The following is a 71,300-nucleotide window of genomic DNA, read 5'->3' as shown; positions in this document are numbered from 1 at the left end:
GGCCATGCTCAGTAAATCTTTAATCTAATTTTCTGTTGATGGTCAGAATTGTGTTCCTTCCATGTTGTTTGGCCTAAGGCCAAACTATGGTAGGGATAAGGTAATGGAAACCTCCTCCAAAAGGATTTATACCAGTCTGCCATTGTTGCTCCCAGGACTGTTGCTCTGAGTGTTCCTGACCTCACAGCAGACCACTGCTGACAATGCCTCTGCCGGACACTCCTGGACACTCACAGGCAAGTCTGGGTCAGTCTCATGTGGGGTCACTTCTCCTTCTCCTGGGTCCTGGTGCACACAAGGTTTTGTTTGTGCCTTCCAAGAGTCTGTTTCCCCAGTCCTGTGGCAGTTCTGTAATCAAATCCCACTGGCCTTCAAAGTCAAATTCCCTGTGGGTTCTCAGTCTCTTTGCCAGATCCCCAGGAAATCTGTTGTGCTTCCTAGAATTTTTGTAACAGTACAAGAACTTTGGTATAATTATTCCCCAGTTTGCGGGTTATCTGCTCAGTGGCTCTATGATGGGACTAATGGCAACCTCCTCTAAGAGGACATAGGCCACAAACCGTGCCTCCCAGGACTGCAGCAGCCAGAGGCCCTGTCCCTCCTCAGGCCTCTGCTGACTGCCACTGCTGGAGATGTTCAGACACTCAAAGGCAGGTCTGGCTCTGTGTCTCTGGGGTCCCTGGGTCCTGGTGCACACAGGTTTTGTTTGAGCCTTCCGAGCATCTCTGGCAATTATGGGCTTTGAATCTAAATATGATTTCGCCCTTCCTACTGTCTTATTGGGATTCTCCTTTGCCCTTGGATGTGGGGTATCTTTTTTTGGTGGGATCCAACATTCTCCTGTCCATGGTTGTATGGCAGTATTGTTATTATTGGCATAGCACAACACATGCAAGACCTGACATAGAAAGAGTTTATTTGGACAGAAACAAACAGGAATACATACCTGGAGAGAAAGAGTGTGGACATCCTCCCCAGTGAGGAGAAGTGCAGTAAAGAGGTGGTTAAATCATTTATATTGGGACAGTTCCGCTGGGTCTTTGTCCTCATCTGGCCAATTATCTCATTTCTTTTCCCACATCTGTTCTGTCCCAGGGCCCTCTCCTATATCTGTGCACATCTTTTTGCCAAGATGGATTCCAGTGCAGAGGCCTATGGGAGCTTGACAGTACCTATTATGAAACAGCGCCCCCTCCCTTTTTGACCTCTGAGAAGCCTTCCTAAGCATGTGCAGTTGGGGAGGGCTCCTTGACCTCAGGAGTCATAGATGTGGTCATCTTATCTTTTTATTCCAGCAGAGCTCAGCTCCTGCCATTGAATTTATCCTTGAAGTGTCTAGGGAAAACAAAGCTCCAATTTACCCTACTTGACAAACTCCAGCTGTTCGGCCCAGGTCCCATCTATCCTTCTTCATGACCTCCACCCAGAGGAAACCTGGAGAAAGAGAGAAAGGTTGAGATATCTTGAGAGAAACTTCCCTGGACCTTTGTATTTTGAATTGATTGAATTATTATTATTATTTTTTTTATTTTTATTTTTGACTATGCAGCATGGCATATGAGATCTTAGTTCCCCAACCGGGGATGGAACTTGCAGCCCCTGCAATGGAAGCACAGAATCTTAACCACTGGACCATCAGGAAAGCCCTGAATTGATTAGATTCTTAACTCAAATTTGTCAAGTTGAACGAAAGAGCCTGTTCTAAATTGGAAAAGAAGAAATTACTTTTTATTGGCCAGTTAAGTTTTTGGGGGACTCACATTAATTGAAGAAATCAATTATACTTTTTAGAGCTGCATTTTTTTTCCACAACTGAATTGCAGTGTAAAAATTCTGACCTCTCTATAATGATTGCTTTACAAATCCACAAATAGATTTAGAGTCTCTGAGTCATCTTCACATACATTATCATTTTGAACTTGATGGCAAATCAAAGTAGATGCTTTATTCCAACTTTACAGATGTAGGAAACAGAGGCTGAGTGATGGTCAGAGCCTTTTTCAAGCTCACCAACCTAGAAGAAGGCTTCTTCTAGGCCCATTTGAAAACAAGCTGCTGAATCTCTGTCTAATATAGTGGTTCTCGGCTGGGGCCATTTCTAAAGACAATTTTGGTTGTCACACTACCCAGGGGTAGAGGCCGGGATGCTGGTGAACATACTGTGCTGCAGAGAATACTAAAGAATGATTTGGCTCCAAATGTCTAACGCCAAGATGGAGCAACCCTCTTAGATATATGTTATGGGAGATTGATTTCAAGGGGGGAATTTCTGCTTTCATACTTGTGAAAGTGGACTAGGAACCCATAGCCAAGGTGATTACTATTTAATAAGGAAGACACAACTGATAAACCTTAATTTCCCCAGAGACATAAGCCCACCGGAGCTTCATTTCTAAAATGTTGTGTTAAATGGATAAGTCAAAGGCTTTGTCAGATCAACAAGAAACTGTGTGCACCCTGGGCAGGCTGGTGCTTGGCGTGTACTCAGAACAGATCATTTTTAACTTCCTTTCCTCTGTACACAATTACTTTCAGTGATAATCAAATTAAAACCAATAATGACAATCAGAAAACTGAATTTTTTATGTCATATACATAGTCATGTCAGTAATAAAAAGATAAATATACATGTAGTGAAAAAGGAAGAGTACTCTATTGATACTTTTAAATTATATGAATGTATTTTCTTTCAAAGGAAAAACTATACCTGTATATTGATATATTGAAATAATGAATAATAATATTACAGATTCTATATTCATGCCTTGAGTTCTATAAATTTGTCAATGATTTAGTTAAAATTAGTCTTCTCTGTCAAATTAGTCTTTGAGTATTCCTATTTGATAGTCATTTCAGTCAGATTTGTCAAGCTATCGTCACTCATAGTTGATTAAAGAATTTTTTATTAGTCTTAATTTTGAAATTTTCTTTCACATAAAGAAACAGGTGTACAAGTAGAAATTTTCATACCTACCTAAGAGTAAGTTTGGCTAAGATACAGAAGAATCTCTTTTTCAGTAAGTTCCAGAAATTGCAATACTTTCTGTATCCTTTTTCTCTTCAGGATTTATTCTAAAAGCTTTCCAAAGTCTCCACAGTTGAAAATTTGCACTAAAATACCTTCGACAGAAAGTCCACTTAATTTCATTGTATTTGGTTAAGTCTTTGAAATTTTTTTCTTACACAAAAAGAGAAAATGGCTGACTAACAGAACACTGATATTATCATTTAAAAAATCACTTCTGACAATGAAGCCCCTTACTGCCTATACCCTAGGCTGACCCGTCCTGCCTTCTGGCCCCACCAGCTCTGGGTGAACAGTTTCTGGAGGAGGTAAGTCCCATTTTTATGTTGTTAGGGAAAGGTCTGTGTGGTCAGTCACATTTCAAGGAATCAGTGTTCCACCACGAGATTTCCCACCCCACCCCACCCCCCCCCCGCCCCCGACTTTTTTTTTCACTCTTGGCATTAAAAATATGCAAATACAGAAACAAATTAAAGAATAAAAATGACACATTAATTAGTTAGGGTTAAGTTTGGTTTTCCATCCATAACATATAGTCTCTGCCCTCAAAGATGCTGGTGTCTTTGTGGAGGGGCTGTTTTACGGACTGTAGGTAGTTAGCCTTCACAAGAGAGGGACAGGTGGCGAGCTCGCGTTGGAAATGGGGTGAGGTTCAGGGGAGGGAGTAACTGCGTCCAACCAGGAGATCAGAGTGATGGCTTACGGTGAACGATGCTGGACTCGTGATCTCTGATGTTGGATTCGTGATCTCAGAAGAGGATTTAGCTTCGGGACCGGGGACCAGGCTTGATCAGTCAGGGCTCTCGTGTGGCAAAAGTTTATCACAGTGAGAAAGGACAGAGGTAACTTCTGACATAGAGATCAGAAGGGGGCGGAGAGTGCCTCCTTGCTAGTCTTTAGCAAGGGAAGTATGTGCTTTTTAATTAGTTATTACAACAAATCAAAAGAATGTCTCAAGTTTGTGAAAATTTTACCAGACCCACTCCCACAATTTACATTTCAGGACAACAGGATTAGAACTTAGAAAGATAGATCCTACCAGAAAGGTCCTCGAAAGACCCACTAGAATGGAAAGATCCTACCAGACCCACTCCCGTAATGTACATTGTGAAATATCCGGATTAGTCAGAAGGCTTTCAGGAAGGGGGAACTGTCCTCTAGCAGGATACATTGTTGTTATATAATCCCTAGTATAGGGTTTAAACTGAGTTGTTTTTTGTGTAATCATCAGTTCCGGGCTTCAAGAAAAACACCGCTTTATGTGACTAATATTAAGGAATGTGGGAGGGGAGGTTTGTCCTTTCCTCCTCCTCGAGAACCGCAGACCCTTCTTTCCACGGGGACTGGGACTTCTTAACAACCTGCCTAAGAATTGACTCTCTAAAGAGATTTCACGGGGAAAGTGGCGTTTCAATGTGTCCTGAAGAATGAATAGCGTTCGGTACTTAAAGACTCTGCTAAGGCCTAGGAGCCAGGGCCTCCGTTTCTCCGCCGTTCTTCCCCTTGGGTCCACATGGAAACGGACCCAAGAGGAGACAGTGCTCTCTGGCACTGAGCCTGGCCGGGTGGATGGGGGATCATCGTAATTGTCCTCAACTGCGTGTGACATTCAGAGAGTCGCTTTCCCTCTCTCTCGGCCACAGAACGAAAGAGCTTACCCCAGGAGATGTCTCAAAGGCATCCTGTGACCCAGACCTTCCTGGGCCGTCCTGAAAGGGCCTTGGGGTGGCTTTCTGAGCTTGGGAGCCGAGCTTCCTGTCCGCGCAGCCGCTGTCTGGCTTCAGAGCACCAGCTGCGGGGTCCAAGGGGCCGCAGAGCGGGGTCGGGGAGTCCGGGCGTTCCTGCTGGGGCCCTTGAGTCTCTGTCCCGGCTCTCCTGTGGCCGCCCCCGCTGCTCATTCCCGTCCCCTCTGACCCAGCACACAAGCGGGGAGGAGAGAAGGGGGTAGGAAGGGAGAATCGCCGGAGAGACGGAGGGGGTGGGGAGGGCAGAGGGTCAGCGAGGGAGGGAGGAGGGGCCGCGGGCCAGGGCAGGCGGGGGGCCGTCTCAGGGCGCAGACGCTCAGACCCAAGCTCCCCCGCCCCCGTCGCCTTTTAAAACCACGCTTCTTCTATTTCTGAGATTCATCTTCCGTCAAAAGAAAGAAAGGCCCTTTGGTCTTTCCAGGCAGCCTTTCATGAGGCTTCTGTGCGTGCCTGCCTGCCTCTGTAGTTCCAGGGAGGCAGCAGGCGGCAGGGCACCAGCAGGAAGGGGGACCCGCGTTCCGCCGGCTGCCGGGGAGGAGGGGTGCGCCCGAGACGGGGAGGGGGCCCTGTGCTGTCGGAGAAGCTCGTCAAAGGGCCCCGTCCGGCCTTCAGCTGTGAGCAGCAAAGTTAGGGAGAGGGCAAGCAGGATCGAGGTGGGGAGACGCACGTTTAGGAAAGGCAGTCCCATCTCAGAGGAAATCAACCGAGCCTGGTTTCTCGCTCCCAGATCTCAATCGGACCTCAGAGGCGGTGGGTGGGGAGTCCTCACCCCGTCAGAAGCGTCTCTTAGAATTGACTCACAGGTCATCAGTTACAGCTGAGGAGGTCGGGGTGCGTTCACAGGGCACTGAGGAGAGTCAGGCTGGGCTGGGGTCTGCACACCCACTCCGGGATGCAGGGAGATCAGTCACTGCGCAGCTCAGGCCGCGCTCCTCTCTGGCCTGGGAGCAGGCGAGCTGCCACCAGCCCTGTTTCCTGGGCCCTTCCTGGGGTTGCTGAAAGGGCCAGTGAGAGGCGTCCTTCTGCGGCGCAGTGGAGTTCAAACAGGTCGGGGGCTGCACCCAGGGCAGCGCTGCACACACTCTCCTTCCCCAGTGTGTCTCCCCGTGGGAGGCATGCAGGAGGAGACCCGCCCTTCTCTCCCCCTGTGTTCTCCCGGTTCTCGAGTCACAGGAGGCTGCCCGGGGAAACGACAGAACTGGAGCAGAAACCTGGCTTCTGGCTGAACCTTGGGAGTCATGCTAGAAGCCACCTACTAACCCGGGACGCTGCACAATTCCCATTTGACTGGGGCCTATGGGTCCACACTGCAGGGCAGAGATCTCTGATTCTTTACCTCCTGGGACTCATTTTCAGGGATGGCTTTAGATTTTCTAGGAAGAGGTAGCCTAGGGGCTGCCATGTTTGGGGAGTGGGGTGCAGCTATGTTAGTAAACCAAGCATTCTGGTTGTACATGCTATTTTGGGGACGCTTTCAGAAATCAGTGCTGATTATGGGGTTCAAAATTCCATGCTGCGCCACTACCAGTTTATATTGAAGTGAAAAATTAAAGATGCGACGATGGCTCTGAGGCTGAAAACTCAGCCTCTGTGCACTGGGGCTGAATGGAATCTCGGAGACAAGAGTTCTGAGTAAAGTAGAAAAGAGCAGCTTTACTGTCTTGCCAGGCAAAGGGGAACCAGCAGGCTTGTGCCCCTCAAAAGCTGTGTGCCCCAACCCAGGGGGATTTGGTGAGTGTCACAACAGTGATGCAGGGGCAGGATTTCTGATAAGGATCTAAGTGTGTGCAGGGCCTGCACTTGCTTAACTGGTCTCAGACAGTCTTCTAGTCTTGATGAGCTTCTCTGGTTCTTTAATCTGGAATGAAGAATGCTACCATCTCCCGTTTGTTGGGGGTTTTAGTTCTGTCGGGAGCTCAAAGGCATTGCTCTGCGTATCCCTTGAGGTGGAGTCAGGACCCGGCCGCCAAGCTGCACTGTTGTTTAACTTCCTACTGCTTCCTCCTCTCTGCATCTCCTCCTTTCCCTGATTAGCAGCCGTTGGAATCTGCCCTTTAGAACTCAGGGAAAGTCACGGGGACTGGAGTCTATACCTACAAACAAGAAATGGGGGACACAGAAAGGCTTCTATGCCCAGGAGCCCCACAGGTCCCTGCTGTGTTTCAGTTTTTAGGGGGCAAGTTTGATGTTTCAGGATGAGCATGACACTGGAAGTTTGCAAACCTAGGGTGGAATCTAGTCTCCACCAGCAAATGTTTGATTTCTCATCTTAAAATCAGGATGAAAGATTCTCCAAGACTCCTTTTTTAAAAAATTATTTATTTGGCTGCATCTGGTCTTAGTTGTAGCAAGTAGGGGATCTCTAACTGTGCTTGTGGGCTCAGTAGTTGCTCCAGGGCGTGTGGGATCTTGGTACCTCAACCAGGGACAGAACCCAAATTCTCTGCATGGGAAGGCAGATTCTTAACCATTTGACCACCAGGGAAGGCCCTCCAAGATCTCTTTTTGAATCCATTTGCTCTCCTATCGTATGTTAGACCTGGGTTCAATCCCTGGGTCAGGAAGATCCCCTGGAGAAGGACATGCCAACCTGCTCCAGTATCCTTGCCTGGAAAATCCCATGGGCAGAGGAGCCTGGAGGGCTACAGTCCATGGGGTCACAAAGAGTCAGACACCAACCCTGGGCTCCTCCTTCCTGGAGTTTCTTATTTACCTCCTGAAAGGTCAAGGAAAGGAGGAGTCAGGAAGAGAGAAGGAACTAATACTTGTTGAATGTCTAATATTTCAAGTTGCTAGGTGCTTTATATATGTTGCTTAATGCAAACAATATTAAGATGGCATTAAATGACTCTGAGGCTCAGAAAAATTAAGTATAGTGTTACTAGCCTAAAAGAGCTTCTCCATCATCAATGCTTAATGCATATTTGTTTATTAAATAAATGGATATCAGAGACAGGGTTTGAACTCAAGGGTAACTCAACTTCAAAGTCTTAGTGTGCCAATCCACAAGCTGTAATTGGAATCAGCTGGGAAATTTTTAAAAATAGTGATGTCTGGGTTCCACTGACCCCAGCAGATACTCCGATAACAACTGGTTTGAAGTTTGGCCTGGGAATCAGGATATGAATATGATTCAGATGAGCAGCAAGGTTTAAGAGCCTCTGTTTTAGGCCAAATGCCCTGTTGACTCAAGGAAGTGGCTTCTCTGGGGTTAAATGTTCCTCCTAGCTCAGGCAGCCGTGGATAAAGTGCGGGCTCACAAGGTATAAACACCCCAGCCCTGCCGGATTGGGTAGGGCAAGGGGGGCGAGGACTGGCACATCTGGATAGCAGAGGGCTCGGGAGCCCAAAAGCCTGGTGCAAAATCCTGGCCTCACTTTTCCTGGGTGTCAGCTCTGCTCCAGAGATCTGGATTTCAGAACTTTTTGAGCCTTAGTTTCTTTCTTTCTTTCTTAATATTTGCTTGTCTTGGCTGTGCCAGGTCTTAGTTGCAGCATGCGGCATCTTCCATCTGTTGTTGCCGCCGGAGACTTCAGTTGTGGCTGTGGGATCTGGCTCCCTGACCAGGGATCAAACCCGGGCTCCCTGCATTGGGAGCTCGGGAGTCTTAGCCACTGGACCACCAGGGAAGTCTGAGCCTTGGTTTCTTTAAGTGAAAGGTGAATGGTATCAAGTTAGGATGTTTTATTTGTCACCAAACGAATATACATTCACAGAGATAGGCTGACAACATTTTTTGTAACGTTTTCCCTTCATCTTTTAAGATACACCTTCACATCCGTAAAATAGAAGTGGCCTCCAGCTTCCCTCCCTTTTTGAAGCTTGCCAAAGTTGCTGGTCAGGGATCCACACCTCTCTCAGGGTGTTCAGAGAATCAGTGCTGGTCAACCAAGGATGCACAGAGGAGACGCAGCTAGGAGAGTTCTCTAGGGAAGCAGGCTGGTCTTCCACACCAGAGGCTGCATGTCTCAGGGGGGTGCAGGCACGTGTTTCTTTACAAATTCCCCAGATGTTCCCTCTCTGCACTGCTGGCTATGAATCACTGATCACCAGAAGTCACGGAAGTGAAACCTTGGCGCTGTCCTCCTACCAAACCCCGTGGACCAGGCTCTGAATCCATCCACCCATCTCTGAATCCATCCACCCATCTCATCCCTAGAACTTTATTCAGATGGTGACCACAGCCATGAAATCAAAAGATGCTTACTCCTTGGAAGGAAAGTTATGACCAAACTGGACAGCATATTAAAAAGCAGAGACATTATTTTGTCAACAAAGGTCCATCTAGTCAAAGCTATGGTTTTTCCAGTAGTCATGTATGGATGTTAAGAGTTGGACTATAAAGAAAGCTGAGTGTGAAAGAATTGATGCTTTTGAACTGTGGTGTTGGAGGAGACTCTTGAGAGTCCCTTGAACTGCAAGGAGATCCAACCAGTCCATCCTGGAGATCAGTCCTGGGTGTTCATTGTAAGGACTGATGTTGAAGCTGAAACTCCAATACTTTGGCCACCTGATGGGAAGAGCTGACTCATTTGAAAAGACCCTGATGCTCTGGGAAAACTTGAGGGCAGGAGGAGAAGAGGACGACAGAGGATGAGATGGTTGGATGGCATCACCAACTCAATGGACATGGGTTTGGGTGGACTCCGAGAGTTGGTGATAGACAGGGAGGCCTGGCATGCTGCGGTTCTTGGGGTCGCAGAGTCAGACACAATTGAGCGACTGAACTGAACTGAATGTGAGAACCTCCCTCAGCCCTCCACTCTTCCTAATTCTTTGCAATCCTTCTTCCATATAGTTGCCAGGATTGTCTTTTCTAAGGAGGAGCCTGCTTGTGTCATTCTCCTGATTAGGATGAAGTCCAAAGACCTTGGAGTGACATGCAAGGACTTTCACGGTCTTGCCACACCTCGTTTCCCATCACGCTGCCCCTCTGACCCTAGGATCCAACAATGCCGTCACCCCTAGGAGGGATTTCCTGCTGGCTAAGACAGTAAAGAGTCTGCCTGCAATGAGGGAGACCCGAGCTCGATCCCTGGGTCAGGAAGATCCCCTGGGGAAAAATAATGGCAACTCACTCCAGTGTTCTTGCCTGGAAAATCCCACGAGCGGAGGAGCTTGCCAGGTTATAGTCCATGGGGTCGCACAGAGTCGGACATGACTGAATGACTTCACAGAGAGGGAGGGAGGCTTGGGACCACTTCTGTTTGTGGACTTTAAGGTATATTCTAAAAGATGAAGAAGTGCCCAGAGAAAGTTTCAAGAAAAGTTGCTATTCCATCTCTGTGAATGTATATTCATTTGATGACAACTCAAGCATCCTACTTAAGTATTCTAAACCCTTCAAAAATTTAAGAGTTGCCCAAGTGAACTTCCTGCTCCCTACCCCCATCCATCTCACTCCAACACCCTGCTTTGAGATAGCATAATTGTCAAGTTCAAGGAGCCATATGTGTGTGTGTGTGTGTGTGTGCACGCGCGTGCTAAGTCACTTCAGTTGTGTCCAACTCTGTGAGACTACAGACTGTAGCCCACCAGGCTCCTCTGTCCATGGCATTCTCCAGGCAGGAATTTTATTATATATATGTAATAAAAACAAATTCCAAAAAAATTCCAAAAACTTAACATATATATGTGGTTTTGATCAATTGCATAGTGGTAATAAAAGTAAATAAAAGTGGTAATAAAAGTAAATCACACCTAAAGAAATTTTAAACATAGGGGGGCTTATTTTCACAGAAAATAAAAATAATCTCAGTCTATAGATATGGTTTTACAGCTGAAAAATATGGAGGATCAATACAAGACTTATAAGCCCCCAAATATATACATTAGAAACAAATTCAGTGAGGGACAATACCATTAAAGTAATGATTTCAAGGGAAAAAGAAGTGACGTACAAATTCCAGCTGCATTTTTCAAGTGGATCTTGGCAGGCATCCAGTCACTTGGGGTTTTGCACCTCACTGGCTACTTTAGGAAGAACTATGCTGTGCTTTATTAAAATGTGGATATTTAGAGCAGCTATTGCTCTATTTGCAACTATTAATACTTGTGATGGGGCTTCCCAGTGGTGCTAGTGGTAAAGAACCTGCCTGCCAATGCAGGAGACTTAAGAGATGCAGGTTCGATCCCTGGGTCAGGAAGAACCTCTGAAAGAAGGTATGGCAACCCATTCCAATATTCTTGCCTGGAGAATCCCATGGACAGAGGAGCCTGGTGGGCTACAGTCCATAGGTTTGCACAGAGTTGGACATAGCTGAAGTGACATAGCACAGCACGGTACCATACTTGTGATGAGAAATTGTAGATGTTAGCTTTATAACATGCAATGTGGGTTCATGGTTTACAAATAATTTTAGGGAGTATGTGAGTCAAAAACTGGGAAGATCAGTGCTCTGATCATTAGGCCTCATTTCTAGGGAAGTATCTGAATGTCTGGGGTGAGGGATGGAGGCAGGGCCAAGGAGCCAGGGAAAGACTCTAGGCTAGGGGCATGAGGCTGGAAAAGCTGACCTGGAGGTAGAGGCCGCTCCTCCTGAGGGAGGCTGGACAGCTGTGGATACTGTTCAATCCAGGAAAAACTGAGGCCACATCAAGGCAGTGATATTCTGAAGGTCCAGCCCAACAGGCGGGTCAAAACAGTGTGGGAGGTCTGTCCAGGAGGCAGGTCAACCACAAAGTCCTATATGTGAGAGGTGACGAGCCTGGGTTCCAAGGAGCCAGCCTCCACTCCCCAGTCTGGGAAGGAGTCTAGCAAAGATGCGAAGACCTCAAGTAAGGACACTCAACTGCAGAAGGTTCTCAACTCAGGGCAGGCTCACCGCTGTAACAGCCACCCCATGATCTCAAAGGTTCAGTCCAGAGCAGGGTTTTTTTGTCCCCCAGGTAACAGTCCAGTGATTCAGAGACTTCAGTCCCTTCCTCCTGGAGTTTGCATCTTCTCGAGGCATCTGCTGGAGCCAGAAGAAGAGAAAGAAGACTGGATGGAGATATTTGTGGGCCAGTTGTGAAGTGATACCTGGCTCACTCCCGCTCATATTCCATGGGCCAGAACCCAGTTGTCTGGACACATGAAGTGCAAGAGGGGCCGGAAGTGTGTCTAGAAGAGAAAGCAATGGGGTTTTGTGGCTGCATTGAGTCCTACTGGGACCCGCAGGACCCGCGGGATCCACGTGGTGCGCAGGCTTCTCTCTAGCTGTGGCTCGGGCTCTAGGGCATGTGGACTCAGAGCTGTGGCGTGTGGGCTTAGCTGCTCTGTGGCGTGGGGCATCTTAGTTCCCCAGCCAGGGTTGAACCCATGTTCCCAGGATTGCAAGGCAGATTCTTAACCACTGGATCGCCAGGGAAACCCTGAGAAAGCAATGGGTTTAGTAAGCTGCTGACGTATTTCTCACTCTCGTCATAGACCATGGGCGCCCCAGCCTATCTCTCCATGTGATTAGCAGGAGCTAACAAGGATTGATAAGAGGTATATAGATGGATATACGAATGTAGATGTACAGTGTGGAGACTGGGGCAGGCCTGAAGGCGGAAGCGAATGAAAGACCCTTGAGAGCCACTCATGGCTTCTTATCTCTGTGGGCCTGAGCCTGCCCTCACACTGAAAGGGTCAGCCTTTCAGCACCACTTAGTACATTCATTAAAGCAAAGGCCTCCAGGATCTCAACAATATCAGAGGCAACACAGTTGACTTAAAACTTGGTGATACCTCATGGATTTTACAAGATCAATCTCAGAAACACAGCTAGGCTCATAAAGTGATCACATGCTCTCCCATTTACTCATCCAAAAAAGAGGGATGTCACCAAAACATAGTCAAGTATTTACAAAATAAAAATGTGCCCACTAAAATACACAACGTATAGTCTGACTCCATTGTAGCACATTGCTAGTGAAATCAAATCAAGCAATACTTATTAATAATTGCTATTATTACCACAAAAAGCAAATACTCGTTGAATTCCTGTTATACTCTGGACATTGATCCAAGGGTTTTAAATGCATGTTCTCACTTAATCCTATAACAACCCTATAAGGAGAGTAGTAGTACGTCTGTTTTGCAGATAAAACTCTGGGTGCTTTGGTGAATTTTCTGTGGTCACACAGTAAATAACAGAGGGGGGCATTTAAGTCCAGGTTTTCCTGCCCTGGGCTCACCCTCCTAATCACAGCAATTGCCTTTTGCCTTTGCTGAGGCCCTCGTTTAAGTCACGGAGAAGAGCAGCACAGAACACAAACTCTGGAATCAGACATCCTGCCTGGATTTAAATTCTGCTTACTTCATTTCCCTGAACCTGTTTCTTTACCTGTAAAACAGGAAAAATATTAGTAGCAATTTCATAGCGTAAGAATTAAGTGAGATGTGACAGGTACAAGGCTTAGGACTCAGTAACTTTTGGCTTTTCCTATTGTGCCAGGCTTTGCAGAATGAAAAGTCAGAGAGGGGCCTTTGCACCCAAGTCTTCACTGACTCAAAGCCCAGAGGAGCAGAAGATGCTCACCACTTTCCTCACTTGGGACTTTCTCCTTCAATTGTTCCCTTACCTTTATTACCAAGGGGCCATCTCCCAACCACAAAGGCAAGATTTCCATAATTTCTACCCAGATCCTGGCTAAAGACACCCAAAGAGACTTCTAAGCCAGTGATTTTCAAAGAAGGAATGGAATTGCTGTGCTTTGAAGAGAAAGGGCTCAGGGGCTGATGGTGCATTAATGTTCAAGTATGAGTGGAAAAGCCACTCCCAAGGCAGCATGTGACTGGCTCGGGGACTGAGTGACTGTGAGTGATGGGGGCGTCCAGGCCGCAGGGCTTCTCATCAGTTCCTGCCATCTGAGACTCCAGAGTCTCTCCAGGCGTGGAGAAGCAGTCATTCCACCTAAGACCTGAAGATGCGAAAACATGGAATCACTTACTCAAAGAGAATCTTAAGGTCATTGTGCCTTTTCCTCTGAGGAAGAAGAGATTTAATGGTGAAACAGAGCTAACTCTGAATTGCAACTGCTTAAACTGGAAGGGGCCACCTGGATGGATGTCCCCCAAGCTTGGCCAAAGCTTGGATCTACTAGGGGTGTCGGAATACGAACCACACCCATGCTGGGGTGTCCCCATTTCCCTCCCCACCAGCCATCTGCCCCTTCTTCTGCACAGAACTGTTTTCTGCCTTCTTTGGAGGAACGAATGGTCTGAAATACTGAACTGGAAAAAGTGCTTCAGGCACACATTAGACTCCCCGGGTCCCCATGGCAGTTATTTATTGAGGGAGGAAGATAAGCCAGACTATGCATTTGTTATGTCATTAGTTCTCCCCACAACCCCCAGGGATGGAGGGAAAGTGGAACTTCATCTCACAGAGGAGGAGATTAAAAATGCTCAGTGGCTGTTCAAGGTCACACCCCTGCTAAGTGACAGATCTGAATCACTGGGCTCCTCACTGGAGCCCTCTCTCTTCTGCCAGAGATGCTGAGCTCCTTGGCTGAGGCTGCGGCCCACACGGCAGCAGTGTTCTGAGCTTCCCAGGCGACTCTAACGAGTTGCCTGGGCTGGGAACCACCACACTACATCACCTCTCCTGTAAGTCAGGGATTTTAATTCCATCTTGCATCACAGATTCCTGTGTGGGGTGGGAAGCCACGGATCCCCTCTACAGAAAAATGTTTAAGTACAAAAAGTTGCATGCAATTCCAGGTAATTACAGAAGTTTTGAAGCTTCTACATGGATTCCCCCAAGGTCATGAACTCAGATGAAGGTCAAGTCTGTAAATCTTTGGGCTCCAGTTACTCGGCCACACATGCAAGTTATCTGGGAGCCTTTAAGCAGTTCAGATTTCCAGGCCCTATCCCAGATGTACTGACTCAGAAATCACTGAGTCTGTAAGTCTAGTAATATGTTTCCAGATGATTCTCATACATATGACCAGAAAACAGCCTTTGCATTGGTTTTAGGGAAACACCACTCTAAATGATGCCCATCTAAAGAACCAGGACTCATTTCTGTCACTTCTACCAGCTATGTAACCTCTCCAAGCTTTATCTTCTCTTACGTAAATGGAGATAACAACTGTCCCTACCTCATGAGGTTAATGTGGGAGTATTAAATAAAATATTCCTTGCAAGTGTTTAGCACTGGGTCTGACATGTAAGTACCCAATAAATGTTAATTTCTGATTATATAGTATTATTAATTTATCATCTATGTAATTAGTCTATGTCAATGACCTCTTGGTGATAGAATTGGGAATAGAATCTGATTTCCAGCAGACTGTCAACAAAAATACATGAAAGACAGGAAACAATTTAAGTTTTATTAAACATTAAGAATAACAGACAAAGTTTTGGACTTAACAGCATAAACAGCAACCAAAACCATGGCATACAAACACCGACCTCAAGTGAACTTGTACCTGTTTAACAGATGCAGTCTTTGTGGTGTTGCCAAAAGGATAACGGTGACCATTGTTACATTTGGTAAGGTGGTCCACATGAAAGATTTTATGCCTTAACTACTCTCTCTCTCTCTCTCTCTCACACACACACACACACACACACACACACACACACACTCCTCTACATACACTTAGCCCTCAGCAAAATTACTGCCTTTAGTTGCCAAATCCAATGCATCAAGATTAAAGACATGGCTTTGCTCATTTAAAAAATGACATTAATTATAGAGAAAACCTAGAGGAGATCTTAGCCTCCCTAGTGGGGGCCTAGGAGCCCTTAGCTGGAAGCTGGCAGACTGAGAGCAGGTGTCTCCCACCTCTGGAACTGCTCTGATTAACACTAATTAAGTTTTCCTAAAAGGAACTTTAGGAAGAAGGGAGGCAAACTCCTTTGCACTTTACAGAATGACCTTTGTTTTAATTTGGGATGGGGGTAGGGGTGGGAGTGACTCTACTTAAAATTCTTAGCGACGCTTCTGCAAACAGACCCAAGACCTTTCAAACGTACATTTAGAATCATTGCGAGTTCCCTCCCTCACAAAACCAGTAAGTTGGAAGGAACCTTTGGGCTTTTTAGCACTGTTTCCTCTCCACCCAGTGCTAGAATTCCATCTGCATGCTCATCAAGCAAATGGTCCTTCTTCTTCAAATGATGGTTTCACAGCGCCTGTCATACATGAAGATGAAAGGCCTGTCACTATCCTGCTCACTGTGGGTTTTGGAATGATCAAAAGCACCCACTTTCTCAAGAGGAGAAAGTGATCACTTACAGCCCTCCCATTCCCTACCTATGTCCTCCAGGTGGCACAAGCAGAACTATAGGCTGACCAATTTTCACCTTTGCAAGTCCAATCGAAAGGATGATGTGACCTTGTCAGGGAGTCCTAGGCCGCTCATTCCAAATCATGTCTATGTGATGTTGGCATAATATGATTTGAATTCATTTTTAATGGCCAAGTAATTAATCTCCAAAAGATGTTTATGATGAAAAGGTGAAAAATGACAACAGGACTCTTTTAATAGCTGCAGTCTGCAGAACTCATCTGACCCTGGATGATCCAAGTCATTCCAAATTGGGCCATGCCTTCTCATGTCATTTAGCAGAACTGCTTTATTTACTAGCTGACTGCCCTGGACAGAAGGCAGTGAGTTCAGGGGTTGAGTGCTTCTGTGTGGTGACAATGACCTACGTATAAGGCACCTATACAGACTCCAAAGCTTTAAAATTTTTAAAACGAGGTAGGTTTCTGAAACCTCCCCTGGCACGCCAAAGAATAAGTTTTATTATGATCTTTAAATTTCTTCTGCAGAAAACATCTGTGATGCTCATCGGATACGAGCAACCTAATTTCAGAGACTAGTACTCAAATACAGTTTTTTTCAGTTACCATTTTAAACTTCAATGAATTTGGATGGTCTTCAGTACAATCCTTCAATACTTCTCCAGTTAAAAGATTTTACTTGTTTCTGTGCTAGTGACTATTGAACTATTCTGCTGCAATTAGTCTCTTTACCTATAAAAAGACCAACTCCATGTTTACGTGCGTCTCTGAATACCACTAATTCAGTTCTGCTTAAGTTTGCTAGAGGTTTTGTTTATTAGTTATTTACCTGAACGAGGTTATTTCAATTCCAGTATGCATCCATCTCCCATCATAATCTGTAGCTTCAGACAAAATGAGATACCTGTAGGAATATTCCACTCTTCAGATTCCCCAAGACTATGACAGTAAGAGAGAAGCATTGCTAACAGATTGACAAGGAGATCACCATTAAAGAATCATTAAAGGTCATTAAAGAATCGCATACTCTGGACACAGGAAACTAGAAAATCCCACTGATAAAAGGGTATTTTAATCTTGCAGAAAATGTTTCTTTGTAACAACAGCAAAATCTCTTAACACAAGTTAGTGAAACAAAAGAACAATCACCTTTAAAGTCAAGACAGCTATCAAATTATAAATCATACACATAGCACCGATATTAACCTTATACTGTGTAAGATGCACGTGCCCATTGAGGAGAACAGAATTTTGGGGGATGCTTGCAGTGATATTTATTTTCAGGAACGCATAATTTTGAAGTGAACATTTCTGTGGCAGATGCTTTTCCTAAAAATCACTGTATCATCCAATAAATATTTGACTAACATCCATTTTGTGGTTTTGGGTTTTCTTTCTGAGACCTAATAGAAAATAAGAAAACTCCTTAGATATTTTAGAGCAGAATTCGTCACAGCAAGCTTCGATACTGTTGTAAAATTTTAATTTGAAGCAGAAAACATGCTGATGTGTCAGTGACAAAATTAAAATATTCAAGACTTCAAAAACCCCCAAGCACTTCTCTGTACAACATTGATGAATATATATCTTTGCTATATAATTTTAAAACATGGAATAGTTTTCCTTTTCTCTTTGCTATATATAATATATGTCTTCCAAAATACATCGTCAGTATTTATATCTGAAAAATACTATACAAAAAGAACTTCCTATAATTACTCTGTATAAACATTAAACAATTTAATAATCTCTCCTTTTGGTCTACAGTAAACACTTAAATTGATTGGATTAACCACAGTTTGTGACAACACCATCCCCTTCGGAGATACACCAGTGTCTTTTACATTCATTTTTCAGAAGTCCACTTAATAAGAGCACATACGTTCAAAAGAAAACAGAGAATAAGAAACATAAGCTCCAGAATCATTAATTTATGAAGCACTCAAATATGACACCACTAAGAAAAAGGGGTTTTACAAAACATCAACTTATTAACTTAACTGATTTTTAAAAACAAGGTATAATTCACAAAAATATATACATTACCAAAAAAATGGGGAAAACTGAATCTTAAGTAATTGAATTGTATTGAATATCAAGAGGGATGTGGAAAAAGTTAACTAGAAAATTGGGGGCTGGGGGCATGGGAAAAGAGAGAAAACAAAAGCAAACACATCAATGTCAAAAGCTGTTCCAAGATGCATTTTTTGGCTGTACACTGATAAGTTAACCCCTTGTTCTTAGACCTGGCGTTTCCCTCTGCTTCCTGGTCCTGGGGATGTTCTGGGCATGCTCAAATACATTACTGTAATTTTTGCTTTTTAAAAGACAGTGAAATTCTCAGGTAGGGAAAATCTCCTACTTCCACTAGTAATACTCAGGCAGCATGCTCTAGCGTACAATAGGATTATTGCTTTAGGTACAGACAGTGCAAAAACACACTCTGTGTTCTATGAGAGTACTCTTACTCGCTTGAGTTGGTGGAATTAAAAGGAAACTTAGAGCAGTAAGTAAATATGGGATCTAGTAAATCTAAACAGCACTTTAAATTTGAAGACGATTATCACCAAAACTTAAAAAGTGAGGAAAGCAACCTATAACTGAACGGAGCTGCAGTGTAGTGCTAAATTACTCTGTGCACCTTATTAGCATGGTAACTTACAGATTAAACAGAAACAAGAGCCTGTGGTCTTGAAAAACCGAGATCTACTATTTCAGCAGGGCTCTTCTTAGTGAACCCGAGCAGAAGGTCCTGGAAGAGTGGGTAGGAGCGCATATGAAGCCACACGGAAAGGACGGGAGTGGGGTGAGGTGGGGGAAGAAGGAAACCCGCGCGGTCTCCTCAGTCCAGTAAAAACATGGCACCTTTCGTTTCAAGATGGCGGGCGCAAAAGGACGCATGCGCACATGCGCGCGTTCGCACACACCCGCTGACCACACAGGCGCACACACACACACACACCCCGCTGACCACACAGCAGCACAAGCACATACACTCAAACCCCGCTGACCACAAAGGAGCACGAATACACACACACACCTCCCGCTGACCACACAGGAGTACAAGTGCGCACGCGCGCACACACACACACACACACACACACACATCCCAAAACGTGAGTCCGTCGTGTTGCTGCGTCTGGTAAAGTGCTGATGTCAGAAAGGTCGGTCGCTGTGGTGAAGGCCTGTCCGGGCCGCAGCCGCCCGCCGCCACCCGCCTACAGGGGCCCGTGCCGGGCCTCGTACTTGGCTAGGATGTTCTTGCACTTGCCCAGCTCCTTGCGCAGGTCGGCCACCTCCTGGCGCAGTGCCGAGTTCTCCTTCTCCAGGAAGGACGCGCGGATGGCGATCTGGTTCTCCTTGAGGCGCCGCGCGTCGCGCGAGCGCTTGGCGGCCATGTTGTTCTTCCGGCGCCGCGCCCAGTACTTGTCGTCCTATCGGGAGACACGCGACGCGTCAGAGCACGGCCGTCCAGGCCTCCCTCCCCGGCCCTCCGTCAGCCGTCTCTCCCGCCCGGCAGAGCATAAGCCCGCCAAGTGGGGTGCAGGCCCTGCACCCCCAAAGGACAGGCCGAATTCCTTCTCTTTGTTCAACCCCTTCCTTCCCTGGGCGCGCGTGCTTTCCGGGATAAGCTGCGGTATTGCTGGAAGGCGACCTGGCAATGTCTGTCAAGGGCTGAACAGCCACCTCACGCCTGGGCTCTCTCCCTAGGGCAGTCCTCACTCACTTGCGCACACAAGGGCGCGTTTTTACTAAAGTGCTGTCCGCAGATGGTGACTGCAGCCATGAAATTAAAAGACGCTTACTCCTTGGAAGGAACGTTATGACCAGCCTAGACAGCATATTAAATAGCAGAGGTATTACTTTGCCAACAAAGTTCCATCTAGTCAAAGCTAGGGCTTCCCTGGTGGCTCAGAGGTTAAAGCGTCTACCTGCAATGCGGGAGAGCCAGGTTCGATCCCTGGGTCGGGAAGATCCCCTGGAGAAGGAAATGGCAACCCACTACAGTATTCTTGCCTGGAGAATCCCATGGAGGAAGGAATCTGGTAGGCTACAGTCTACGGGGTCGCAAAGAGTTGGACACGACTGAGCTACTTCACTTTCACTATGTTTTTTCCAGTGGTCATGTATGGATGTGAGAGTTGGGCCATAAAGAAAGCTGAGTGCCAAAGAATTGATGCTTTTGAACTGTGGTGTTGGAGAAGACTCTTGAGAATCCCTTGGACTGTAAGGAGATCCAACCAGTCCATCCTAAAGGAAATCAGTCCTGAGTGTTCATTGGAAGGACTGATGCTGAAGCTGAAACTCCAATACTTTGGCCACCTGATGTGAAGAGCTGACTCATTTGAAAAGACCCTGATGCTGGGAAAGATTGAGGATAGGCGGATAAGGGGACGACAGAGGATGAGATGGTTGGATGGCATCACAGACTCAATGGACATGGGTTTGGGTAAACTCAGGTAGTTGGTGATGGACAGGGAGGTCTGGCGTGCTGCGATCCATGGGGTCGCCAAGAGTCGGATACGACTGAGCGACTGAACTAAGCTGTCCCTAATAGAAAAAAATGGGCAAACCCCTTCCCTGCCCCCCAGGCCCAGTTATCAGTAGGAGCTTTGATAACTACATCATGATAGAATAACACAACTATTAAACATAATGATCCCACTGAATCTGAAAGATGCTAGAGACATATCACTGTGTAGGTAGAAACAGTGGTAATTTGAAGATCAAAAGGTTCTCATCCCACTTTGTGTTTTTTTATTTTATTTTTTTAAGTAATAGTATATATTCAGAAACAGTATAAATCCAGAAAGATTTATACCCAACTATTAAAAGTGGTGCCTTTGGAAGGGGGATTGAAGGAGGTAGGATCTTTCAGGTTTTATATACTTCTGAACTATTAGAATATTCTATAATGGCATGTATACTTTGGCAATTAAAAACAAACAATAAAGTTCCACTTGCCACTGATTAATCAGTTCTTATTCATGGCTAGCATTTAAATAATTTATTCTAACTTTTTTTGTTTAACTGTTAAACAATTAACCTTCTTAGCCTAAGTGACGTTTGATTGTGGTCAACTTGAAAACAGTCCCTTCTTTCCCCCATCACTGCTCCCTCTGCCAAAAAAAGGAAAACCTTCCTAGAAGCACTAAGAAATGTAAGTCTTCTTCCATTTACCGTGCCACCAGATGGGTTTTGCAACCCCATTTTTTCAACAAATTGCAATAGTAAACGCCTCAATCCTCGCAATGCTAATCCCTGCAGTTAGTACCACCCAGAATAAGCGAGTGGGTCAGTTCTTACCCTGCCCCAAGATTAAAGGGGCTTTTGGCATTGGAGGAGGTCATGTGGTTTGAGGGCAAGGCTGCAAGCAAGGTGCAAGGTCAGTGGTCTGCCCCATCCTTGCCCTTTAGCCTCAGCCAACACTGCCCAGCAGAGAGGAGGTGTGAGACAAAGTCAGTGCAGGCACCTTCTGTCTGCCTTTCACAAGCTAGTACTGTTCTCTTATTTATAAAGCACTCCCAGCCTACTATACATGTTATAGTAATATATAACAAAGTAAAAACATGATCTTCATAATGGCTTAAGAATTCTTAGGAGGCTATCCTTTGGAAACCTTGGGGTAGGATTTGTTGCTTGCCCTTGGGAAAGGGGCGTGGGGAGCTGGATGAAGAGGAGAGAGGCCAGGCCAGCTGGCTGGAGAGAAATTGGGAGGAGCTAAGACAGCCTAAGACTCCGCGGGGTGAGAGGGCCTATGGCACGTTAACAGTGAAACCTCCAGTTCTGATAGATGTCGTCTATGTTAGTAAGCCCCAGATCCATGCCCTTGGTAAATCAGGAAATCTACCACTCTCATCAGTGTTCCCAGATGTGTGGTTTCCAAGATGATTTGAAAGACGGACTAACTTAGGATGTATCAGAACTTGCATACGGGGGCCAGGGAGTCGGGGTACATGAGAACAAGGCCCTGGGACACTGAAGAAGCTTTGTTTTCGGGGAGATGGAGAAGGAGTACCACCACAGGCCTGGGAGGTTTGGGATCAGGTCTTAAGGACCAGGGGAGTCACCAGCTGACCTCAGTGTAACAACCGATTTCTGAGTTCTTCTCACTTCTGAGGTACTGTCACTTCCCAGCCTCCTGTGCACATGAGCAGATGAGCGAGCCAAGGAGTGAAATGTGGACCGTCTCAGGTGGGAGGGGAGCTGGGAGCAGGAATGGGGCAGGGGACACAGGAGGCGGGAGTGATGGAAGGAGGGCTGTCCCCGACAAGAACACCAGCCTCCCTGGCTTCTGTTACCTCAGAATGAGGGTGGGCTGCAGAAGTACTGATGGGCTGATACATCACCTGTGCCCTTTCCCTCTATCTCCCAGGGGCGGATGCCATCTGGCTCCCGAGGTACCACCACCTGGCAAAGCACCCTCAGTCCAGTCCCATCTGCTTGAGGGTCTGTGTCTGATGCCACCTCCACTCGGCAGGCCCCTTCTGACCTATCGGCACTCCCTTTTTCTCACTTGGGGTAGGAACAATGTCAGTAGTGGCTCACCTTCGAATCCCCAGGCCCTGACTTGGCAGACACTAGCATTGGAAACATATTTGTCAAGTGAATGAATGGGTCTTTGAAAGACACCAAGGCGATTAAGCTGATTCTCAGCGAGGAACCAGTATGCCACCCCTTCATCTTCCCGGGTCGGGGGGGAGATGCCTGCTAACCCAGATGAATCGCTCCAGAGAGGAAGTGCAGACAGTGAGGGCCGCTCCACTCAGTCTGCTCACCCAGCGCTGGAGGCCGCGCACGTGGCTCCCGCCTGCCCCAGCTCAGTCCCCCTGCTGCACAAGAAACGTCTTACGGTTCTGCTTCCTGTTTCACCCGTGCTCGCGGTCTGGGGCCTGAGGCTTTGCTCACAGCTGAAGGAATCCAGGGACCGCTGGCAGGAGAATGTTCTTGCCTGTTCCCCACACTGGCACGTGGAAAGGCCACGTCCAGCTATGGCGGTGGTAACATGTATAATTCCAGCACAGCAATGTTCACGTGGCCTCTCTGTTGCCAGGGATACCTGGGTAATTAAAGCAGCTTGCTCCTTGCTTTAAACTTGTAAATTCAGAGACTGTGCAAGTCTGGCTAGAGGTTTTATCTACTATACAGCAGCACCTCTTCAAACTTGCCTCCACTCAAGAGGAAATCCATGCTGAATGGGCTCCCTGGTTTAGTTTAAGAAGCAAGTTCTAAAGTACACACAGAATTGTGTGACTAACACAAGGTGAGGAAAAGCATCCGTTGAAAGAAGGTACTTAAACTGCCAAGACCTAATCCCATCTTTGTCCATTCCATTCCATCTTTGTCTAACCGTCAGTTCCCTGACTAGTTCCTATCTTCTGGTGTGTTCACTATGCCTTTTCCTCCTTTGAGTCTCAGGATGACAGTTACTGGAGGTCCCTGTGGTAGCCCGCATCAGGACCAACATGCCGCAGTGACCTTTCTGGAAGCTAGCTGACTTGGGGACCCGGCTGGGTCTTATCCTAACTGCCAGGGCTCACCTTGCTTTCCTTCATCTCCATCTCCTCAGTGGTGCAAGGACCACTTTGCCCTAATGCGCCTCTGAGGTCCCTTTCAGCCCAGACATTTTAGGATTCTGCATCACCGCAGGTGACCTCAGGAGCAGGAGGACAGCAGTGACAGATTTGCAGGCATGTTTTCTTCCAGTGCTCTTTAGGTCTGAAAAGCAGGCATTACTGGTCTAAAGTGGTTCCAGAATAATGTCCCAAACTCCCTATTTTCCCAACAGGAGTTCTCTTCATGTGAACCATGTTTAGGTTTGAGAAGTTAGAAAAGACCTAATTATGCCTGCTTCCAATGCCTTGAATGTATACAATCACATCTCTATTGTTCATATGATTAGAAAGCAGCATAAACACAGACAATTCTAAGCCATGGCTAATCAAAAATGGTTCTATTTTGGTATCAGTAGGCATGGCATAATTTTAGAAAGAATTCTCTTCCTAAGGTATCATAAATGTGTCAGATTAATTTTGTTTAAGTTGTATCTGATTTCCTAAGGTAAATCTATTTTCCTTTATAAATAATGTGTCCCTTCAACAAAGTAGAGAAAAACCAACCCCAAATTAACCTTTTGTTGAGATACCCAAGTGATCACTGCATGAGATGCAAAGTCAACATTACTTATAAATAGCGTCAGGAAACCCCCCAGCTTCCTTAACAAAGTCCCACCCTGCCATCCAAGGTTGGCAATGTGGAGAGAGGTCCTGTCTCTCGCTATTACTCCCTGAGGCCTACACAGAAATGGCAGCAGTTAATTAGCATTAAACTCCCAAAGGAAAGGTAACCCTTGAAGACTCTGAGGTCTAGGTACCCTTCCCAATAATTTTTTTTTTCCTTTCCAATCTTGAAAGATCCAGATTTGACTTCATTAGGCTTTCTTACAAATAGCAATGGGCTTGCTTCCTTCATGGGCTGCAAAGCACTTCATTTTATTGCTTTTCCTTATTTCTGTGCATTATCAAGACATGAAAGGCACAGTACAGAAGACACCCAGAGAGGAAGCAACCAGTCTTGTCACATGCTGAAAAATGGGGTGGAAAATTACCAGTCTTTGTTTACGAGCTTGTGTGCTTTTCCTGGGCTCACCCTTTCAGTCTGCCTCTTGATCCCCCTCTCTACTTGCCCACAGCCTAGTTATCAGTTCCCGCTTACCTTCAGATCGTCCGGGATGAAGACTTTGCGCGCTTTCTTAATCATGGGCTGTGGCTTCAGTTCTTCCTCGGAGAACTTGCGTTTGCGAGGGTCAAACATCTCCTGACCGGGGATGCTGGAGAGGGCGAGGTCGGCCGGGTCCGGCTCATAGCCCACCGGCACCTGGATGGTGTCGGGGTCGATGGGGCTGGGAGTATTGCGGTTGGCTGGCAGCAGCTGGCCTGGAACAACAGGGAGTTTTCGTTGGTGAGCACGCTATGGAAGCCCAGGAGTGGGCTATCGACTGCCGTCTACTTACTTGATGACTCTCAGGATGAAGTGAAAGGTCTTAAGCTTACTTAAATGTGACCCCAACATCCTCTCTGAGGCACAGCAGGCTGAACACTTTACTCGTGTCAGATAGGGGGAAACAAAGACCCACGTACATATATTCACAAGCTAAATTAAAAAATGCACGCGTTCATCCTTTCCTATAACACAATCCTGAAGCACCAACTATGTGGCAAGGTACTCTGCTTTTTTTTACCTTTAAGGTTTCTTCCAAGAGAGTCGGGGAATCAGAATAAAACCAGCCAGTGCGACAGAGTGAAGGGGTGAAAGGAAGGCCCACGTGCTTGCAGAGAGCGGAGGACCAGCACACAGCAAGCTGAGGAGCACTCCGCAGAGAGGAGGCCTCTCTACGCACAGAAATGAGCCGCAGACGTAATCCGGGGACAGACCCAAGACAGAGGGTCGGGGTTTGAAGGAACCGCAAGCAGTCTTGGGTGGCTCTGTCGGAGCACGAGTCTGAGAGAGGCAGAAGTGCAAGGGATGTCAGGAAGGTGTGCAGTAGGCATGTTCAAGAGGCCTTGAATGACACTGAGGGGTTCTGAGCACGGAAGCGACAAGCGAGCTGAGGTTTGGAAAGACGTGCGGGGAGTGAGCGGAAGGGGACAGGACTGGGCACGGGCGGCGAGTCGGCGGACTGCAGCCTAACCCACACGTGCACTCTGGAAACACCGAACAAGATGGGAAAGACACAGTGGAGATGCTCTAACTTCCCCGAGGCATCTGAGCACCAAACCGTCAAAAGGCACAAAGGTCCTCAGAGCAACAAGGTGACTGCGTTCTGCAAAGTGTCTTACTGCGGAACGGGAGCTTGGTAACAGACCGCAGTGTTTATGTGGGGCGCTCTGAATCCTAACTTCTAGCTTCACCTGAATTTTACAGTCACCCCTTTCACGGCCAAAGAACACACGAGAGGATGCGCCTCAGCTGGGCCTGGCCCGGGTCCTCCCCTCCCTTCACTGCTGAAGGCCGGATGTCATGTGGAACATCCTGTAGGTGATATCAGAACCTACCCTGGGCTGAAGGGCAAAGCCGTTGGCTCGCTTTCTGGCTAAACTGTGAAACCACACTTGTCTGTTTTTCAGAAAGGCCTGGTGGGGAGCTTGCAGAACGAATGTTCTGGGTGACCTTTTGGTCCTCAGTCTGCTTTGAGCTCTCTTTGTATCCTGCTTGCCAGAGAGGAAGGGATGGGCCCCCAGGCCCTGGCAGAGGATGGAGAGTCTCATTAGCCAAGCTCTGCTTGGTTCCAGCTTCTAGTGGCTGCTGAGATCTGCACTGGATGGTGTCAAGCCAGATTTGATCTTGTGCCTCTCAACACTGACTGAGAAAATGAACCGTGTCTGACTCACACTGGTATTTTACTTTCCCTTTAGAACTCTCTTTGAACTTAATAATAAAGCTACCCAATTCCGCAGCCCCCCCCAACCATACAAACACACACACACACACACACACACACACACACACAAAAGGCATAAATACCCTCTCCTACCATCTAATTGCTCAAAGTTACTGCAAGTACTTATGTTGTATTTAAACATTATACTCTATTTCTTTATCCATGTTAAGCTTTACCCACACACACACACACACACACACACACACACACACTCCTCCCCTACCGACCACATGGTCTTTTCATCTTTTCTCTATTTTATCCCCACCCACTTCTCCCAGTGTGCCTACTTCAGAGTTCTGCTTCTACAAAGAAAACTGCTCATTTAATGGGGCCCTCAGAAATGCTGGGTGCTGACATTCATTCATGGACATTCTAACAATAACACTTCACATGAGGCAGAATCTTTATCTGCATTCTTTTTCTTCAGCCCTTTCTTCCAGTGGAAGTAGGTCAGCCCTACCTGAAGCATGGAGAAAACCTAACTGGACCGCAGATGAGTCAATGGCTTTCAGTGGCTTCCCAGCAATGGACCTGAGAAACATCCAGCTCTCCCTTCTCCCAAGATACCCTTGCATCATCTTGTTTGTCTATATTTTCTACTGCATTAACTCTGTTGGACACGTCTGTTTCCTCCTTTATTCCTAAATGTCAGTATCCCTGAGTGACAGGGAGGAGGATCTTTATTATTTTATCCTACTTTTTGTGGATTTGCAAAATTTTATTAAGAAGAACTTTCAAGTTAAGAATGAATCATTACATTAATTTTTAAAATTACCATAGATGTTCATTGCAAAATTTCAACAAATGCAGAAATGTGTCTCCCTGCCCTCAATCCATCTCACTGCTCTTGTGAACTTCTCAATCCTATAGGATTATACTACCCCTAGGTCTTAAATTACTCTTTCTGTATACCAGTATACCATATGCAATTACCCATATTAGTACAAACAGAACTATTCTGTTCTTTTTAAAGGGTGAGTAGTTCCCAAAATTTGGATATATAACAATTTACCTAATCATTTCCCAACTGATGCATTTTTAGGTATGTGAGTGTTTTTATAGAAGAGATTTCTAAAAGTGAGATTGCTCATACAAAAGGCAAGTATTTTTAAATTTCTAAAAGCATTGCTAAGTCTTATCTATTTTTACTTGCACCAACATTTCTGAGAGTACATTTCTGTACAAATTAAGTGATAATTTTTAAAATGATGCCAATCTGATTACACAAATATCACTATTGTTTAATTTACATTTCCTTCTTAGTGAGACTGAACAACTCACGTGTTTATTGGGTATTTATTTCTTCTCCTGTATACCACCCTTTATTTTTTGCTCCTTTTTAAGTGGATTTTGTTGCTTATATTTGTAAGCACTCTTTATAGAAAGAATTTTATATCGACTATGGATATAATCATTTCATCTGTGTTTTCTCTGTAGAAAATATTTTCTCCCCGACTATTTGTTTTCTAACTTTGCTTAGAGTTTTGCACTATTGGCGAGATCTTGCACTATAATATAGTAAGTATATATTATATATATATAATATTATATATATAATATAGTATTATTATATAATATAGTAAGTATATATTATATATAGTAATATATAGTAAGTATATATATAAGTATATATATATATAAGTATATATATTATATATATAAGTATATATTATATATATAAGTATATATATATAATATATATATATAATATCTTAAAATTTTCTTCTTTATGGCTTCTAATTTCATATCTTCTCTATCCCCAAATCATACTATATGCACACATGCATACATGTGTATATATATATATACCCACACTATATATATGTGTACATATGTGGGTATATATATATACATATACATACTCTATGCCACTGCTGCTGCTAAGTCACTTCAGTCGTGTCCGACTCTCTGCGACCCCATAGACGGCAGCCCACCAGGCTCCACCGTCCCTGGGATTCTCCAGGCAAGAACACTGGAGTGGGGTGCCATTTCCTTCGCCAATGCGTGAAAGTGAACAGTGGAAGTGAAGTCACTCAGTCGTGTCCGACTCTTAACGACCCCATGGACTGCAGCCTACCAGGCTCTTCCGTCCATGGGATTTTCTAGGTAAGAGTATTGGAGTGAGGTGCCATTGCCTTCTCCATATTACTCTATACTTTAATAGAATTATATTTTAGTATTTTGAGTCACCTATGATTTATTTTTGTATAACATACAAGCAAGGGCCTTTACATAATACTTTCCAAATGGCTTAATATAATGGTATTAGCAAGGTTTGATATTTGAAAGGGCAAGTTCTGCCCTCTTTATTGTTCTTTTTAGAAGATTTTCTTCAGTATTCTTATACTCATAGAAATAGGAATTTCAGGATACATTAAATTATATTTTAAATTATTAATGGGATTTTGAATGAAGATTGAATGAAACCATAGGTTAGTATGGGGACAACTGATATCTTTAAAATATTCAATATATCCTTAGTATACTCTCCATTTTTATTATTTCACCTTTTTCTTATATCTTTAAGGCCACTTTACTCCCTTATTAGTTCTAATAGCTCTAACAGTTTTCTCAAGGTAAATAATCTTTTCTGTCTCTAGAGATAGTTGTTGCCTCAGTGTTTATAATTCCTACTTAAAAAAAAAAACAACTCACTGCATTGGCTAGGTTCTTAAAAAAAAAAAAAAAATGAGTAAAAGGGATGAGACTTGAGTCTGTCCCAGACTTTAATGAAAATAACTTTCAATGCCTTACATCCTTAAGGTTTGTGTTAGGCCCGTGGTAGATAACCTTTTGACAAGCTAAAACAGTTCCAACCTTCCCAGCCCTACTGCGCTGACAGTTACTGTTGTTTCTTTTTTAATCAGAAATTACGTATGATAATAAATTTCCTCAAAGGCCTTTTCAGTATCTGTTGAGATGATCACGTGTTTTGTTTTTCTTTTCTGTATTTGTTAAGTCTGAGCTTGGTATTTTTCCAAGGCTTTCTCTAAAGGACCTGGGGTGGACAGGATCAACCCCATGGTGTAGACTCTGCAGTTTGCTGGAACATAGTTTTCTTTTTTCTAAAAGCATCTAAGTGAAAGTCATTTCTAGGAGAGCCAAGGAGGATTTCTGGTGGAAAGGGTGGAACAAAGGGCTTAAAATCTGGATGGAGATTAAAAGTTATCTTCAAACCAAAAATTGGCCTCTGCTTTTGTCACAGAGTAGGTATGCCTAAACCTCCAAATAGCATAATTGAAGATAGGATGTTTCTTATTCTTATATACTTAACAAGAATCTAGCAACCTCATTGACCCCACACAGTTATAATTTGAGTATGAAACAGCACTTTTGACTGTGTTTGCACCCACTGCTTTCAGAGGAAAACCATCATCAGGGCTCACTTCACTGCAAAACACTCTGCTTCTGAGAATCCTTACGTTGCAGGGAACCAATTAACTTAGGAGCCTCCAGTAACATTGGAGGGTCCATAATGAGTGACCACATTAGGTACAGAGATTAAGTAAAGGCCCCACCAGCACATCCTAAGATAGGGGCTTTCTGGACTCTGAGGTCTCTATTCTGACTGCAGGAACCTCTCGGCCAGTCTAACAAGCACTCTGCAAAGATAGCAGTGTCCTAAAGACCAGAGGTCTTGCCCCTCCCTCTCCCTGTGTTCTGCTACACGTGACCCTGCAGTTCCAGGCTGAGTCTATTTCCCCAGCCTTCGCACCTGGGCTGGCCCTGTGACGCGCGCTGGCCGACAGAACGTGACAGAGTGTCAGGGTCAGCCCCGAGCCTGGGCCTAAAGAGGGCCTGCATGTCCTGCTGCTTCTCTGCAGTGCTTCAGTCCCCACCAGTCACACCTCCCCTTGAGCCTGCAGTATGCGGAGGGGTTGCGGGGGACAGGGGGCAGGCCAGTCCAGGTCAGCCCAGGGCACCTGTTCCCCAGACCGGCAAGTCCAGCCAAGATCAACTGAGCCACCTGACCAACTCATAGCTGTTTCAGACAAGGGAACAATAATAAGCCTTCATCTGTGAATGCTACTGAGCATTTGTGAGTGTTTGGTAAACACTGTCGTGGCGACCGGACAGATCTACAGGCTGAGCTGTTGTACTTGGGGAGACACTTAAACAATAACATTAAGATTACAACAAGATTTCAAAATGTACTGAGTAGTGGTTAAGCCGTCTAGTGAGTCAGACTTGGGTTTGCTTTCTTGTTCTGCTACCTAGATGTTATAAACTTGGGTGTTTATGAGTAAAGGGCCCAGAAGAAATTGTCCCCACTTCCTAGTAAGGTCTATAGTAAGAACAGAACCTATGGTGAATTTTTTTCCTTTTTATACATCTACCTCTATGAGTTTAAGTTTTTTCATCTATAAATGCAGATTACCATGCCTGTCTCATAGGGCTGTATGAGAAATGAATATAAAAACAAATGCAAAAAAGCAAAATGGCTGTCTGATGAGGCCTTACAAATAGCTGAGAAAAGAAGAGAAGCGAAAGGCAAAGGAGGAAAGGAAAGGTATTCCCATCTGAATGCAGAGTTCCAAAGAATAGCAAGGAGAGATAAGAAAGCCTTCCTCAGTGATCAGTGCAAGGAAATAAAGAAAAACAATAGAATGGGAAGGACTAGAGATTTCTTCAAGAAAATTAGAGATACCAAGGGAACATTTCATGCAAAGATGAGCACAATAAGGACAGAAATGGTATGGACCTAACAGAAACAGAAGATATTAAGAATAGGTGGCAAGAATACACAGAAGAATTATACAAAAAAGATCTTCATGACCCAGATAACCACGGCGGTGTGATCACTCACCTAGAGCCAGACATCCGGGAATGCAAAGTCAAGTGGGCCTTAGGAAACATCACTACAAACAAAGCTAGTGGAGGTGATGGAATTCCAGTTGAGCTATTTCATTTGCTTAACTGGAAAAGGAGTACATCAAGTCTGTATATTGTCACCCTGCTTGTTTAACTTATATGCAGAGTACATCATGCGAAATGCCAGGCTGGATGAAGCACAAGCTGGAATCAAGATTGCTGGGAGAAATATCAATAAACTCAGATATGCAGATGATACCACCCTTGTGGCAGAAAGCAAAGAACTAAATAGCCTCTTGATGAAAGTGAAAGAGGACAGTTAAAAAGTTGGCTTAAAGTTCAAAATTCAGAAAACTAAGATCATGGCATCTGGTCCCATCACTTCACGGCAAATAGATGCAGAAACAATGGAAACAGTGACAGACTATTTTTTTGGCCTCCAAAATCACTGCAGATGGTAACTGCAGCCATGAAATTAAAAGACGCTTGCTCCTTGGAAGAAAAGCTATGACCAACCTAGACAGCATATTAAAAAGTAGAGACACTACTTTACCAACAAAGGTCCATCTAGTCAGAGCTATGGTTTTCCCAGTAGTCATGTACGGATGTGAGAGTTGGACTATAAAGAAAGTTGAGTGCTGAAGAATTGATGCTTTTGAACTGTGGTGTTGGAGAAGACTCTTGAGAGTCCCTTGGACTGCAAGGAGACCCAGCCAGTCAATCTTAAAGGAAATCAGTCCTGAATATTCATTGGAAGGACTGATGCTAAAGCTCCAATACTTTGGCCACCTGATGCGAAGAACTGACTCATCTGAAAAGACCCTGATGCTGGGAAAGGTTGAAGGAAGGAGGAGAAGGGGACAAGAGAAGATGAGATGAATGGATGGCATCACCAACGATGCCATGATGGACATGAGTCTGAGTAAACTCCGGGAGTTGATGATGGACAGGGAAGCCTGGCATGCTGCAGTCCATGGGGTCACAAAGCGTCAGACACAACTGAGTGACTGAACTGAACTGATAAAGTGCTTAACATAATTCACAGTGCTTGGGAAGTAATCAGCGGTCTCCATATAAACACAAATATCAAATATCCAGAGTATGAGGAACTCTCTGGTAGTCTAGGGGTTAGGATTTGCACTTCCACTACAGGTTCAATCCCTGGCTGGGAAACCCAGATTCTGCAAATTGCTTGGCACAGCCAAAAATACAGATAGATAAATAAATACTATGATCCCAGATACTTATAAAAACTGAATACAAAGACTGTGCCTCCTTGTCTAAGCTGGCCTGGCTTCTTCACTGAGCACCTCTGTGTGTGTGAGTGCATGGTCAGGCATGTTCAGTTCTCTGCGACCCCATGGACTGTGGCCCACCAGGTTCCTTGGTCCATGGGATTTTCCAGGCAAATGTGTTGCTATTTCCTTCTCGAGGCGGTCTTTCCAACCCAGGGATCAAACCCGTGTCTCCTGCACTGGCAGGCGGATTCTTTACCACTGAGCCGCCTGGGAGGCATCTCTCTCATCCTCCTAACTGCTCCCCCTCCTTCCACTCGAGTCCTCACAGTGGACTCTCCACACAGCCTGGAAAACATTCTAAAAATGGACCTGGGCTTCCGCAGTGGTCCAGTGGTTAGGACTTCGCGTTGCCACTGCAGGGAGTGTGGTTTCAGTCCCTGATTGGGGAACTGCAATCCCCACATGCCACGTGGTGCAGCCAAAAATAAACATAAAAAAATAACAATACAGACTATGCTGGTCACCTTCCCATCTGAAACCCTCCAGAGACTTTCCACTGCCACTCAAGGTTCCGCACCCCACAGGCCTAGCCATGCGGGCCTTCCCTTCGTTCCTCACACACCCCAAGCAGGACCCCCAGATCTGGGTCCTCAGGATTTCTTAACCTAAACATTCACCCTGCACTGCCTGCCTGGCCTTTCTGCGTCCTTCAGTCGCCAGTGCAAATGCCATGTCCTCTCACTCTCTGACTTTCCTCTGCCTCAACTACCAAACCACCCTGTTTCATGTCCTTAGAAAAATTTATCTCCGCCCCAAATTATCTTTTGTATTTGCTTGACTTGGTCAGAGACCTCCCTTCGCTCACACGTAAGCACTAGGGGATGGGGGCCTTGTCTTCTTTGCTCCTATATCTGCAGCTTCTAGAAGGAGCCTGCATGGGGGAGACATTTAATACTAACCACTGAACAACCGGAAATAAATACCCCTGGTTCCTAAGGAGGACTGTTTGGGGGACTATGTTTTCTTTTTATTATATTTTACCAACTGTCTATAATGAGCCTCTTTCACTTGCAAAGACAGAGATAAAAATGAGCTTTTAAAATTGGACTTTGCTTCACTTTGCAAAGAGAAGAAGCCCCCAGAAAGGAACAAGAAGAGAAGAAAGAAAAGGCTTAACCGAACATTAGATTCGAAAGTGTCCTTTTCAACTCGAGCAGCTGTGAATTTGTCATAACATTTGACACTTTTCTAGTGTCCTGAGCCTTATTTGGCTAATACACTAACTTCGAGGCAAAAACAAATCCCTCTGTCTCTGTTTTACACACACACACACACACACACACACACACACAACTTCCCTTGTGCCAAATCCAGACAAGGTGCCCAGTAAGTGCTGTCCATGACTGCAGAATGAATATACTGAAATGTCCCCTATAAAGATCACTGTGGTCAAAGCAGCTCTTTCCTAACACTCTCTCCACAGTAATGGGCTGTCAAAGAAATATGGGTGAAGCACAACATTGCAAAGCCAACCCAGCCCATTACATGTGGACGTGAGGAAGGGCCTGTCTTCGAGCATCTGCTGAGATGGCGAGGGGAACACAGCCCTGTGGGCTGGCAGACGGGCCCCCGCCCGCCGAGGAGTCACGGTTAGGAACAATGATCCGTGGTCAGGAGGAGCACCCCGCCAGGTCCCCCCCGCACGTACTGCCTCACTTAATCCTCAAGATATCTGTACAAGCTGGAATCATTGGTAGCCCCATTTTCCAGACAGTTTAAGACAAGCTCAGAAATGCTGGAGAAGGGAATGGCACCCCAGGCCAGTACTCTTGCCTGGAGAAATCCACAGACAGAGGAGCCTGGTGGGCCGCAGTCCAGGGGGTCGCAAAGAGTCGGACACGACTGAGCAACCATCACTCACCCACTCAGAAATGCTAAATGATGAACCAAGGCTCCCCAACCGGTAGACGAAACAGAATTTCACCTCCCACCTCTTCTGATTCTAAAGCCCAACCTCTGAATCACATAAATGCCTTAAAGGAAAGCGAAGGATTTTGTACTCCCCAACTGAGAGCTCAGTGTCAGGACCTGGGTCTCCTGGCCTCATGGACAACTTCCCACTGACCCATGAGCCTGCCCCACAATTTACGGATTAGGAAGAGGAGGGTCAGAGGTGAAATCCACACCTGTCCCCCCGCAACACACACACAGTCATGCAGCCAGAAAGCTGGAGGGAGACTGGCGGAGCTTAGTCTCCCAGGGCCCACCATGCTCCTGGACATGGATGCTTCCCCAAGGGGGCAGGGATGCCCCCAGCCATGGACGAGGGCCCCAGGAATGAGGGCAGCCAGCCGCGCATTTCCTTTCCCTCCCCCCACTACCTCCATCCTACTGAAGGGCTGCTCCTGCCAAGGACACGCCTTCAACGACAAATCAACTCATGGCCCAGAGGGCCGGGGCTCCTGGCAGCGCTACACCTCACGCAGGCGTCTTTAGAGAGCTGCTGGGTGGCCAGAGACCATGCCTCGTCTGTTCTGTTTCGGGCTGTGGCTGCAAAGGTCATGTCACAGGGGAGCATGTGTTACGTCTACACCCTTGAGTGATCAGTGTGCTAATTAACTCTGGGTCTGCATTTGGGCATAGACAGGGGAAACATCGTTCAGGCTCCCGCTCCAGCCTACGTCCGCCCCCTTTGACCCATCCTTTGGAGACCGCCGGGTTCGTCTGAAAGCACAGATGGACTTGGACTCAGGGTGCACTTGCCCCAAAGAGCTCTGCGCCTGGGGGCCAGCCACTCCACCACGCAGAGTTCTGCTCACTCGTCGGTCCCCCGGGGGCTGGCTGCACTGGGCACGGTGTGGGGCAGCCACGCGGCGGAGTCTGCACCTTGCCAGCCTTCCAGCACACACGTCACCAAGTGTGACCCCACGTCCAGGACAAGCGCGCTGCTCTGGGATCGCGCTCCAGTACCCAAAATGGCCCTGACTTGATCTGGCAGCTCCTGATTTGGCAGAGGCCAGGGCTGGATTAGCAAGGCCTCTCATTCCAAGGGTGTGGATCAGCGCAAATCTTGCCAGTGGAGTCAGCAAGAAACCTGCCTCTCCGAGCTGACTGAGAGCAGAGGGGCTCAGAGCCCCGGCCATTGGCACTCAGGGCCACACGGCCGCGCCCAAGTTCTAGCCGGGGGTCTGGGCACGCGTGGGCCCACCGGCCACCCCACTGTTGTTCCTGAGACAAAGTAACAGAGCCCCCTCCAGCTCCTCTATCCCCAGGCCAAGAGTCTCTCCCCGCTGCAGTCATGCCCTCGCCGGGTGCAGGGGATTAATAAGGTGGCCGGAAACATACTCACAGCCCCACAGACTAAAGCCAGCGGGCGCAGGCCGGATTCCAGGTTTGGCAACACTGACCCTGCCCCCATCGACCACAGGTGAGTTGGAAGGGTCACGGATGGGAAACAGAGTGCCCGGTCCTCCCCTGCACACTCTCCTGTCTCTGCACCCACCCCATCCCAAGTCATGGCACGCGGCTGCAGAAGAGCAGGCCTCCTGGTTCCTCTGAACTTGCAGGAAACGCATGGTGGGTAAAGACCTGGGAAGTGCAAGGTTGAATCCCACCAACTGCCTGCTTGCCCAGCCTTCAAACGTTCTGCATGTCAGACACGCCCTCTGAGAACTGCATGGCTGCAATCCTCCCCAGGCCGCCCGGGGAACACGGGCTCTCATCTAGAATGGCCGCGTCAAGCCTTTCTGCATCTCCACGTGACAGAGGAAAAGCGACAAGAGGCACCTGGAGAGGATGAAGCGGGGACTGCGGTCCTCCCCTCTGCCCCTCCTCAGCCCCCTGCACGGGCACGGTGGTGATGTCGGTTTCCGAGGAGGGGCAGACACGGCAGGGGCTCTGCCCGGCGTTACTCACTGCCTCCGGACCTGGTTCAAGTGCACCCGCAGTTTCGATGGCCTCACCCCGCCCTCCTGACAGCCCATGGGCACACGGTACCCGAGGACATAATGAGCCACTGAGCAGTTTATGGAGGTCCCGCTAGGATGGGGCTACCTGCTCATCAGGCAGAGAAGCAAGCTCTCCATACCTGGAGGCTATTTTCAGAGGCGCTTTCCGTTTTTAATGACAACATGCACCACTGGAGTCAGCACCGCTGAGGTCCCTGGAGTCTCTTTAATTGTCCGAGTTGGTGAAATCTGCAGGTCTAGCCATTTGAAACCTGCGGTTTTCAAAGTGCTGCCAGGGCGAGTTATTAAACTGACTATTCTCCTTCGGGCCATGTGAATTTTGTGTTTGGATTCAGGGGAGAGAGTGAAGCAGGGGACGAGGTAAGCACAGGGCTTGCTGAGGTCCACGGCGAACCCCGGAACCGGCCGCAAACAAATGGCCCACACTCCCCCTAGAGACACCCTTCCTCCTCTCCCAGCGCCTCCACCAGTCCAAACAAACATAGGAAGAGAAACAGAATTGTTTGAAAGCCTGACTTTCCGGAAGAACATGAATAGGATTCAGGTGTGGCTGTGGCTCTGCGGCTTCTCAAGGAGATCCACACAAATTCTTTCCTGTGCGAGTCTCCAAGCTGAGCACCCAAAGTAAATAAGCTTTTCTAAGGCCTCCTGCCTCGGCGCCCAGCCAGCACACTGAAATTCTCTGCCCAGAGTTCAGGGTCCTGCGCTGGTCCGGGTGCGGCCACTCCAGGCCTGTCACTCACTGTCGCTGGGAACTGAACTCACGGTCCGAGCTCGCAGGGACCACCAGCCCCTCTCCCCAGGTCGCCCAAGTCCTGTATGCAGCCATCTCCTTTCCCTTCTTCCATCAGGCTTCGGGCGTGGACCACACCCGTCTCGTGCAGAAGGACTGGAATCCAGAGACCGGGCCAGTGACGCAGACCGTGGGGAAGACCCCCTGGACTCTGGTTTGAGCACCGGTGATATACTGGGATGCAAGTTCAGGATAACAGCAAAGGCTCATTCCAGCTCTAGTAATAAATCATCCTTAAGTTCCGGGGAGGTTGTGCATCTTGGTTCAGATCTGTCAGAGGCGGGGCAGGCCATCCCTGAGGACTTGGGCTGATGCAGCGCCCTCCTCGCTGAGCCCCCTGCCCCCTGCAGGCCCGTCCTGCACACACCACCAGGCGACCCTTCAAACAGCACTTCTGCCCGATCAAGGCCGCCAGTGGCCCCACTCCGCCACCTGGGCCAAGCTTTGTCCAGAGGTCAAGGATGCCCTCAGCCCTGCTCTGCGCTTGGTCCAGCCACGCTGGTCAGCCCTGTTCCAGATGCTCTTGCCTCTCACCCTCTCCACCTCTACCTGTCCTACCGCCTCTCAAGGTCTAAGTCAAGCCCTCCTCCCACTCACTGTCCCAGTGTTGGTGACGTCCAACATGCCTCACATTTAATATCTATATATCATTTCACATGCAAGCATATGCTGGCCTGGAAGCTTCTCAGGTTAAGTGACTCTATAGCTTTTAAACAATTATCTGTTCTCAAACTACACTGGAAATGTTTTCAGGCAAAGGCCTTGCACAGAAGATGGTTAGCAAAGGCTTGTTGGGACTTCCCTGGCCGTCCAGTGGCTAAGACTCTGCTCCCAACGCAGGGGTCCTGCATCTGATTCCCGATCAGGAAACCAGATCCTGTGTGCCGCAAGTAAGGCCTGGTGCAGCCAAATAAACATTTTAAGAAATAATAATAAAGTAAAACAAAGGCTTGTTGACTAGAACACTGACTTAACAAACATTTGCTAAGACCTACTATGGACTAAGTTCTGAGTGTGTGTGTGTGTGTGAGTTGCTCAGTCGTGTCTGACTCTTTGTGATCCCATGGACCCGCCAGGCTCCTCTGTCCGTGGGATTTCCCAGGCCAGAAAACTGGAGTGGGCTGCCATTTCCTTCTCCGGGGGATCTTCCCAACCCAGGGACTGAACCTGGGTCTCCTGCATTGCAGGCAGACTCTTTCCCACCTGAGCCACCAGGGAAGCCAAGCTGTGAAAATACATCAAGAAAACCCAGCACACAGTCTGGAGGTGGAAATCATAAGCACACAGCGTTCACAGTTGCAGGTGCTAAGTGCTGCAGGAGAGCTTTGCCCAGGGAACCACAGGGTGGAGGCCAAAGGTCGATCACTAAGCCAGATCCACAGAGGGAGTGCAGGAGCATCGGGAAAGGCTTCTCAGAGGGAGTTGGCATCTTGGAGGATTCTCGACATCGGCTGGACAAGTAAAGAGACAGGGGTGATGGAGGCAGAGGGGACAGAATCTGTGAGGCCATGAAGAGGGTCGAGAACTGGATCAGGCAAGGAACTGAAAGCAGAGGGTAGCTGGAGCTTAGAGGTCGAGGAGAGGGGAAGGAAGAGCTGAGACCAGACAGAGAGGGGCCCTCGGTGGTCAGATCTCATCCTCAAGGGGCTGGTGAGCCAGTGATGAGATAACACCATGGCAACAGCGGAGGAGGCATCAAAGGGGAGGGAGGAAGTGGTGAGCAACTCCCCCAATGCTGGAGAGGGCAGGCTGGATTTAAGAGTTATTGATGAGGTAGGATCAATATGAGACTCCGTCAATGTGTGAGGGAGCGCAGGAGAGAGCAGGACCAACTTGCAGGTTCCAGCTTGGACAGCCAGAAAGGAGGTGATAAAATTCGCCGAGACCCGGAAGACGGTGCCCTGAGCACTTTCGGAGGAAAAGTCAGAGTCTGTGGCTCCATCATGTTCAGGGCAGCTCTGGGCTCCGGAGGGAGACCCTGGAGGACATGGACCCCAGCTTTAGGCAAGAGTCCAGATTTCAGAAACACAATCATAACTAGAGATAAGGATTTCACAGCCTTGCGATCCCCTGGGAGATAATACAGGGCAAGAAGAAATCAAAGGAAAGACCATGGGGGAATCTTGACGTTCCAGGGATGGGAGCTGAAGAGGATTCTCTGGACAGTTCTTGGAGAGGACAAAAGGCAGGAAGTGGACTGGTTCCTGGGCAGGCTGGGTTCGCCACATTACAGCTTGGCAACTGGCTCCAGGTCGAGCAACTAGTGAGGTGCAAGAGCTTACATTCAGACTCGGGTCAGTTCCAAAGCCCTAACCTCTCTACACTCCCGCCACAACCGACACCTGCCCAGCTACAACAGGAATGCTGCCGGCTGTGGCCAACAATTCCCACCAAGCAGCCCTCCCCTGGACCCCACGTGCGGCAGAGTCCGGGGCTCTGAACCGCTCCTCCAGATGTCCGTGTCTACTCCGCGTCCTCTGGGGGAGATCTCTCTGAGGGATGTTGAGCAACCAGCCTAGAGTGGCCCCTTTGCATCCACTGCCTTGATGTCCCCTAAAGTCCCCGTGACATCTTTTGATTCGCTCTTGGTCTGGAGAGTGTATGTTGGACAGAGGATGATAGATAAAAATGCCCGTGGATACCTCTCCAGTCCACAACAGAGAAGTCTGCACTGCGCAGGCTGTGTATATAACACGGAGCAGGGAGGTTCTCTTCTTCAGTATTAGTCAATGATAATTCTGAAAGGTTACTAAATAAGTGTTGCTAGGCAACAGGAGTCGCAGTGGGGGTGTGGGGTGGGGTTCTGCTAACTCGGGGATGTGGATTCTCGGGGAGGGGGAAATCAGCTTAACCCCATGGAGTCAGCTGGTACCTGAGCAAAATGGACTGTGTGCCCCCCGGCCCACCCAGGGTCTCATCCAGGGCAAGGCGGGCACTGCCAGCCTCTGCAGCAGCTATGGGCACTGTCGTCCGATGGGCATCCACCTTGGTGAGGAGGTATCATGGGAGGAGTTGCATTTTAAAGAAGTGATAGCCTGGTCTCGGTTATTGGGGCAGAGGAAAAGGGAGGACTAAAGAACAACATACACTGTTTCCAGCGATGCAAAACCTGAATCAATACTCACTGAGCGTGTGTCATGCAAGCCGAGGCTTGGGAAAGGCAGACACTCAGGTTTTCTCAAATAAATTCAAGTCCCACACAAGAGACTATTTGCCAAACAGGCACTCGTTTTGACAAGCAATAAAAATGGAGGGGCTTAACTCAATCGAGTTCTTACCACCACCAGGCTGGTGGGGAACAAGGGAGATGCAGGTACATTTTCATACATATTTATAAGCCTTGCTGTAAGTCAGCCCAGCGTCATGTGGCTCCCTTACATATACTAGCATAATATTCTAAACCAGACAATTTCTTAGAAATGTGTTGTTTCGGAAAAATTGGAATTTTCCAGCTTGCACTAAGATTAGCCAAGCTAAACCCATCTGGCTCCTGCCTCATGTAGAAAAATCTATATGGGACAAAAATCTGCCTTTCTATTCCCCAGGCACGAGGTGAGGCCTGCGTGCCTCTTGGGTAAACAGAAACGAGGGCTAAGTCAGCATCAAACACTTGTGTGGGGCCTCGCGTTGTGACACAGCGTCCCGAGCTTCAGGCCCGGCCCTGCCAGGACCACATGCGGGACGGGAAGCCCGGCACCATCTGTGACCTTTCGGGGCACCCAGGGTGGCCCAGCGCCTCCCTGTCCCTTGTTATCCCAGTGTGCATCCCGCCCCCCCCAATCAACTCAGATTTCCTAATATTGACACAAACTCCTTAACTAACGAAAGGCAGTTCTTACCTAACCATGGGGCTGAGAGACAGGAACCAAGTGAAAAGACACGGGGGCAAACGACAGACGGGAGGGGCCGGGGTGTTTCCTCCAAGAGGAACAGACAGACGTGTCAGACAGAAGACGGAGGTCTTCCAGCGGGTGGGAGGTGTGAAGCAAGACATGAAGTCCTAAAGCCAGCGGGCAAGGACGCTGTTCTTGGCACAGCTCAGCCAGCAGAGACATCGAAGAGGATGGCAGAGCCCCAGTGGACAGAATGAAAGCAACTAATGAAGGCGGAGACCTTCTTCTGACACCGGCTGTGAAGGAGCAGTCATTCCCCGAGACGGAGGATGCTTACAGCGGGCTCTCTGAAGAAGAGAGGTCCATTCCCCCTCTATCTCCTGAAGCTAACGAAGCAGGAGAAAGGAGACACTGTACTCCCCAAAGTGGGCCAGCCACGTTCCAGGCCAGGGCTCTTCATACTGAAGCCACAGAACAAGATATTGACTTTCATATCCACAAACTCTGCCCCTTCGAATGGAATCTGGGGCCATGCAGTAAGGAATTACCGCCCCCCCCCCCCCCCAGCTGGCCACCGTAAGGGAAGTCGTCCTATTTGGATCTGAAAGGGCATAACCGAGGCATCATCACCTAGGAGCATGGCTCCTAGTTTTACCCCCTCTGTCTGAGGTCATAGCTCCCAACCCTGGTTATGGCCCAGATTCACCTGCAGGGCTTTAAAAAACATATAGATGTTCAGCACCTCTCCCACCTCAGTCAGAAGCTCTGAAAATGGGGCCTGCAACTCTCTATTATTATTTTTTTAATGAAAGAAGATAGCCTTCACACACACTTTTGATAGGAGTATGAACAAGTACAATTCTTTTAGAGCCTACATACTTTGATTCAGTAATTCCACATCTAGGGACTTACACTTTAAATATGCTGAATGTACGGAGAATGGCAACCAAGGATGAGAACAAGCTAAAGGTACTTGTTAAATAAATTACAGCATATCCAGACAATGGAATTCCATGCCAGGAGAGCTGTATATACTCATATGGAAAGATATCCAAAAAACATTAAGCAAAAAAGGCAAGTTGCATAACATTATGCATAGTATATATTCTTTGTATAGTGTGTGCATATACATATATTTCCATACTTCTCTACACAATATGTACAAATGTATTTATACACACAAAGAAAATGTCTGGTAGACTAGGAACTGCTGACTGTTAAATCTGGGAATGGGATATAGGGACTCAAGTTGTATCTTACACTGGTGATATATTACTTCTCAACATTCAAAAAACTAAGACCATGGCCTCTGGTCCCATCACTTCATGGCAAATATATGGGGAAACAATGGAAACAGTGACAGAATTTTGGGGGGGCTCCAAAATCACTGCAGATGATAACTGCAGCCATGAAATTAAAAGACGCTTGCCCCTTGGAAGAGAAGCTATGACCAACCTGGAAAGCATATTAAAAAGCAGAAACATCGCTTTGCCAACAAAGGTCCGTCTATTCAAAACTATGGTTTTTCCAGTAGTCATGAGTGGATGTGAGAGTTGGACTATAAAGAAAGCTGAGTGCTGAAGAATTGATGCTTTTGATCTGTGGTGTTGGAAAAGACTCTTGAGAATCCCTTGGACTGCGAGGAGATCCAATCAGTCCATCCTAAAGGAAATCAGTCCTGAATATTCATTGGAAAGTAATGATGCTGAAGCTGAAACTCCAATACTTTGGCCACCTGATGCGAAGAGCTGACTCATTGAAAAGACCCTGATGCTGGGAGTGATTGGGGGCAGGAGGAGAAGGGGACAACAGAGGATGAGATGGCTGGATGGCATCACCGACTCAATGGACATGGGTTTGAGCAAGCTCCAGGAGTTGGTGATGGACAGGGAGGCCTGGCCTGCTGTAGTCCATGGGGTCGCAAAGAGTCGGACACGCTGAGCGACTGAACTGACTGATACATTTCTTTTGTAATTAAATTATTTTAAATAACTTTTTTTCAAAAAGCTCCCCCGGAGAGTCTCACATGAGGCCGAGGTGTAGAACCAATTTGGTGTTGATATTGTGTCGCTAAATCCCGAACCAGTGGTCTGGAAGAAATAGCCCACGTGGCGGTAAGTAGCTAGCACAGGAAAGCGTGTAAGGAAACCCACCACCCATAGATTCACACCATGTCATACCTCTGACATGCCAGAAGGTGGCGCCGCAGAGACAATCACCCAGCTCTTGGGCCAAAACTTTTCAAAACCAATTTTTCATAAACCAAAGTCTTTGCTCCTCTCAGGACTCTTTTACTTATGCCAATAGCCTTCTTTGCTGCTGCTTCCACAGGGGAGATTTACACACATTTGTGCCATATGCATTTTTTCACAGAAATCCATGGGTCATTCAATACATTCCAATACAGTGCTTGGGAGATGTTTTCCTGAAGGGAGTGGGCTTGCTCAGAACTCTCCCTCCTGCCCACACGGTGTCCTGCGGTCTGCTCTGGTTTACTCATCTCCTTATCTTATTCCAGAGTCCGTTCCACAAAAGCAGACGACAGTCAGCCACGTGGGGCATTTGTCCTTCCCCGCCTGTCCTCACCTTTGGCCAGAACAGGCAGTGTGGGGCTAAGACAGCCCAGGGCAAGTACCATGCGTTTTCCTGCCCTCCCACCAGATGCTTTCTCAAAGTGGGTGTGTTGCCACAGCAACTGTCAAATTCCATCAGCTACGCCGCCTCTAACCTCCTGACTTCTTTAAACGTGCCACGTTTGAGACACGTGTCTCAGCTGCCCTGCCGTGCAGACCCCGGACCCCTCACCACCCAGCAAAGCCTCGCTTCTCTGGGTATTCATCACATATACATTCTTTTTATTCTTTTCCCCCTCATTTTAAAATTTTAGTCTCTTGTCCCTTAATGCTATGATCTGAATTAATTCTTGAGCGTATTTAATGGGAATTAATATCAGTCAAGAAAAACTCAATGAGTCATTTAAATATGCACTTCATATTCAATAACTTGTGCTCATTCTTCAAGACACAGTTCACCTCTGATCGTTTCTCTGCACCCCATTCAGAGCTGACCACTCTTGCCTTCCTGACTTCACTTTGTCCACACCCTTAACACTTTTTTTTTTTAGTTTCTATTTTCTTTCTTTACAACTTTCATTTCTTTGCAAGTGCTATATTTTTTTTCCCCCTCTATTTTTTGGCCATGCCATGTGGCTTATAAGACCTTGGTTCCCCACCTAGGGACTGAACTTGCGCCCCCTGCAGCGGAAGTGTGCTTCGCCACTCGGTCGCGTCCGACTCTGTGACCCCATGGACTAAGGCCCGCCAGGCTCCTCTGTCCATGGAATTCTCCAGGCAAGAATACTGAATGGGTTGTCATGCCCTCCTCCCGGGGCTCTTCCCAACCCAGGGATTGAACCCAGGTCTCCTGCATGGCAGGCAGATTCTTTACCATCTATGCCACCAGGGAAGTGGAAGTGTGGCATCTTAATCACTGGACCGCCAGAGAAGACCCACACCCTTAACACTTCAGTCACATTTATTTCTCTCTCTCTTTGTAGTTCACAAGCGTCTCAAGTTCAAGAGATAACATCCTCCTGATCTCTGAATTCCCAACATCTAGTTCAAAGCCTGAGAGTTGGCCCTGAGTAAATGTCAGGTAAGGAAAAGGATAAATGCACTGAAAAAAAAGCCTCATTTGCTGCGGCGCTCCATTCATTTTTATCATGTTGTTAAGTAACAGGGATAATGATGTGATGACCAGGTATCAAACCTGAAGATAAGAGCCAAAGAACACGTGTACAAACGCTTTTTTAAGAAGAAGAATACAGAAAGTTCATCCCTGAGACTTTATACCATCCTCTTTTTCATTCTTGTTTTTCAGATCCAAGAAGTGCATCGAGAGGGAGGCTCCTCCATATGGGGAGAAGCAGTGAAGCCCCGAAGAAGGAAGCCGTCACATTCCTGGAGTCCTCAGCAGGCGGCCTGACATCTGGTCCACACGCAGGGAAAAGAGGCCACATCCTCACATGGAGCTCTATTTTTGCATCTGAACTGCTGGTGCTTCACTTGTACAACTTGCCTCACACACAGGAAGGGGAAGGGAACTAATATTTACCAAGTGCCGGCTCCATGCTCTGAGCTGCCTCACCTACATGACTCTGCGAACACCCGTCCCCCACGTTTTGAGTCTGCAAGGAGCTCTCGGTAAGCATGTCTGAAAAGCACGTGGAGGCGCGCACTCCCTTCACCCACCCGCTGATGGCGGAGCGGAGAGCTGCCGCCCCGCACATCCACATGGCCGTGCATGGTTCTCCCTGCAGCCCCTCGAGAGGGCTGAAGATGGAAATCTCAGCACGGAGGACCGGGGTTCCCGGGACCGACAGGCCTCCCTGCTGCACCTGGGCAGATCAGCACAGCCTGGGCCCTGGGGGCCAACCCTGCCCTCTGCCCTCCGCGGACTGCACCATGAGCTTGGCACAGAGGCACTGTGGGCTCCCAAGCCTCTAGACTGTCCCTGACTCTTCCTGGATGGCTGTGTTTACCATTTCACAGAAGTTCACGTTTAAGATCGGACTGGAAGGCGCTGTGGCTTTGAGAGCTGTGGCAAAGCACAGAATCCATTTTTAAGTCACATCCGCTATGACTGAAAGGGAAGCCTGCGCTCTGACAGCTGGCCTCCCCAGGCTGGGGCCATGAGATCTCAGTGCCGCCACCGACGCTCCTTTCGCTCGCACTCCCTCCACACCCAGGTTCCCCGGATGCCTGACACTGCTGTGCCATCCACACGGGGGTTCCGAGGTCCGGGAGTCCCCACCTTCCAGGAGGGCAGGGCGTCTCCTGCGGGGAAACAAGAGGGGAGGCCTGCACACGGGTGCCGCAGCCAGCCCTCGGGGTGCCCGCGCCAGCCTGGCGGCCCACTGACCGGACTCCCTGGGCCGTCTGCTCGTTCTCTGGCCCCTGATTTTACCCTCTGTGCGAGGGCCGTAATGATAGTACCCACCTAGTGCCAATAACGGCAGCGCCCAGGGCTTGCTTTGAGTTTTAATTGTACGTGTAAAACCACTCAGCCTAGCTTGTAGCCCAGGCTACAGTAAACACTAGAGAAGGATTAGCTGCTAATCACACTGTTCCTTTTTACCCATCTGTTTGAAGGAAGCTCTGTGTTCAGAGAAAAACTGGTGCACACTGCAGACTGCCTGATTCTCAGGATTTCAGCGGTCAAGAAAGAAGGCCGAGGGTGACCGATCCGGCCGACTTGCCTGACGGGCCTCCCGTGACTCCGGGTGCCCTGGGGTGAGCTGGCATCACACTCAGCACGCAGCTCTGGGCTGCACCATGCTCTTCTCTGAACGTCTGCTCTGTGCATTTGCCGGCTTTTCCTCAGCACCATGGGAAGAAAATGGCTCTGGTGCTGTCTCCCCTGAAGTGAAGGATACTCCTCTTACATTCCAAAGGGAGACACCCAGGCCTCTGTGCCAACGAGCTGCCCGCCCCCCTCTGCCAAAGGCTAACCGCGCGGAACGCAGTGTTCCCACGAGCCAGCCTGGCCTTCCTAACCAGACTCAAGCCAGGCTTATTTATTAATACGATGGACCCAAAGGGCCGGGACAGATTCGCACCAGAGAAAGCAGATTCGCAATTATTAATGTTCTGCCTTATGAGTTTATATATGGCTCTTTTTAAAAGTTCCCCTCAAATCACAACTTGATCTGTAATGTTTAAGTTCATAAATGGATACATACATTTACATATGAACATACCTGGCAGATATGCCGAGTGGTTAATTCATCCTGGATAATGGAAGAAGGGTGCTTGCTATGTAATTTTTTTAAAATATTTTAAACCTTTCTCAAAATAATTTTTCAAATGCCTTGGTTGTTTGAATAATTTTCTGCCCTGTTCTTTCCAGAGACCTCGGCGACCTCACCCGAGTAGGAGGGAGGTTCTTTTCCCCAACGTTCTCCTGAACTGAGGCCCAGGAGGCTGGACAGCGGCAGCATGTGCGGGAGGGTCCCACACCTCCAGGGGTCGCCAGAAGCTTCACACTGCGTTTCCTGGCGTGGGCACACAACGGGCAGCGGGCTTAGAATGAACTCTGCTCAGAAACTGTTGAGGACGTCGCAGATCCAGCCAAAACCCCATCTAATTCTTGACCTGCCACGGCGGGGGCAGGGGGCCAGAGGGCAGCTCTGGTCCCCAGCCCATCCTCAGCACAGGGTCGGTCCCCAAAGCCCCCCTCCCTCCAACAGGGCCCTGTCTATCTCAGGGAAACCAGTCACTGGCTGGTGAGGACACAGCACCCTTCCTCAAACCAACAAACCCTATGCTCAAGGAATTACATCCTTCACGTGTCACTGGAGAGGGCTCTGCATCTGCTAAGCAAAGAAATATAAGTTGGTGTTTTTCAAAAAATTGGCATTCCTCTCCATTCCTCCCTTCCCCCAACCCAACATGGGACTTCTTACTTGCCCAGTTAAAACTCCAATTAAGTACCTGTTAGATGAGTTTCACGACTCTCACAGGTGATCTGGGAATATGGTACAGGCTGGAGTTGCTGACTTGCAACTTGGGCGTGGAAAGTCAGGGCTGAGTACCCACCTTTGTAATCTCTCATCCTTGGCTATTCAACAGCCTATCAGAAAACAGCCCAAAGAGCAGCTCACTGGAGCGCTGAGGTGAGCCCTGACCCTAGCACCGTCCAAAGAGGTCTGTACGCGCGGCCCCGACTCAGTGCTGCCCTGACGGAGCTCATCACATCCCCCGGACCTTCCGTACAGACTCGCCATTTTGAACCAAATTCTGCCAGCTTCGCCGAAGATATTGAAGTCAGCACAAGTGCTCCTGGAAAACCATTTACGGTGAAAGTAATGTCTTTGCGATCTCAATCATTCAACAAATGCTGACTGAGTCAGCACGTACACCAACCACGGTGCAAAGCATGGGCTTTGGGGCCTGAGAGAAACGCCTAATCCCTGTTGCTGTGATGCCCGCAAGCAGGGGTACAGAACATGCTCTGGGGAACATGGGGTTCAACACATCTCCACCTGTTTTATGCAAAACTCTCATGGGATTGAAGTACCCACGCTGGCACGAGAATAGGTCAAACTCAGGCCCAGCCACTTGATCTACTGATTTTCAAAGGAGTCCCAACACAGCCAATTCTGAGGGTAGGTGTCCTACCATTCAAAGCAGTAAGAAAAGCACTGTGCCTGGCACCAGCTAATTATATCACGAAGTCACATTCCCTGAACCCTCCCCCAAGCGAGGGCAGAGGGTAGCCGCCTCGGGGTGCCGTCTTGCTGGGTGGCAGATGGCAGCAAGCCAAGAGCTTACACGTTCACCGTGGCCAATGCAGAAAGCAGGTGACCCGCACAACACACCTGCCAGACTGCATATCAGACCATCCCCGTCGTCCACCAGAGCTTCTACCCATCAAAAAGGAAAAAGAGACAAAAAAAGAAAACCAGAAAATCTGTCTGGCTTATAAGGGGAAGGGGAACAAAGCGTCTGAACTTCAACCATTTCTCAATGCTTTCAGGAGATCTCTTTGAAACTGCAGGGCAACTTTCATCTCTCCAATAACCTTGTCTGACCTCACCTGAAATGACTAATGTGATTGCAACAGTTTCACTCTCTGAAGTAGCCCTCTTTCCACCCCCCACTGCGCTGAGGCCTCTACCATCACCATGAGAACTTGGCATTATTTTTAAAGCTAATTACCTTCAGGTTTTGGAGACAGGTGGCATGGCTTTCTGCCCCCTCCCTTCTGCTGAGTAAGGAGAAACTTCTCCAGATGCCTGGCAGGAGAGCCTGCATCCTGGTCCCTGAGATTCTGGGCACCCTTCTTATGGGGGGAGGGGTTCCCATGGCATCCTGTTCTATGAAGCAGCAGCTGCCGTATGCATCTTGTGGAGGAAAAAGTTTCTTTAAATCTTTATTAGTTGCTGTTTGGCTAGATGGGACTGATAGCAAAAGCAACATTCCAAGGTAGTCAACACTAGGATCAGAATAAGACTTGGCACTTGGAAAATCCCCAAAGGATGTATGGGCTGGCACAATATGGGAAAAAAGAGTTTATTTTCAATTTTTTGTTTGTTTGTTTCAAGAGGGGTCGATTTCATTGAGAAAAGAGAGGGCAGTATGATTCCAATAAACCTCTGTGTTCTAACCATTTTCTGATCTTTCCTAATCAGGGTTTAAAATTCCAGAACCAAAGTTCTTTTCAAACCCGAGTCAGGCTTAGGTATCCACCTGTAAGAACAGTGTATGTGCCAACATCAAAAGGAGGAGATTACATCACCCCTTTCCCCTAGTTCCTCTTTTTGAAATTAGATATGTGTGCTACTGAAGGCAAAACAATGCGCTCGGTCCCAGAGAAAAGTGAGGTGCGGATGGTAGCAGGGGTGCAGAAGGGCTGGGACTACAAAATGTTAAGTACTGGGTGGGGGAGGGGCAGAAATAAAAATAGACCAGTAAGGGAAAACTGAATGGAAGAGGTTCGTTTGTTTAACAGTGTTTGCCATTCCAGGAGGCTTGCTGAAGCTCTTTCTTTCAATGGCTGGCCTTGGACCAGCATTTGAAAAGTCTTAGATCTTTGGAGAGGAAGATTTGGACAACAAAGTTGTTTTATCTGGGAGGGTCACTAGTTTACTCAAGAGTTCCAGGACTTTGGTTTTGATGTTATTACCTTGGCCCGAGTGTCTCTGTCCCAGGCAGTCCTGGCTGTGTTTACTGCCTTAGGAAACAGGGGAACCTGGGAGGGGGCTTCTCCCGCCCGCCGCGGCCACGCTTCGCTGGATCACCTGTTACCTGGGCCCCCTGAAGACAAGAGGGACGGGGGCCAGTTAAACACGCTTTAAAGGTCCTATCTCTCGACACTCAGAAGAGGGAAATAACACTTCTCTAACTCACTCCCCAAATAGACGCCGCCGTGGATGTTCTGCCAAGGAGTGATGCGAAAGCGTGTTCCAAAGTGAAATGTAAGCTTGGCGCGGTGCCCAGCCCGCGGCTGGATTCCGCACAGAGCTGGGGGCTGGCGAAGCGAAGGAGCACATTTCTCTCCATGTGACTCCGAGAGCCAGGCAGCCAGAGCAGATTTCTTTGTGTTAATAAAATGTGATATCTAGACTGTACACACAGGCAGCCTTGGGAAAACGTGAGCCAAAGGGAAGGACCCGAGGAAACCCATGGCCCAGACTGAGGAGGGGCTGCAGCCGCCGGCAGCCTCGACTGCACCGCGGCCGGCAGGACAGGTGCGGGAGGGGCCGGGAGTCAGGGGTGGAAGGTCGTGCCCGGCGCCTGCGCGAAAGCTGCTTAAGCATCAGACAGTCCACGGAGGCGCAGCGAGCATGTCCTGAGCAAAGGCTTGCTCTTCCTTGACGGGCCAGAGACCAAAGTCCTTCACGGGCACTTTCTCAAGATGTGGAGTTTACCCTGGACTCGAGGCTCCTCCCCCCACAGCTGAGATCACTCCCGGGACGGCAGGAGGTTGGCTCCGGGGTTAGACTGTGTATGCTCCAGGCTGGCACATGCCTTGCTTTTGTGGGCCACTCCTGCTTCACGCTCAATGTGGCCTCGGCCTCCTTTGACCACAGGAGGTAGCCACTGCTCACGGACTCAAGCCTGCGGACCCACATGTTTGGGGGGGGGCATGGGTGGGGGTTCACAGGGAGGAAAGGGAGCGTTAGGGCCCCTGCTCGCTGAGCCTCTTTCAACACACTAGATCACTTCCTCTCCAGGACTGTCAAAGGTACTGTGCCCTCTAGCCAACTTGATCTCCCCAACTTGGAAGCTACCGGGGGCACAGGCAGAGCCCTGGGGCCCCAGGAGATGTGCTGGAGGTTGCGGGACTTGCCGGCCTGCGAGCTCCTCTGGTTGAAAGGAGTGGAAGGTCCTAGAAGACACTGCCGCTTAGCTCCCTCCCTTGCAGCAGCCCAGCCCTCAGCCTCCTGGAGCACGGGGTATGCAGTCAACCAGAACCGGCTAATTGCAGGGCAGCTGAATTGATGAGCGCCTCCCAGGCCCAGGTGAGCCTTCACCTTGGTTAATCTGCAAACTGGTTAATCGGCCTCAGGATAATTGAAAGTTAATCGTATGCACAGCCCAAGTGCAGTCACTGGAAACGGCAGGAAACCACAGTAGTGGAAGAAGTCAGATCCATGTTCAGTGAACCTGTCGCTTCTCCAGACAGTGTTCAACCTCGAGCCCGCTTCACGCGTGGCCCCATTCACTCCTGCAACTGACCCTTGTTACACAGCGACCCTGGTTCCTGGGAGCACACAGTAAGTGCTCAATAAGTTGCAGTTACTATTAATCCTTTAGTGTGGTCGAGGTGGTCGACCCTGTGGTCCCAGGTGGCGCTAGTGGTAAAGAACCTGCCTGCCAATGCAGGGGACATAAGAGATGCAGGTTTGATCCCTGGGTAGGGAAGGTCCCCTGGAGGAGGGCATAGCAACCCACTCCAGTATTTTTGCCTGGAGGATTCCCATGGACAGAGGAGCCTGGTGGGCCACAAAGAGTCGGACACGACTGAAGTGACTTAGCACGCACACAAAGCATGCACAGTGTGGCTGATGGATTTAAAGTTAGGAAGTTAGGAGATCTCCAAGACATTTGGCTGGCGGAAGCACACTGCGGGAGCTGCAAAAACCACTCTACTCTCCCCCCTGAGTGTGCTTTACAAAAAGGAAAATCTGAAGAGTTTAAACACCGCTAGGAAAGCATATCAAGAGCTCAAAAACATCCAGCACATTCCGAGAGGAAGAGAAGTAAACTTCAGAACTGCTAACACGGATACCTGAGGGTCATCCTCAAACCTACACAGGTTGGTAAATTCTCCAATGCTCTTTCAGGTAACAGAACTTGGTTTTCAACGTCAAGAATCACAGTGTGCAGCGTCCCGAGGGCCCAGCCTCCGGGTCCTTCCGAGAGCGGGGTTTCCCGGGTTTCCGCCGCCAGGCTCCGCCGTGCGCGGCTGCCTCTGGGGGCAGCGAGCACCCAGGTCTGCGCGCCGAAGTTTCCACGGGAATCTGATGGCGACTGCTGGAATGACAGCTTCCTTCCACCCTCGACGCCAGTCCTGTGACCATGGTACAGAATCGACAGATTTCCCTTCTTCCATCCTGCGACACTAACCGGAGGAAGCCTCCTGCTAAGAGCGGACCAGTACCTGCCAGGGACTTGGATAAGCACTTTCCCAGGACGCCGGGAACAGCACTGGCCCGAGCCCTTGACCTTCTGCCCACTGCAGGGACAAGTCCCGAAGGATGCTCCCAACCCGCTCCGTCGGGACAGCAAAGACCCGGCACAAATAAGGTCCTACCTCCGCTGAGGGCAGATGTCCCTAATCCATCAAAGAGCTCTTTCCACTGAGCCCAGACCAAGTTTCAGGCTTTCAAGACATTCCAGGCACCTCCGAATCCATCAGAAGCAGCTGGGGTGAAACCCCATCTTCCATCAGAAACCCGGCCACCCAGAGGGGCAGGTCAGGACACAGCGGGCTGCGGCCCTCCAGAGAAGCTCCATCAGAGCTAGCTGTGGGCCTTGGGGTTTTCCTGTTTCTCTTTTTAAAAAATTATTTCTCTGGCTAATAAAACACCACTTAAAAAAAAAGAAAAAGAAAAAACTCTAACCCTTGGAGCAGTGATTTCAGCCAGAAAACTTGCTTTCGGTGTTACTCTGGAATGCTGAACACCAGAGAGAAGTCAGTAGTTCCCATTCAGAACGGGCTGAAGACCAAGTTTTAGGAAGCAATGAGCTTTAATGCTGTGCCTTTCCCCCCTTAATGGTGTCAAATAGCTTTTGCTTTTCAGTTTTACTCTTTGAACACTGTCAACCTTTATAAGTGGCAGAACATCAGACTCTCAGTCTACTGACCAGCTTAGGAGTGGTACCATCACCCTGAAAAAATTTACATTTTTTGCACCAAAAGTCTTTCCGTTCATAATAGCCTTATGATACTGGGTCATGGAGCTTAAAATAGCACCCGTGTCTGATAGATAAGAAAACTGAGGCCTTCAGAGATTCAATGACCTGTCCAGAGACACACCACCCATCGATGCAAACCAGACCCAGAACCTAGATTGCGAGTGTGTGTGTGCGAACTCGCTCCAGTTGTGTCTGACTCTCTGCGATCCTATGGACTGTAGCCCACCAGGCTCCTCTGTCCATGGGGTTCTCCAGGCAAGAATATTGGAGTGGGTCGCCATGCCCTTCTCCAGGAGATCTTACCAACTCAGGAATCAAACCTGTGTCTCTTATGTCTCCTGCGTTGGCAAGCGGCTTCTTTACCACTAGCGCCATCTGGGAAGCCAGACCCTAGATTAGCTGATTCCAAACTCAGTGTTTCGTAAATGGCCTGCCCTGCAATTATTGCTATGTATTTTCCCCTTTGCCATTTAAAACCCAGTGGAGATAATAACACTAGCAGAACTTATACTTCAATTTGAATTTAATTTGCTCAGTTTTCTAATTGGCTATCTTATATTTATTTATAAATTAGAAAAACATAGATTATTCCCATCTTACAAATGAAGAGGTGAAACCAAGAGAGGCTGATAAACCAAGAGAGGGTGGTCTTGACACAGCTGAGACCAGACACTAGATCTGTTAGTGTATCTAAAGAAGCATCACGAGGCTTGCAAAGACTCAGCCCAGCAACTCAGAAATCTAACTGTGAGCCTCCAGAACTCTGAACTACAAGTTCAAAACATCAAAACATTCTAGATAGTGGTGTTTAAATACCAGATTCTCACTCTGAGTTAACACTTACTGAGGGAAAACTCTCCAGATCTGTTCACTAATTGGCCCATTTAATGTCATTTAACCCTCACAGCGTTAATCAAAGCTTGTTATTTCTGCCTTAAAATTATTTAATCCTGATCTCCATGGTTTTTGGCCACTGAGATAGGCCTCCATTTATTTTTAAGCGGCTTGTAATCAGAATGGAAAGACGATGAAGAAAAGAAAACGTGCTTTGGCGATTGGATCCACAAGAGCCAATGCTCCTGAGAGCAGAGTAAATTCCAGAAACCAATTTCATTTCTAATATGACTTGATTTCCTACAACCCCTTACACTAAATGCTCAGCACCATCCTGGCCTGAACACATAACAACTATGGCCATGATTTCATATGCGTTTAGTTCATTTAAACTTAGGAGCAGGGTGCCTAGTCTTTTATAAAAGCTCAGAGGTATGTGACTGGAAGTGAAAACAGGCTGAGGGAGCTTTCCCTGAAATCAAACTCACCTCCCAAAAGGGAAGTCTTGCCTAGTTTGATGCTGATGTCCTTTGTCATCCTTAAGACAGGACTGTTGTACCTTGAAAAGGTTTATCCTGCCACACCCTTGTGTATAGTACACTCTGCACTGTATCAAGACCCATGCCAAGAAGGCCAGATCGCTAATCCGGCTGAAAGACAAAGTCACATCAGGTTAATCCCAAGTCTTAAATTAATCGACTTCTAGTTCCCCTCTGTGTGAAAACTATTTTCACAAATTTCTTCCAAATAATTTACTTCTGTTTTCTGGGTTTCCATTCTATTCTGACAGGAGGCTCCATCTGCCCTCTCTGGAGGCACCCTCTGCCATGTTTTTATCTTGCAGGGAGGGCTAAGGAAATGTTTCAGAGTTGTGCACCGTGGGAGCAGAAAGCCAGGGGTTTTACCATGGAAGCCCACAGTCCCTCATCCTCTGCGCTGCACCCCGCTGCCCACAGCGGGGTCACGGCCAGTCTCCCAGTCCATGACCAAAAGGTGTCACCAGAAAGGAGGAAGAAGCACCAGTCCCCGATCCTGTAACACACTGGAAAAGCTGGAGAGCACGCAGAGAAAGGAATTGTCCCATTTCCCCCATTAGTCTCTCCAGGTCTTCCAGGCCCAGAGTCAGAGGATGGCAAGGTGGGTGGAGACGGAAGAGACAGACCTCCCCGAGGAAGACAGCATTTATTGTTACAGAACCACAAACAGGGCTGGCGGGGTGTGGGGGCTGGATAGCTTCTCACTGCGGTCAGTACAGAGGGTGCTCCCAGCTTGGGAGCATCCATCACCCTTTCCTCCCTACAAGAGGCAGAGAGCGTGGCTACAGCACTCACTGCTGGCCATGACTGCTACAGCACAAAACCTGTTCCCACGACGGAAACAGGAAAAGAGAAAACCCGTCATTGCAGAACAAATGACAGTGCTGATGCCTCCCATTCAGACTGACCGCTGTTCTAAGTGCTTTCCACAGAGCACCTCGTTCACTCCTCCAGGAATCACCTGAAGCTGAAGCGGGTGTTCACCATCCCCACTTACAGAGGCGAAAAAGCAGAAGGGTTAGAGAGCGGGTCAGTCTTGGCTCTGAGATCTGAGCCAGGACGGGAACTGTACCCACACAGTGCTGCCCATCAGTGAGGGGAAGGGAAGAAGGAGAGGAGTCTGCTCCAGCGGGTGATGAGTTCATGTGGCAAACCCTTGCATGGCATCCTCTCTGATGGGATGAAAATGAACAAAAGTGCTCTTTTGGTTCCATGCACTTGTATGAAAATTTAAGCTCAAAAAGATGAAACTTTAGTAGATGGGGACAAGGTGGGGGAGGGCAGACACAGACAAACAGCCACAACTTGGTGGTCACACTAATCTGAATTACTGATCTAGCTGAATGACAGAAATTCCTTCACTCCTTGCTGATACATGCTGTGGTTAAGACAATCAATGTATAGACACAGAGAAGGCCTTTAAAGCCTGTTTAGTACTCAAATAAGTTCAATGTGCCTTCTAAAATTCTATTTGCATAATTAATGTATTTGGTAATATCTTTACAAAGAACACAAAGACACAGATTTCAGTTTGATCAATGCAAGATCAAATAATCACAAAATGTGAATCAATGCAATGTTATTCCCAAGTAAGCTTGAGGGTAAAAAGAGAAATAAGTAGAATGTAAGTAAACTCAAATTGCTTCTTTACACTTAATTTTTGTAATACTGAAACTTCCTTTTACTTTTAAACATCTAAGGAATCCAATAACTAAATATCACTAGGAGACCTGTTATGTCTGGGTTAATTTCATTTACAATGCTAAACTATTTCTGACCTGACTATAGATATCATTTTAAAAATCATTCAGGTGTTACTGGTCATTTGAAATAAACATACTTTAGATTCTATGAGGGAAAAAACACACAACTTCCCTGGAAAACAAATTAATAAAAAGAAATCAATCGTGATGAAATGAATTCTACCAAATCCCTATGAAGTCAGTTCTACAAATTTTTCTTTTCCTATCCTCAGAAACTCTATCAAGGCTTTATTTCTATCTTTACATTTTATATTATTTACTCTTTCTTCTATAAATCATTCAGTGGCATTTGGCCTCTAAAAGCAATGTTATTCGAACTGGATATGAGATCTCCATCTTATTTTAAAAGTTCTCTCTAGTAAAAGCCTCCATAATCTCCTTCTGTGATACTAACTAAGCCCATAGCACAATAAATCCATTCTAAAGTGAACTAAGTCTTCTGATCAATCCTTTGGGCAGACCAGAGTTTGACTCTGCCACCCTCCTTAGAATAACTCTTCCTGTCTTGGGGTATTGAAGTATCTGTTCTGGGTAATCTGATGACTGCCTATCTAGATGATCTTGTTCATCTGGTTTACAGCCTTGATTCCCATTGGCCAGGGCCTGGTGGCATCCCTCCCCAAACAAACCTTCACTCTGCCTGTTCAATTCAGGAGGCATGTACTGGGCCTGAATGGCCAGTCTCACTTAACTCTTTCCATTAAGTGTGAAGACACTTACAGAGGGGCAGCAAAGCTTTCCTTCTCTACTCCACGGCCCAAGCGTGGGTTCCCCAGCAAGGACCTCCCAGCAGACTGCTACCCAGAGCCAATTACAGAAGAAAGCACTGCTGTTTCCCACTCAAGAAGCTTCTGCCAAGGCGCTTATTTCTGCTGATCCATTTATGCAACCCCACTGTCTAAGAGAACATTTTGTCACAGATGATTTAGTATTGCAGCTCCCTGGAGCATCTTTCTGCCAGCAGTGTGCGCTCATTGTTTTTAGGAATCCAGGGTCTCCCAGGCAAGATTTGAGACAGAAAGGGGCTTAATTAGCCACAAGTCGTCTCTTATTACGAGATCCCCAATTCCAAAGCATTCTTCCAAAAATCATTAATGAAAAAAAAAAAATCCTAGATTAAACTTCTAAAAACAAAACTTTTAGGAGATCTGTCTGACAATGGAACTGCCATTTTTCAGGACAGTGAGACTGGATTCCCATTATGAGATGGATGGTTAGGAGCTTGAGACAGTAATAATACTTGTTAAAGTCAGAAAGGAAGGAAAACATTTTGGGGATTTTCATATTAAGTCATGGAGTGTGTATCCACCAGAAGCCAATTTAACAGAAACAAGTACTGTATAGTTTTTCCCCAACAGATGCTTGATTCTGCCAACACTCCTGTAATTGTCTACTGCACATAGTTGGAGGTGAAATTGCACACACAGTTGTTATTTTTTTGTTTTTTCTTAAGTGAAATGATTTGGGTTATGGCAACTCCTCGGCTTTCTGTAATCTTGGCTTGATCTCAGAGAACACTTCAGGGGTACCTGAGCGAGCTACTTCACGCAGGTGCCGTTTAGCAGCCCCCTTCCCTCCTCCAGAGCCCGTCTGCTCCCACAACGTCTTTTTCCTCCAGCAGCAATTCAGCACAACCCCCACCCCACCCCCAGCCACCCGATCTCTGCATGGCATGCAATTAATTCCGGTTTTCAGGGGAGAAGAGAGACACAGACGCAAGGTCAGGACTCAAGAATACACAACTGTAATAAGGATTCCTTTGTCTCGCAGGAGTAAAATCACCAAGCTGGCCGAACACTCACCAAAGTGTTTTAGCCTGATATTACTGCTGCAGGTAATCCTTATAATCAAGTATTACTTGTATCACTGGAGCCTTCCCTCCCTCTCTTTCTCTCACAATCACACATACACATACACCAAAAGGCACAAAACCTACACTCACAGAAAGAGGTTTAACATATTTGTTTGCAAACCCAGTAAGCTTCATAATATAGAGGCATTTGAAAGTCATGAATGTTAATGGATTGGGTTTATTAAAATCTATTTTTCTGCTTCTGTGAGATCAGGCCCGCTTTTGGACTTTTTTTAAATTCTAAACTGTTCACATCCCTCAAACTCTTTTCTTGCCAAAGAGGGTTTCCCCCAATCACCAAAATTATGGGCTTTATAAGTGAAACTTAAACCCTGTGTTTTTGAATTACTTTCTCTAGATCATTAGAACATTGTGTTTTGAAAAGCTGTTTGATGTTCAAGGAAGAGTGTTTATTTTCCAAACAACAAAAATAAGGAAGTCCCGGTTTGCCAGAGGAAACTGTTGTGAAGTATCTAAAAATGTTTCAAATCCAACCTTGAACCCAAGAGGGAACATCCACATGCCACTTCCCCACTCAGAAACCTTCAATGGCTCCCCACTGCCTCCTGGACCAGGTTCAAGCTCAGGAGCCTGGCGTTTACGAAGCTGCCAGCCTGGCTGGCACCTGCCTCTGCAGACTCATATTCCTGCCTCCTTCATGTGAGTCTTCTGCACCAGCTGAACAGGATCGACACCCTGCTCCCTGGACACCCACGGGCATTCCCACCTCCACGCTCCACCACACCATTGCTGCTCTCCATCCCTGCTCCTCCAGCACCATGAGACCCGGCAAGGCCTGACTCCCCAAGAAGCATCACCCCCAGGCCCGCCCCAGGCAGCAGCTGCTTCCCTGAGATCTGGCAGCCCTGACGGATGGCACTGCCCCCACATTAATTTTCAGGTTTTACTCATTTTCGGGCTCTTTCCCCCTCCTCTTTCAGTAGATATTGGAGGCCTCTGTGGACTCAGCTTTCGGCCTGGAACATGCTAGCTTGTTCTGTCACTCATTGTTTCACCTAAATGTTCCATCTTCCCTACTGAACTCCTATCTCCTTGAGACCAGCAGCCCAATCATACCCTTGTCTGTCTTCCCCAGGGGAAGTGCAAATCCACAGCTGATGCTATTGCTGGGGATCATCCACGTGCCCCCAGCTCTGATGGCTTCCTCTGTTGCCCTCTCGTCTTTCTAGTGTTGACAAGAGGAAAGTGACAGGACTGATCGGGGTCAGGATTGGCTTATTATGGGAGGCGCCATGGGTCAGGGTTGGCTTACTATGGGAGGCACTGTGGGTCAGGGTTGGCTTATTATAGGAGGTGCCATGCTGGCCTTCATGGACATCAGAAACCTCACATCAACCCAACAAAGATGTTACTTTGCAGATAAGAAGATAACTGTGTGGAAAGAGTCAAGATTTCTCCATTAAAGGACCTCTGGCGGGGGGGAGGAGGAATCATTCTGGAATGCTTTTGGAAAGTCCTGCTTGTAAGCAGGAGGATGGACTAGACTTTCCTCCTTTCCTGGCGCCCTAACATGCCTGTATGGTTTCTTTACCCCTGAGTTCACTGTATTTCCTTCAAATGGGATTCTTGCCTATTCGTAAAAATTCAAAATAGTAACATCAACTGATTGACTGATTGATTTGCTAGCCATATGTGTCACGGAGAAATCCTCTACTCAAGAACTTCTTTGGGCCACGTTTTGCTAGTCTGATTTTCTTTTAATCTCATGAGCAAGGAGGACTGAATAACGATCCAAGGTTAATTAAAACGCAGAGGTGAAGACGGGAGTGAGCAAGACTCATCAGAGAAGCAAAGGAGAAATGCCAACTCCAGAGGTCTTAACTGGCCAGGAAGGGAGAGGTATGGATACTCCCCAGGAACCCAGCGAGAGATGAGGTCCTTCTATGAGAGATGAGACCAGACGGAAATGAGGAAGCCCTCGGAGCAGCTGTGACTGGGCGCTTGCTGCGGGCCCATCACTGTGCCAAGTCTTCTCCAGCAGTCCTTCAACAACCCTAGGAGGCATGTCCAGGGATTTCTCCGAAGTTCCAGATGGAAAATGCAAAGCTCACACCGTTTAAAGGACATGTCCAGGAGCATGGGCGAGCGTGGCAGGGACGGGACTGACACCAGGTGTGCATGTTTGTGGGATCCTGTGCCCGACAAGAGTGACACGCTGCTTGGATGACCCACATATCAAACACAGGTCATCCTGATTTTGGACATCTGAACGGTGAGCCAGCAAGCACCTATGTCGGAAGCACATTTCAGTTTATTCCAAAACAGTGGTTGAGTGGTTTCCGGTTAAGACAGGTGCTGAGGGCACACCAAAGAGTATAATAAAGTGGGATACGACCTGGCCCCAATATTCTCGGCCCTTCCCATCACAGAACCAAATGCAGGCCCTGCACCACCCCATCCCTCTCTCGTTTATTCTCTTCCAAAGCTTTTTCAGTCTTAATGCTTCCACTGCCACCCTCCCGCTTCCCTCCATCTTCACTGCTGAGACATAAAAAATGATTCCGGGGTACAAGTGATTAGTGCTGGTTGGCGGGGAGGCTTCTGCGAAACCCAGTCCATCACTGTTGTCTCTCACCCTCTGATCTCGGCCCCGTCCTTCCCACCTCCCCCCACCCATTCTTCTGCTCTACCTAGTTCTGTCTTTACACTGCTATTTTTCTCATCTGGTAGACACCGGGCTGAACTGAAAAGGCTCTGCCAAGCTCCTTGGCAGGAGCCGGCCTGCAGGAAGCCTGCCCACCGCAGCAGCGCAGAGCAGACAGCGCCTCTGGGCAGCTGGGCACTTGGGGTCTGGCTAGGACGTGGGGCAGAGCAGGCTTCCCTGGCATGGGAACGGCCCTCCGGAGCGCGGCCTTCTCGTGCCAGGGTCAGGGTCAGGATTACGATCGCTCGCTGCACTCGCGGCGGAGTGCCTGGGAAGGGAAGCGAGGGTGGGGGCGGGGGGTGGCAGGCGGCCAGCTCGCCACCCAGGCCGGGCGAGCTCCGCGAGGCACAGCCACGTGCCCGGGGCAGGCAGCCAGGGTCGCTGGGGCTCACGCGGGAGGGAGCTGGGGGCTGGGCACCTTGCAAGCGGCTGTGTCTACACTGGAGGACATGAGGTGCGAACCCAGAAACTGCGGGGGTAACATCAGGGAAGTAATCCAGAATGAGGCCGAAAAGTCAAGCAGCCTCCAGGGCAGAGGGCCCGCTGGGGGTGGGGGGCAGTGGGGCCGGTGGGGGGGGGGAACCACAAAACACCCCATGTCCTAGTTTTGCAGAGGGAAGGGTGCTGGATGAAACACATCCCTAAATGGAGAATGGGGTTGGGAATAAGCCATTCCTTTCCCTGCTGGGAAGCCACGACATCCCTCCAGCTCCAAGCTCTGAGGAGGCATGTGTCACACAGCCTGCTAAGACCCCATGGGAGGGTGACTGTTTCCAGTGTCCATTCTCCCGATGGGAACACCAAGGCTTACAGAGGTCAGGAAATGGACCCAAAGTTACACAGCAAGCCAGCGCACGTCCAGGCTGTGAACCCAAGTCCCTGGGCCCAGAGCTGATGCTCGTAAGCACCTAGTCACCCTCACTCTGCACCCGTGTCCAGAAACACCTCCTGCCAGAAGGCGAGGATGTGCAGTCCCGGGAATGTTACAGACAGCAAAGCCAAGAGAGCAGGGCGCCCCTGTCCTCTGCAGGGTGTGGTGGAGAAGATGAACTGGAACCAAGAAGAGCCTGCCTGCTTCAAGGGCAAAGCTGATGCTCTCCCCTCAAGGCCCCCTTGATCCCGATGAATGGAAGGCACTCCCAGGACACGTGGGGCGCAGAGAACCTCAACTCACAGCGCTCCCAACCTGCACACGTGGCCAGCATGCGGGATGGGAAGGCACATGAACTGCACACGCTCAAGGGCAGGGACAAATCGAAGCTTCGTCTCACGGTGTCAGAAAAGCCCAAAGAATTCCGTTGCTTCAGCAGGACCCCTCGTAATCTCAGGGCCCCCAGCAAGATCTCCCCAACATGACAATCTGGATCCCATGGCGGTCCCTCCCTTCCCCATCAGAACCTCATTACAAGAGCAGGAACAGAGCAGACACAACGCTGATTCCATCCTGCCAAGCTCCAGTGGGTTCTCCCCAACCACACCCCTCCTCTCCATCCTGCCAAGCTCCAGTGGGGGCTCCCCAACCCCACTCCACTTCACTATCCTGCCAAGCTCCAGTGGGGTCTCCCCGACCGCCCCCCGTCCTGCCAAGCTCCAGTGGGTTCTCCCCAACCACACCCCTCCTCTCCATCCTGCTAAGCTCCAGTGGGGTCTCCCCAACCCCCCCCCCTCCATCCTGCCAGGCTCCAGTGGGGTCTCCCCAACCCCACTCCTCCTCTCCATCCTGCCAAGCTCCAGTGGGGTCTCCCCGACCACCCCCATCCTGCCAAGCTCCAGTGGGGTCTCCCCGCCCCTGCCCCCACATCCTGCCAAGCTCCAGTGGGGTCTCCCCAACCCCCCCCTCCATTCTGCCGAGCTCCAGTGGGGTCTCCCCAACCCACCCCCTCCATCCTGCCAAGCTCCAGTGGGGTCTCCCCAACCCCACTCCTCCTCTCCATCCTGCCAAGCTCCAGTGGGGTCTCCCCGACCGCCCCCCATCCTGCCAAGCTCCAGTGGGGTCTCCCCGACCGCCCCCCATCCTGCCAAGCTCCAGTGGGTTCTCCCCAACCACACCCCTCCTCTCCATCCTGCTAAGCTCCAGTGGGGTCTCCCCAATCCCACTCCACTTCTCTATCCTGCCAAGCTCCAGTGGGGTCTCCCCGACCGCCCCCTCCATTCTGCCAAGCTCCAGTGGGGTCTCCCCAACCCACCCCCACCAACCCGCCAGGCTCCAGTGGGGTCTCCCCAACCCACCCCCTCCATCCTGCCAAGCTCCAGTGGGGTCTCCCCAACCCCACTCCACTTCTCTATCCTGCCAAGCTCCAGTGGGGTCTCCCCGACCCCCCCACCCTCACCCCGACACGGAAGGGTTTTCACTTTACTCCCTAACTAGCCTCACCACAACCCAGATGGTGCTCAGAACGGGAGAGAGAGGCTTCATACTTCTCAGCTGAATTCGGGTCTAATGGTGGCAGGACACCTCCACGCTATTCAAAGAAAAACCACCAGAGGAAACAATTTCAATCCTGGCTTTACAAGCATGTGATTTAAAAATAACTCTGCCTGTGTCTGCTATAGATGACTTTCCCTAAAGGGACTGCTGTCCTTAAAGCAATCACTCAATTCTCAGGGCAAACTGTTCTTCTTTTCTCCGTATGCAGCACATATCTCCAGGAAAGCACTCACGGCACCACCTCTGATAGCATCTGACATGCAAACGTCGAAGTGGTCAGGACTCTCCTGCCATCCCTGCGGGCTCGGGAATGGCCAGGAAGCTGCACCTCAAATGCGGGAGAAGCCCCTGCCGATGCCTACAGCATCCAGGAACCACCACTGCTCCTGATTAAGATGTCAGCCCAGAGCATAGCAATAACCCCCACTGCCAGAGAAGGCTTCAGCAGATCCCTGGGTTATTTCTTCAAGGAAAATTGCATTCAGATATTTAACTCATTCTTTGAACAGACAGGTAAACAGAATAATAATGATGGGTGTATAAAATAGGAGAGGGCTTGGAGGGCAGTCAGGGTAAACAGTAAGAGAATTCACAGGAACACTCACCTTGTCATTCCAAGGCACACTTGGGGTAAACCTAGAAATGCATAATTTGTCATCTCTTTCACTTCCCTTCAGCCACAGAGGTAGCACTAATGGTACAATGCTACCGAGTATAACTCAAAATATGCACGCTGAGCAGAGAGTAGAAAACAAATATTTAACAAAATTGCTTTGCAATTATCTCCTGATTATCCTGATGTCTTAGTTTTATTAACTAAAAGTGGATAACTATGCTCTTATTAATGTTATATTTCTTCTTGGCAACTTAAGGTCTCCTGACTGCTTCAAAAGTTTTGCCATAATGCATTACAGGAGGTATAAAGCATCCATGTATGTGACAGGATCCTGAATTAAGCCCAGATGTGGCCGTTCAAATCGCAAGTTGAGATCAGTAGTTCCGGGGCGGGCTGGGGGTGGGGAGAGGGGGGGGCCGATTTTGTCCTCTGGGGACATTTGGCAGTAACAGGAGACATTTTTACTGGTCACAGGTTGGGGTGGGGAGGGTTTACTGGCTTCTAAAGAACAGAGGGCAGGAATGCCCTCAAACATCCCACAAAACACAGGGCAGCCCCTACAGCAGACTCACCTGAGGAATCTTGCTGCAGACTGAGATTCTACAGTTCCCGGAATGCTCATAGCTACCTCTGTGCTCTTCCCTTCTCAGGATTTGTTTTCCTCAAGGGTTACTCGGTATTTCTATTCGGGTCACCACTGTGATTACACAGAATCATCAAGGACTTTCTCCTGTTTCAGGTTTGCCTGTGATATACCACCCATCAACTCCACCTTCCCTAGAATTTTACGTTACATTATCACCTCTGTAAGAACAGCAGTGTTATTTTATCTGCACTGGGTATTTTAAGAAAAGCTCTAACTTCTTTTCCTTTTTTTGTCAGGAATATCATTGAGTTTAAATGAATTGAAGAGTATTATTTACGAAGTGTGCTTCCATTGTGAAAAAAACATATAAGTGAAGAACTTATTTCTAGGTCCCAGTGCCCCCTTTGATCCAAGTGTCTTCAACTCTACAACCTAACAAAATGACAGCCACTGAAAGCAGGAGTCCTTTGTTATGGGCTGCAAGTCTGAGTAGGGCATCAGAAGTTTCTGAAAGTCATTGATCAATATTGATTCAAATGACTTTCAAGATCCAAAATCCCAATTCTTGATTTTTCAGCAGGAACCTAAGGGTGGAGACCCCCCACCAGCATGTCTTTTGGGGGAAAAATAACCGCAGTATTTCTACCATGGCACACATCCTATGCATGAACAGAAGACTGAGAAATAACTTGTCAACTGAGTGTAAGTGTTAGGCTTAGAACACTGCAAGCCAAAAACTATTGGTCAAAATCTGCCGACGTTTCTCTGCGGAACAAAGGGTTACACACAGTACTAGTTACCCTGTGAAGGTCTTTCAGAAGACAGGCATTGGAAGAAGTGATGGAAGCTGACACAAACAGAATAATGATCATAACTGCTCATTAAGAAATATCTAGTGCTAGTCATCTGACCCCTTACACACATTATCTCTAATTTTCACAATGACCCAATCAAACCAAAATGATACCCTCCTGCACAAAAGGGAAACTGAGGCCCAGAAAGGCTGCAGCACTTGGTAAAGTCCCACTGCTGCGAAGCCGTCCGTCTCATTCTGCAGAGCAGATGACAGACGCACAGCTAAGCCTTCTCACCTGGCTTCTGTGCCCTTCCTCCTGACTCTTTTCTCGCTCTGACGGTTATTTATTTTGTGGTCTGTTCCTGGGAGAACGCCCCTGTATGTCCTAAGTAACAGGGGGTCAGGCTCACATGAAAGGGTGTCTCCATAAGCTTCTGTGGCCCCGGGGGTGGCCAGGGGCTAAGACTTCATGCTATCCCAGGCAGCACCCTGGAAGCTACAACTCAAAGTGGGTTTCGAAGAAGGGGCCGCAGAGAGACTGGATGGGAGAGCTTTAAGCCCAATACTGACATTTCGAGGCAGGGGCATTCTCTTCCTTCTCTGCACCGTTTCCTTTCATTTTCATCTCGCGCTGTGTGCCACAGAAACTCTACATGAGCCGAGGACACAGAGTTCGGGAGAGATCTCCGGCTCAAGCCTCCCACCGTCCTGCTTTCTGGCCTCCCCGCAGCTAAGGCCCCTGGCGCGGTGACCCTCCCGACGATTTGTCCACTGCATCTTTGTTCCCGGTTACCTGTGCAAATGAAATGGCTTTTCTTCCTGTGTGTTTTGTACAACAGGGAGCTAAAAAGACACGGAGACAGAGCGCCCTCACTTGTGTTTACATCTGAGCGTTGGCAGGTGGGTTTTGAAGTACCGGTCATTTCAGGTAACGTTTTTGTGCAATATTTCAACACCATTTAAAGCCAGCCTTGTAGGTTTTGATAAAAGTGGATTACGTGTGGTGAACAGATGAAAATGAAAAAAAAAAAGAACAATTTGGTAGGAATAGTGAAGAGAAAGACAGGATGTGATGCTGAAGAAGGCTAAGTCATGCTTAAGGTGAGACCTACTTTAAGACTCAGTTTCTCAACTGACAACACAAGCTGAAATGGATGAAAAAGATACCTGCCCCCCACCCCTCACTCACATCTTGTTCCCCTTAAGCCGAAAAACAATGAATACGGGCAAACCACAGCATGATACAGACAGTCCACCCAAATCATTAGCAAGGCCCTATTATCTGTGTACTTGGGGAAGGAGGAAAAGAGACGGAGGTGAGTCAGGGGCCTGAATTATCCCAATCATTAACCGCAGGTTGGCATTCCTCAAACTGCAGTCCTTGGATCAGCTGCATTAGAATCCCCACTGGGGCTGGATAAAAAATGCATATTCCAGGCCTCAGCCAGACCTGAAAGGTCAGAATTTCTAGGGGTAGGTTCCATAGCGTAGGCCTTTAGCTGACCCTCTGGGTGATGCGCTCGCCGAAATGGGACAATCACTACTCTGGCTGAAACCCAAGACTCCCCTTTTCGGATGCACCCCTGAGGATCAACCCCGTCCTCCCCCTTCGCTCCCCTCCTCCCCAGGGGAAGGCAGAACCATCTGGGACTTTACCTGGTCGCATGGGGCTCTGCACACAGTTCGGGGGTGGGATGCCAGGGTGAATGGGTGCGGAGGCCCGACTGCTGAGGTCCATGACGGAAGGGGCCGCTGAGGAGGTCGGCTGCAGCCCAGGAGGGTGGGGGCTGTGGTCATGCTGAGACGGGCTGGGGGGAATGCCATTTTCCGACAAAAACTCCTCCAGGTCCATGTATTCCAACTGGAAGGTATCTCCGTCATAGGGAAGGGTTTTGTCCCATAAGGTGGGCCCCAAGAATGCTGACTGGGGGACCGTCGGGCTATTACTCTCATCATCCAGCTTCTTTTCCTTGTCTTTATCCTTACTATATGCTGCAAAACAAGGGAAAATATTGGAGTTTAAAAAAGACAGTGAAAAAGTCTCACTTTTTTTTTTTATCACTTCTCCTTGGCTTCTGCTACAAAACTACTTTCCACACGTACCGGGGCTGTTCTCTGGCTGCTGCTTCTTGGGGCTCTAGAGTTAAAAGTTCAGGCAGGACATGGATCTCTGCCTGTTTTTCAACATCTTCCTATTTACTTTGGAAAGAAAGCACTAGTCCTCGGGACAGGGCTAGAGACTGATCGAGGATATAAACAAGACAGCACAGCCCTCAGTGCATTATTTAAGGAGACAAATAATAATTCAAATCTACAGTGGGAAAATAACACCTGCAATTACATACAACTGCTGTGATTTTTTAGAAAACAGCCAATAACTAGGCATGATTTATCTTCCAGGAAATTCATTACAGTGACAATATGAGGTCATTCAGATTTAGAAAGCCAGTGTATTAGTAATGCTAATTTTGGTAAAGCAGGGACTCTCTGCCCTTCTTTGATACCCTGTATTGAGCACCTACTAACATACCTGGTTCTTCTATGTTTCTCCCCCCAAAAAATCTCATAATAAACTTGCAAATAGTGACAACTTCCATTCACAATGAAGACACAGAGGCTCTGAGGATTATGGGAGCTTAACCAATGGATCACATCGCAGAGAGGAAAGCTGAGAACTTCCTAGCCCACATGTGTTTGCTTCTAAAGCCACTGGGGTACACTGTATTTTACAAAAGGAGTTTCTTGTTTTGGTGTAGTTTAAAATACAAAAGTGTTTTCTTCCTCCTCTTCCCCAAACACTGAGGTATGATCAAACTCGAAAATTATACCTGTATGGAACCTGTCAAGAGCACAGTTACCAGAAAAGGTGGTTCCTCTGAGCATCTATGATGGAGATGTACAGCTATTTTCTACCTGCAAGAATCCCTCACTCCATTAGGTCCTTAACCAGCGCCCTGGATTTGGACAAGTCTACTAGTCCTCAAGTGCGGGTGAAGTCTGTGATTAAGGAATTTAGCTTCTGACTTTCTTCCTCACAGAAACACAGCCTCCATGCCATCCCTTCTAATCCTCTACAGTCTCATCTCCCAAGAATCTGACTTCGAAACTCCCACAGATGCAAAAGACTGCAGGCAGCACCTTCCTCCCTAGTGCCCATCCTTAAAGGGGATTTAAGGGGGAAGCTCCGTTCTGCAGACTGGGAATCAAACCCCTCAGCTCTTGCAATGCAACAGGTTGTCCTAGGAAAGAAAATTGCGAATATGACCCGGCTGCTTGCAGCCAAAGGATCTTTTAAGACTTTGCACTCCTGAGCCGCAGGGCTCACCTCACCGTTCACATTTGCTCCTGGGATATCTTTGGCAGGAAACCCCCCAGCCCAAACGACAAATCCCTGGCGGCACCAACTGGATCCGGCGCCTCCTCGCAGGAACCCTCCGGGCCTGCCCCAGCCAGGGTTGCCCGGGGAAGGTTTGGGACTTACCCAGAAAGGGCTCAGGCCAGAGGAGGCTCCGGTGCGGTCACACGTGAGCCTGCCCGGCTCTCCCCTCCTACCGGGAAAGTGCGCGGCGAAGGGGGCCATGCGGGGGGCGTGCGCGGCACCCCGTCCAGGGACCACTCCCCCAGCCCACCCCAGCCCCCATCTCCCGGCCTGAAGCACCCAACCCGGGACACCGGGCGTCTCCACTGTCGCCTCGGGAGCTCCAAACGCTAAAACTAAGAGCTGTGATCAGCACGATCGCAAATACCCCGGCTCCGCTGTGCGACCCCTGACTCGAGCCCCCGCCCGCTTGGAGCCCGGCCCTGGGGTTCACTCCAGGGCACGCGGGCCCCCCCCTTCGCCCCTGCGCTGGTGCTTTCGCTCCGCGTGTGGATGCACCTCGACCTCGGGGACGCCGACCTGTCAACTTCTGTCTCCCACCTGCGCCGCCCGAGAGGACCCGCGAGGACCGGCCGGGGCCCCGGCGCTCAACTAGCAACACGGAATGTCCCCTCGACAGAACCGTCCCCTCCCTTTGTCGGGGGAGGAGGGGTGGGGCGATAGGTGAGCGCCTCAATTTCATTCAAGCGGGGCCGGGGTGCCGGGAGTGGGAGAGCGGGGGGTGCTCCGGGGGTGCCCGGCCCGGGAGGGGGCCCCCAGCGGGGCAGCCAGCAGGGCAGCGCTCACCGTCTTCGTGATGAAGGGGGAGCTTCAGCGGGTTCTCCAGCAAGGACCTGAGCACGCCGTAGGGAGGCGGGATAAAGGTGGGGTTCAGGGGAAGCGGTCGGGACATTTTCTCCATCGCGATGCACTCAATTTTTTTTTTCTTAAAAAAAAAAAAAAAACCAAAAAACTCCAACCTCCCCCCAAAATGTTGCTGAGCTTTTTCCTCCGTCCTTTGCCAAAAGTACTAGCTTTCAAGGCGGTGGAGACAAGAGAAGAAAAAGAAAAAAAAATTACTTATGTCTTTATAAATACATCTGCATAAAAACACAAAACCAAAAGAACTTTCAGGCTCCCAGCGCAGACGACCCTCGAGGAGCGCGCCAAGTGCCCGCGGGCTCCTCCGCGGCGGGCGGGATGCTCTCACCTGCCTCGAACCTCTCGTCAAGCACAACGCTCAAAATTGCGAAAAAGAAAGGAAAAACATGCAGAGCGCTGCAGAAGGCGGAGAGCCCGCACCGCCCCGGCGCGAGCGCGAGCGCGAGGCCGCGCGCCCCGCCCCGCCCCTCCCGCGCCGCGGCCGCTGCCCCCCGCGCCGGCGGCCCCGCAGCGCCCGGCCCAGCGCAGCGCCCGGCCCAGTGCAGCCGGCCGCCCATGTGCCGCGGCCGGCCGGGAGTGACGTCAGCGCCCGCCCCGCGCGCTCAGCGGCGTTCGGAGGCGGGCCCCGCGGCTCCGCCCACCGATGCCCCGCCCACAGGCTCCGCCCCCGCCGCCCCCGCCGCGAGTGTAGCGTCGCCGCGCGCGCCGACTTTTCCCGAGCCTTGTGGTGCCGGCGGGCGGCCAACGGCGTCGAGACACCAGGTGCCCCCCGCCCGGGCCGTGGGCCTGTGCTGAGGAGCGAACTTTTTCACAGTAAGAAGACGAATGAGAAATGTATCTCTTTAGTTTTCCACCTGGGGATAATTTAGGGCTTTTGAAAAATCACTCCCAGAGTGATTAGGGAGCAGCCAAGTTCGGCAATGACTGCTTTAGGATCTTTAGGATCCAATCGAGGGTACTCTTCTAAATATTCCCCCCGGCCCCAGCCAAGTTTAGCTCCCGTTCTCTTGTCCCGCTCCCACAACCCCAGAAAAATAAGGACTTGCTAGAAGTTCAAATGAGACATAATAAAAACCAGAGAGGGAACCACAGAGAAGCGCTGTGAACTGTTTCCAGAGCTTTCAAGGCAATGTTAATAGGGATACACTCTGGCCTGAAGTTGAGTGAGGGCAGGAGAGACACACACACCGAATGGTATTTCAGGAATATTTGCTCTAAAAGAACGCAGATGACTGTGCCTGGGTTACAAAGTCTGCATGGTATTTAAAATGATTTTGTAAAATTTTCCCCAAAGTAACATAACTGTTCAAGGCCACCACAGCAGCTGCAGGTTCGTGCTTGGCCAGTTTGCCACCAGACAGGGGTGATCGCTGAGTACTGCGTGCAGCTGGGCTTGGCTTGGCTGGTAGCGCTGGCATCCATGCCTGGGGAGCTCCCCACCCCCAACACACAAGCATCTGGGTCTTCCTCACCCTCCCTTCCCATATCTCCTCACTAAGATTAGGGTACCGTCATCTCCGGAAAAGTTTGCAAGAGTGAATGGGCACAAATTAATACAATCTTGCAATAAGACAGAATGGTCTTTGTAAACACTACCTCTGGCTAAGAGTGGGCAGTGATTGCTATATTTAAAATGGATAACCAACAAGGACCTCCTGTGTAGCACAGGGAACTCTGCTCAATGTTATGTGGCAGCTTGGCCGGGAGGGGAGTTTGCTGGAGAATGGATACACCTATGTGTATGGCCGAGTCCCTTCACTAGTCACCTGAAACTATCACATTGTTAATCAGCTATTCCCCAACACAAAATAAAAAGGTTTTGGTTTTTTGTTAAAGACTACCTCTGGGGGGTGGAAATTCTTGGTGGCCCCTCCTTGGAGCCCCTGATGGCAATTGGATGACAGGAGACCAGGTGTAGGGTGCCCTTGGCAGGGTGGCTTCTGGTGAGTGCCTTTCCCTCTCTGAGCCACAGATTCC

The 71,300-nt window shown here is 48.4% G+C and overlaps 1 protein-coding gene and 1 long non-coding RNA gene across 5 annotated transcripts; one reads left to right on the top strand and one right to left on the bottom strand.

The window, feature by feature from the left end:
• Positions 1–15,054: 15,054 nt before the first annotated feature.
• On the bottom strand, positions 15,055–69,828 carry HLF (HLF transcription factor, PAR bZIP family member). 3 transcript variants are annotated; one of them, XR_011492080.1, is made up of 4 exons: positions 66,740–67,075; positions 24,714–24,934; positions 18,661–19,432; positions 15,055–17,401 (listed from the first exon to the last, which is right to left on the bottom strand). XR_011492080.1 is itself a non-coding variant. In XM_020908563.2 (4 exons), the coding sequence occupies exons 1-4, from the start codon at positions 69,361–69,363 to the stop codon at positions 19,217–19,219; spliced, it is 888 nt and encodes a 295-aa protein (XP_020764222.1). In that variant the 5' UTR covers positions 69,364–69,828; the 3' UTR covers positions 15,055–19,216. The 3 variants fall into 3 exon arrangements, 2 of the variants coding, with proteins under 2 accessions (XP_020764222.1, XP_070334578.1); XM_020908563.2 differs by adding an exon at positions 69,249–69,828 and having other exon boundaries at positions 15,055–19,432; XM_070478477.1 differs by adding an exon at positions 68,982–69,060 and having other exon boundaries at positions 15,055–19,432.
• On the top strand, positions 40,077–49,094 carry LOC110147200 (uncharacterized). 2 transcript variants are annotated; one of them, XR_002316776.2, is made up of 4 exons: positions 40,077–40,239; positions 44,640–44,737; positions 44,963–45,285; positions 46,991–49,094. It is a non-coding gene; the product is annotated as an uncharacterized lncRNA (long non-coding RNA). The 2 variants fall into 2 exon arrangements; XR_011492081.1 differs by lacking the exon at positions 46,991–49,094 and adding an exon at positions 46,234–46,810.
• Positions 69,829–71,300: the final 1,472 nt, after the last annotated feature.

Source organism: Odocoileus virginianus, chromosome 17 (genome assembly GCF_023699985.2).
Source record: "Odocoileus virginianus isolate 20LAN1187 ecotype Illinois chromosome 17, Ovbor_1.2, whole genome shotgun sequence".
Lineage (NCBI taxonomy): Eukaryota > Metazoa > Chordata > Mammalia > Artiodactyla > Cervidae > Odocoileus > Odocoileus virginianus.
Note: the sequence above shows the minus strand (reverse complement) of the source record. Positions and strands in the feature narration are given on the sequence as shown.

What these genes read in the sequence shown, in the direction of transcription:
- HLF (XM_020908563.2), bottom strand. Translation starts at nt 69,363, where the DNA reads ATGGAGAAAATGTCCCGACCGCTTCCCCTGAACCCCACCTTTATCCCG. An exon ending in CCCCCTTCATCACGAAGACG is followed by an intron (nt 67,076 to 69,248) that starts GTGAGCGCTGCC and finishes CTTGTTTTGCAG; the next exon opens with CATATAGTAAGGATAAAGAC. An exon ending in TCATCCCGGACGATCTGAAG is followed by an intron (nt 19,433 to 24,713) that starts GTAAGCGGGAAC and finishes GTCTCCCGATAG; the next exon opens with GACGACAAGTACTGGGCGCG.